At 35.2% G+C, this 71,942-nt stretch overlaps 3 protein-coding genes across 6 annotated transcripts; 1 reads left to right on the forward strand and 2 right to left on the reverse strand.

Annotated features, from left to right (window-relative positions):
- Positions 1–654: 654 nt before the first annotated feature.
- Positions 655–1,528, forward strand: LOC116046331 (protein FAN-like). Its single transcript, XM_031294670.2, has 2 exons — positions 655–1,121; positions 1,357–1,528. Exons 1-2 carry the CDS (start codon positions 916–918, stop codon positions 1,526–1,528), a joined length of 378 nt encoding a protein of 125 aa, XP_031150530.1. The 5' UTR covers positions 655–915.
- Positions 1,529–4,101: 2,573 nt separating this feature from the next.
- Positions 4,102–20,604, reverse strand: cngb3.1 (cyclic nucleotide gated channel subunit beta 3, tandem duplicate 1). Of its 3 annotated transcripts, XM_035999610.1 has the most exons (19): positions 20,344–20,603; positions 17,898–18,048; positions 17,407–17,417; positions 17,270–17,373; positions 15,383–15,540; positions 14,981–15,280; positions 14,112–14,320; positions 13,913–13,963; positions 12,862–12,948; positions 12,677–12,741; positions 11,970–12,092; positions 11,018–11,159; positions 7,754–7,913; positions 7,492–7,589; positions 7,264–7,347; positions 6,474–6,592; positions 5,175–5,327; positions 4,857–4,980; positions 4,102–4,417 (listed from the first exon to the last, which is right to left on the reverse strand). In XM_035999610.1, the coding sequence occupies exons 1-19, from the start codon at positions 20,434–20,436 to the stop codon at positions 4,400–4,402; spliced, it is 2,250 nt and encodes a 749-aa protein (XP_035855503.1). In that variant the 5' UTR covers positions 20,437–20,603; the 3' UTR covers positions 4,102–4,399. The 3 variants fall into 3 exon arrangements, with proteins under 3 accessions (XP_035855503.1, XP_031150486.2, XP_035855505.1); XM_031294626.2 differs by having other exon boundaries at positions 17,270–17,417; positions 20,344–20,604; XM_035999612.1 differs by lacking the exon at positions 17,407–17,417 and having other exon boundaries at positions 17,270–17,369.
- Positions 20,605–21,468: 864 nt separating this feature from the next.
- On the reverse strand, positions 21,469–30,207 carry LOC116046311 (cyclic nucleotide-gated cation channel beta-3-like). 2 transcript variants are annotated; one of them, XM_031294628.2, is made up of 14 exons: positions 30,027–30,207; positions 29,314–29,837; positions 29,171–29,221; positions 29,011–29,097; positions 28,846–28,910; positions 28,592–28,714; positions 25,848–25,989; positions 25,328–25,487; positions 25,037–25,134; positions 24,865–24,948; positions 24,583–24,701; positions 24,233–24,385; positions 21,769–21,913; positions 21,469–21,673 (listed from the first exon to the last, which is right to left on the reverse strand). In XM_031294628.2, the coding sequence occupies exons 1-14, from the start codon at positions 30,205–30,207 to the stop codon at positions 21,650–21,652; spliced, it is 1,956 nt and encodes a 651-aa protein (XP_031150488.1). In that variant the 3' UTR covers positions 21,469–21,649. The 2 variants fall into 2 exon arrangements, with proteins under 2 accessions (XP_031150488.1, XP_031150489.1); XM_031294629.2 differs by lacking the exon at positions 25,848–25,989 and adding an exon at positions 26,296–26,437.
- Positions 30,208–71,942: the final 41,735 nt, after the last annotated feature.

A 71,942-nucleotide genomic window follows, 5' to 3' on the forward strand; every position in this document is an offset into this window, starting at 1 on the left:
GCAGTATTAGAATATATACAGGGAAGTTGCCCTAAGAGCAGCCAATTCATGTTTCATGCAGATACTACAAGGTGCCCTGAGAGCAGTATTAGAATTTATGCAGTAAAAATGCACTGAGCAGCCAATAATTCTTTTGCATGTAGCTAGCATGTAGCTATGACAAGATGCCCTGAGAGCAGCAAGAATACCTCAGCAAAAATGTCCCTAGACCTACCATATGGTGCAATGAGAGCAGTGTAACTTGCTATCATAGCCAGTATCCTGTCATTTCTTAGAGCTAGCTAGCTAATGTTGCGAGCTAGCTTACTTACATTAGTTAGTTAGCTAGTGAAAAAACAGTTTGATAGAAAGACAAGCTTTACTTTAACCCAAATACTTTAATATCTTGACATTTTATAATATAGTTCAACATAAAACATACAATTACCTTGACTGCAACGATCTCCTTGTGTTTGCAACGATCTCCTTCAAATAATACAAGCCCTGCCTCCTAAAAAATTAAAATAATCCATGTTCCGCCTCCTGCTGGCACTGATTGGACGGCTGTCCCGCCTCCTGCTGGCACTGATTGGACGGCTGAGAGAACCAATAAGATGCAATGCTGCCCTGAGAACATATTTCAATAACTAGGGGACTTCTTGATTTGTTTATCAGAGCCTAAGTCCTAGAGACTGCCTTTCAGATGGTGTAATATACATTTTTCCTTCAAGAGTCAGTACAGAGCACAGAAATTGGCTCTTTAAGCACCTTATTGTTTTGCACCAACAAACTAACTTCAACACACTGCATTGAAATGGCCAGCACCAAATCTAAACTTGAGAAATGACATCACCATGACAAAGATCTGTGGCTCTGAGAGTGCATTTTAAAGATCTCAGCAAGCAAACAAATTAATCCTGTTTTGAAAGAGCAAAGATGGGCTCTGATACCTCCCAAATCAAGCCAACAACTGACCGCAAACACGGGAGTCACCTAGAAACCATGGCTAAAGTAATGACTGAGATTTTAACATCCACAGATAGTCGACACGTCCTCAGTGTTGGTGCTGACTCCTGTATGAAGGTTCTTGACGTCCAGACGGGAATGGTGATCTCATCTGTGAAAGCTGAGGAGGAGCAGAGGTAAGATCACACCATCTGCACAACAGGAAAGGCAACATTTCACCCAAAGCAAGAGGTCACAGCAGTCGAAGCTCCTTACGAAGCCCGAGACTCGTATGTAATTGAGAGTTCATGTTATAAATCTTTGCCCTACATTGTACATGTGAGGGATAAGTACTGTACTGACATAGGTATTTAGGTCAAATATTCTCTACATATGCTGCAAGTCAAAAGGATTTAACATGTGTGGGTCCAGGTGTTTCTGCTGGGACGGGAACTCAGTGCTGTGTGGGGGACAGTCTGGCGACCTCCTGCTGTGGGACCTGCTCAGCAACACAGTCACCCAGCGGATCCCTGCACACTCAGGTACAGTACAGCTCGTCCACCCACATTCTACAGCCCACCTGGTTAAATGCCCATCTATGTGATTGCTTTGTTTGCTTATATTGAGTAACAATAATATTGCAGCTTTTTAAGTGTACTGTTCCAATTTCTCTAGGTGCTAATGCTACATGTACATAGCAGCTTTAAATAAAGATCATTGCAATATGATAAAGTACAAAAAGTAGGGTTTTTATGTACTTGAGTCTACTGTTCTTCCAAAAATAAATAGATTTGTATGATGCATAATATGTTCATTGTAAAAATGGTCTTTGCACAGGCGCTGTCATAGCCCTGTGGATGAGTGAGCTGTGCTCCACAGTGATCACAGGTGGGGAGGACAGACAGCTCATCCTCTGGAAGCTCCAGAGTTAAAGAACTGTTTCTGCACAATCCATCTGCTGGGGAGATAAAGACTTCCAGTGCAATATACTAGTGATGTTACCCGTGAACCCTCTGCTTCGAAGCATGTATCGAAGAAATGAACCTATTTGGAATGGAGCTTTGTATCGGAGCTTGATTTGTTTTGTGATAATCACGTGACCAGTGACGTCCGAAGCTTCGTTTCACACACGCCCACGTGACTGCTTTGAAGTTGAATTCAAAGCGGTTCACTGGGTGCGCCTTTGTGGGTTGTTGCAGTAGAAGAGTCAACAGAGTCAGGAAAGTTAGTTAATAGATTATTATAGCGATTATTATAGCCAGTAGAGAGTTTATAGTAGAGAGTTTATTGCAAGTAAGTTTATAGCGAGTAGAAAGTTTATAAAAGAGTTTATAGCGAGTAGAAAGTTTATAAAAGAGAGTTTATAGCGTGTAGAAAGTTTATAAAAGAGAGTTTATAGCGAGTAGAAAGTTGCTCTAGTCTAGGCTACGTACTCAATATAATCACAGAAATGTGTGTGCAATGTGTTCTTCATTCATTTCCCTCCCAAATTGATGTATTTTGTTTTTTTTTGTGGAGAAGGCAATTACATTTTTACTTATGCAAAGTCCCAAATAGGCTTAGTTATTTATTTATTCATGAATTCATACTAAAAATGTATTCATCTTCGACTCAAAGACATTCATGGATAATATCTGTGAAACAGTTTGTGACACAATGCTATCCTTAACTTCCACTAGCAGATGTCCTCATAGAGTTCTGAAGCTTCGAGTATTGAACCTTTTTTCGATACAATAGGATTGAAAGCTTCACTGGTTCAGAAAGCTTCAGTTCGCCATCACTACAATATACTGAACATCACCGGCCAAGTATCCTGCAGACTACATGACCCAACTATCTGACTTTGAACAGAGACTTATTAAACAGTTATGAGGAGCTGAAACCGTATTGTAAATGTGCAGTATCACAGAGCAGTTGGTGACAACTAAAATCGCTCTCAAGTGTTCTCAATGCGAAACCATGTTATGTCATGTTAGTTCATATAGCTATCTGCATATTGAGATAAAATGTCCAGAAGCAGTTTTGTGCATGAGAGCAGGAAGCTACAACAGTGTACATGCCTTATTTGTGGATATTTTTTTCAAATGTATTATTTGTTTTTCATCATGTTACACAGCTTTTTTTAAATTGTCACTATAGCTTTATGTGCATTTTATTCTGTGAAGCGGACTCAAAAAGTTTTAGGCTGCTCAGGTATTGATTTATCCAAATAACATTGATCTCTAAAATTAATCTTTCCTGTCTCCTGTTTGTTACCATTTCCTTAGTCTATATTGACGGCGTTTAATTTCCAGAATTGCTCCGCTGCCGCCGGAAATTCTGCCGGATGTCCCCCATTTCGGCCGGATGTCCCTTACCGTCCGCTTTCTTTGTGTTGTAATTTTAAACTCCGGTGGATTTCTGAGGACTATGGTTAACTGATCCTCAAATCTCTGCAGGGTAAATCCAGACAGCTAGCTAGACTATCTGTCCAATCTGAGTGATCTGTTGCACGACTAAAACAACTTTTGAACGTACACGTTCCACCGAAACAAGTTCCTTCCCGAGGGTATTTTGCAGAGGCACCGTGGCTCCGTCTGGAGCTTAGCGCCGCCCATGACAATTGTGATTGGTTTAAAGAAATGCCAATAAACCAGAGCACGTTTTTCTCCCATCCAGGAATGCTGTGTGGACTAGCCAGACCTTCCTCCGCAGCGCTGTGGAGGAAGGTCTGGCAATGCGAGACTATCATTTCCTAGGCCTCAAAGATTTTGAACAACTTGTTTAGATTTCTTCAAAAGCTTGTTATGCTGAGCTGCACAGGTTGCAACCAGTTTTAAGCAGTGTAAAAGGTAACATTATAACCACAAAGACATCTTAAAATGTGAAAGTATAAATGTGTATAATGTTTCAAATACACTCAATTCAACACACTGCCCTAATGTTTGCACATCTCCACACCTCATTTTAATCAGGCAACACCTCAGGCTAGGTACTGTGAAGAGCAAGGCAGTCATTTCTTCCATGTGCTTTCCACAGATCAGCTGTCAGCCAAACAGTTTGAGCCAGGACTGTTGTCATCAAATTCTAATGTCAAACACTAGGTGGAGCCATCACTGCTAATACCAACTTTCCAGTTCTTCCAAACTCAAACCAATTACGAAGAGCTTTTAGTAATAAAACTGAGGACACATTTAGTACATCTTAACTTTGTTTTATACAAAAAATTATGCTCCAGATAATGGACCATAATTTACAATATACAAACCTTCAGATTTGGTTACTGCCACTGATCAGGTTAAATATAACTATTAAGGAATCTACAAAAGTTAACAAGGTGAATATGATTAGATTATAATTAAAATTACAATTATGGATGCCCTGTTTCTGTCTTCTTGTGAGCCATTCAGTAGCCAATGAAAAGTGGAATATACAAAATGATTTAGATTTGAAGTGGTAGAGCTCAGCAGCATCACACATCCCACTCTCGATATGTCTACTTGTTGGCCAGTTTCTGTGAACAGAAGAACAAAAAAAACATGTCGCTGCTCATTACCCATGATGCCACTGCTGTAAATTTGGTACAAGTTCTGTCATCATAAATGGTTATCAATGCTCATAAACATTTACAAAAGCTATCCGGTGCTTACATTTTCTATAGTAGGGCAATTCAATTCAATTAAATTTTATTTATAGTATCAAATCATAACAAGAGTTATCTCGAGACACTTTACAGATAGAGTAGGTCTAGACCACACTCTATAAAGCCCCAACAATTCCAATAGTTCCCCCAAGAGCAAGCATTAGCAGTGGCTATTGCGACAGTGGCGAGGAAAAACTCCCTTTTAGGAAGAAACCTCGGCAGACCCAGACCCAGGCTATTTGTCAACAACAAAATAAAAAATCCCAGTTATCATTGTATGAAGAATGCTGCATCACTATAAACACTTTACCTTCATATTTTCGAAGAGTCTCAATAACTTGGGTGTTGGTGGTTTTGGTCCAAACAGAGTAGTACCTTTCGGCTTTTCCTCATTGGTTTTTGCAGTAGTTGGGCCTTTGGCTTTGGTCAGTTTCCTTTAAAGTCACACACAAACACAATCCTTAATGGGCTGCATTTTACAATTGAATTTGCACATTTTAATTTTATGTAGCATCACAAGGATTTGACTAAGGTTTTTGGTGGTTGGTGCTGATAAATTACTTAAAATGTTTGCCTAGTCACAATGAAACCTGTGCATGCCAAAGATGTTTAACTGTAAATAACTCACTTTCCCTTCCTGGCCAACACTTTCTGAGACTCTGGGTAGTGGATGAGGATATCAAACAAGTCTTTCTTCTCCAGGACAAAAAGGTTAGCAAAGCCATGCGCTTTCACGTTAGCAGTGCGCCTGTTTCCTCCATCTTTGGCAGACTGTAGTAAACTGTGATGGAGACAGAGGCAAACATATATATCCTGTGTCCAGTGTTCCATTTCAAATAACATTGATCTCTTGAGAAATGTGGGTGCAGACAACACAATATAATACACTATACACTGCAATGCTGCAGACATACACTATACAAGTGGTTCGAAACTTTTTCACATGAAGGACCCTTAAACTGACACAAATTAGACCACGGAGCCCCATCCGATAAGATTTCATTCCATCTGATAGGATTTTTGCCTTCAGATGTTTTATTACTGTGGAGGAAATATTTATTTATAATTCAAATTTAAAGTCCAAAGAGAAATTGAAAGTCCAAAGAGAAAACGAAGCGAGATCAAATTAAAAATATAATTTTTTTAAATTTTCCATTTGGCTTTTCAATTTCAATTTAACATTGGCTTTTCTATTTGGATTTAATATGTGGCTTGTCAATTTCAATTTAACATTGTCTTTTCCATTTGGATTTAATATTTGGCTTTTCAATTTCAATTTAACATTGGCTTTTAATTTGGATTTAATATTTGGCTTTTGAATTTCCATTTAACATTGGCTTTTCATTTGGACTTGACACATGTCAATGTAAATGAGGAGGCGTGGTCCAAAGGCTGGTGGGAGGGTCTGAAATGAAAGGGGTGCAGAGGCACCTTATGAACAGCAGGGGGAGCTGACTGCTGGGGAGCACACTGTTGAGCATCTGTCTGCAGCTTCGCCACAAGGCTGGCTTTTTGGACTTTAAATTTGAATTATGAATAAATATTTCCTCCATATATTACAGGAAGAAATCTCAAATAGTCATACATTCTGTCATTGTGTTACTTATGACTGGAAGTATACTGAAATAAACTATTCCCCTTTTTGCTGGGAACCCCCTAAAGGACCCCTGGGGGTCCCCAGACCCCACTTTGGAAACCACTGCACTAAACTATCATTTAGCTTTGTCTTAAGGTAAAGTAAGAAAACCACCAAATTTAACTGAAGAAAATATATTCTTATGTATACAATGGTAATTATTAATATTGCCAAACAATGTCCTCAAGACACACTGGCACTACAGTACTGGATGATGAAAATGAAGTTGTCAGCTCTTTTATTTTATGTTCTAGTTGTAGTTTAGTCACAGATCACTAAATGCAGACTAACCTGATTTCTCCAAACACGCTGCCAGCCTTCAGTGTGACAAACACAATACTGTTGTCAGGTCCTCCCACCACCTGCACCGCTCCACTTTTAATGATGTACATCTCTTTACCAATGTCCCCCTGTGGAGGAGAGCGCAGGACGGGAACACAGAGGTCTGCATTGCAATCAGATAATAAAACCTTGGATGCATTATTGGTAATTTGCATAGTAATAGTAATAATAATACATTTTATTTGGAGGTGCCTTTCAAAACACCCAAGGTCACCTTAAATAAAAACATGTTAAACAGCAAGAGCGGCAATGACAAAGACAAAACACAACGGAACAAGAGACAAACGTGACACTAGTTAAAACAACACGGTTGTGGAAAGGGAGCTAGCCTATCTGTTCAATCTGAGTTTACTTTTGCACGACTAAAACAACCTTTGAATGTGTACACACATGTTCCACCAAAACAAGTTTCTTCCCGAGGCTATTTTGCAGAGGCACCATTGCTCCGTCCGACGCTAAGGGCCGCCCATGACGATCGTGATTGGTTTAAAGAAATGACAATAAACCAGAGCACGTTTTTCTCCCATCCAGGAATGCTGTGTGGACTAGCCAGACCTTCCTCCGCAGCGCTGTGGAGGAAGGTCTGGCAATGCGAGACTACCTTTTCCTAGGCCTCAAAGATTTCGAACAACTTGTTTAGATTTCTTCGAAAGCTTCTTATGCTGAGCTGCATGGTAGGGTTTATTTTTGTAAGGTTCATCTTTAAAAAAAAAAAAATTAAAAAAAAAGGCTTACTCACTTTCTTCACTACAAAGTCTCCAGGTAGATAGACGATTGACTTGAGCCTCAACAACATGTCCACCAACATCTGCTGGTCGCAGCCCTGGAAGACCCAATATCAGGTTAATGGGTGAGTTTTCAGTGCTGGATCCAGATGGATGTGTATGACTCTAGATATTTATCACATTTTCCAAAACACAATTTAATTGTCTCAAATTGTAGGAGGAGACAGTGATTGGTGAGTCACTTGGAACAGTGCAATCTTCTGAAAGGTGGATAGGTTGATGTCAACAGCGATGGCAGTTCTCATCACCAGAGGCAACTTATCCAGCAGCTCGGACTCATCTGGAGAGGACATGGATCATTATCAAATCTCAACATACAGTAAGTTAACATCTCTAGAAAATTTGCTTTGTCATTTCAATATTAGTCGGAGAGTTTTAGTGTCTCATCGGGTTTTTCATTCTGATAAGGATACATTTGAGGTATGAAGGTTTTCTGGGACTCACCCAGCATGCCCTGAGCTGCCCAGGTGTAGTTGAACCAGGTCCGGATTCTGTTCTGGACTTCCCTTGGGATCGAGTAGGTGTTCATGTAGTCAACACAGCCATCCATCGATGCCCGGAAATATGTTTCACCTGCTGTTGCTGCTCCTATGACGTCTCTCATCTGAGAGAGAGAGGAAGACAGATGGACAGGGAGAGTGTTGAATTACAATATATAACATTGTCAAGACAAGCTTTGAATAAAACTTCTGTCTAAAAAATCTTCCTCCTACCTACCTGCAGGGGCGGATTGGCCATCTGGCATTTCTGGCAAATGCCAGAGGGGCCGGACCATTTTTTAAAATGTGGGCCGGTCAAATGTATTGTTTTGTAATATTAAGCATTTGGCCAGTCGGCAACGGCCGGCCTGGTCCCGAGATTAGGGTGTCCAGATGTCCCCGGTTTACCGGGGACAGTCCCCAGTTTCGGTGACCTGTCCCCGGAAATGTCCCCGGTTTTCACTGTGACTGACAGACCCGAAATTGGAATGAAAGAAAGAAAACATTGACCAAACGTATAGTCGTGCACCCTACATGCGCAGGCTCAAGACAGCCAGAGCGAGCACTGCTCAGAGATGTTTTAGAATGCCCATATTTTACGATGCTAAAATTGCTGTTTATTTACATGGAGTCTGGTCGGTTTAGCGAACGCAATTTCGCGGACTTTTTATGTTTAAAAAAAGGATCTTACTCTTTAAATAAAAGGTCCACCTCCTTAGAAATCCTTTCCATAATGTTGTCTGACACTTATAATATTAATCTGAGCCTGTCAAAACAAGCACTTTTATGAACGTAAATACAAGCTGGACAATTGTCTTCGCCCTTGCCGACTGCAGCGATCTCATTTAATACTGGACCAATGTCAAAGGAAAATATTTCCTCAATAGTTTTAATTGTATCCAATACTCAATGAGCTGTTGCAGAAACAAGCCCAGGTGTGAAGCAATAAAGCAAAAGCTGTCAGATAAATGTAGTGCAGTAAACATTACAACATTTCCCTCTGACGTGTAGTGGAGTACAAGTATACATTACAGTAAACATTACAACATTTCCCTCTGACGTGTAGTGGAGTACAAGTATGAAGTAGCAGCAGTAGCTCAGCCCCTAATGAGAATGTGACACGGATGCTGTGACAAATGGTTTGCAAGAAAATTAACATTGAACTTACATGAAATGTTATCATATTTGCATTCTGCACAAATCTCTGCACACCCATTACTCTCTGTGAAATATCTCACAAACTCTTCACTCAACCCATGCATCAGTACAACTAGCGGTTCCTGAGTAATCCGGTTTTGAAATTGCAACAAAATTTCTACATGGTCTCCAACTTTATAATTTAATCTCATGTAAACTACTTATGTCAGCACAGATATTTTTTGTAAATTGCTTAGCCAGTGTATCCCACCATAATGGTTATTATATTGCCAGATTCCAGATAATCCCACTTACTTATATATATCCCACTTACAAATATGAATATATATTTCTACTGGTATGCTTCCTAGTGACATTAATGCAAACAATATAAAGAAAAAACTATTCCACCTGTGTGTGTATGGTTAAAATTCTGAAGTGCAAAATAGTTCAGGCTACAGCACAAATATTTCCATCCATAGATAAGAATAATGAGGTCTAACCTCTGAATTTCTTTTCAAAGTGCATTGATGCATTTAAATGTTAAAATAGACACAATTGTCTTACAGGGGAGCATGCCCATGGACCCCCCTGGGGGGGCTTGTTGGGACACAAGCAGCTCTAGGTCTAGTGAGGTCCCTGGGGCAGTGTCCCCGTTTTAAGTTTACAAAGATAAAAACATTACCTGTTTTTGAGGTATTTACGCTTCTGAGCTGAACATTTTATTTTAAAATTATTTTGTCTCAGAAATCTGGTCACTTTACCCGAGATGGGCCAACCGACCCAATCAGAGGTTACTTAAATTGGGACGTTCAGTCAAAATCACCTTCAAACGGGATCTCTGTTTGCAGGGTTCAGGCTGTACCGGACCCTCCTGGTGATCACGCTGCACTGGGAGACCGGCTACGCAGTGAGAAGCTGCTGCTGACGGGCGCAGAGCTCCGCCGGAACTCCGACTGCTGTCTGTCCCCGTGGCCGTCTGACGGCATCAGTATTAAATTAAGACAATTTCATTACCAGTTAAAAAAGTCTCGTTATCGCGTTAAATAGAAGTCTAATTCGGTACAGTTGGTTTTAACGCCTGATGCGAAGTGTAGGCCTATAGGAGTACACATGAAAACCTTGAACAAGCAGCGTTGTTCTGTTCCGTCTTTCTGCTGTGCCCCATTCGCGTAGTAGTTTTACACTATGTAGGTTAAATTCTGCAATTAATCCACGGTTCATATGTATGTATGAATTGTGGTGGTCTGTTACACTGTAGGCTATATTCAACATCACTGATTAAGTAGCCTAAGTCAATCCTACATTTTTCAACTTGGGAGCAAAACATGGGAAAAAAAGTTACCATAAAGCCCTGTTCATGCTAATTAAACAACTGGACTTTAGGGTCAAGTGTTGTCGTATCCGGCCCATGTCCCGGATGTGAAAGCCCCCTTACTGGACTGCTGAATATAATAATATTCCAATATATTTTGTATTTTGAATTGTTACCTGCCACCAGAATTTTGTGATTTCCTTGCAATAAATATTGACATTTTTACCATAAATTGGTGCCTAAAAATGTATCAGAATGCAGGAATTGAAGTCTTTTACCCTCAAAATTTCCTGGGGGAGGACCCCCAGAACCCCTCCCCCACCCTGCTTTATGTGTTCCCCGAAAGACCAATTCTGAGCAAGGAAAAACCCTGAAGTATAATCACAGACAGCCATAAAAAACATTTAAATTGCAGAGTTAGAAAGTTAAAACAGATGATAAGATGGAGAACCAGACAGACAATATGTACAGTGTCAACAGAGAGAAACACGGACAATCGAACAGACAGACAGTGACAACAAAGAACAACATACTCTAGAGAATGACAGTAACAGCATACAAACGGCATAAATAAAAATTTGTTATAAACGTGTGTTCTTTAAAAAGTAGTCAGCATTGTTTGCCAGTTACATTAAATGTTTAAAAACCTGTTACTTAAGGTACTGCTTATATTTCACCATCTGTACACAAATGTAATTAGTGAATGCACGTGTCCGTGGGTGGGGCTGCATGGGCGTGGTAATGTGGGCTGGTGTGGCTACAGTGCCACCTGCCTACCTGTCCAATCAAACTGGAGAACACAAAGACGCCAATGAAAAAGTTTAACAACTGAAAGGTAATCTCAAAGACGGTTGTAGGCTCTGGAAGACCTCCGATGTTGATCAGACTGCGGACTGCAAAGTAGTAACAACGCAGGTACCTATGGAAAGGACAGGGTACAAGCTCATTTCATTTTGATTAAAAATAGGGCTGCAACTAACGATTATTTTCATTGTTGACAATCTGTCGAGTATTTTCTCGATTTCTCAATTAGTGAAAAACATGTCAATAAGTGTTTTCCAAAGTGCAAGATGACGTCATCAAATGTCTTGTTTTGTTCACAACTCAAAGATATTCAGTTTGCTGCCATAGAAGAGTGAAGAAACTAGAAAATATTCACATTTAAGAAGCAGGAAATCAGAGAATTCTGACTTTTTTTCATAAAACAATTCCTCAAACCGATTAATGGATTTTAAAAATAGTTGGCCATTCATTTAATAGTTGACAACTAATCGATTAATCTTTGCAGCTCTAGGTAAAAAGACACTATTAATGCCTTTATGCTATGTTTTGCTATCTTCAACAACACAGGAAACTCCTTGTTGTCTGGGAATGCCTCCTTGAATTCAGTGTAATACTTACAAAGGTCCAAAATGTACATATTGCAATAGATGACTGTTGGCAGAAACTATATGCAACACTAACTTTTTCATTCCACTGTGGGGATTTTTGAAGACACTTACAAGAGCATAAAATTTGCACTCATACTTTGGACACTCAAATAAGATGTCAGACAGTAAACTGAGCACTAAATAGGGAGTTATATACTATAGAGAGACTGCTTGAAATATTCAGCACCGTGGACAGACACGATGAAGGATTAGCTTTCATGTTTCCGCCCCACAGAGAGCTTCCAAAACAACGCTAACATCTATAATCACAAACAAGAGACAAAGCAATAAGTACTTACGCGTTGCCCTTTCCATCATACACCCAAATGGTCGTTGCAATACCCTGGTACATAGAGGCAACATAGAACGCACAGGCGTTGATATGGAGTACGTAGAGCAGGTAACCTGTGGTGCGAATCACTCTGCATCAGAAAGAGAGCGAAATAAAAGGATTAGACGGAACTAAACTGATCTGTGTGTGTGGAATAAGGGTCATTTTAGTTGCAAATATTGTCAAGATACAGTAGTGGGGAAAAACTATAAAGTAAACGAATAACAGCATGTAGACAGGCTGTGAACACAGCAGAGGGGGCATAACGGAACAAATTAAAGTAATATTAGAATTCAGTACAATATAAGATGTTCGGAGTGTGAGCAGAAGTGTCAGGTGGATATCTGTTATACAAACAATTTAGTTACAAAGACTAAATGACAAGCAGTTAGAAAAGTAAATGGTTTAGAAACTGTCGACAGTCAACAGGCATCTTTTTTCTGCTTACAGACTCTACAACTCTGCAGTACAGTTAGGTGGTGAGTAAGGTGCAGCAAGCGATGCTGCGCAAAGATTGTTGACATTTGAACTGAACAGCCAACGCCCCACACACACACACACACACACACACACACACACACACACACACACACTCCAGAAGCTCCGCCCCCTAGACTCAGGGACAGATAACTACTGGCCAGCCGGCCGGCACATTCACATGCTACCTCCATTTACCTCCAGATGTAGGCCTTGGCCATGATACTCTCAAGTCGATCGCTGAACTCAAAGAAGTTATCAACCTAGAACACACAAGGAAACAAACTAGTGAGGGACTGGACAGGATATATGAAGCATATTAAAACACAAATCTAATTTTCTTCATTTCCATCAACAGTAAAAACGATCAGTAGGCTGCATACCCTGATGAAGCGGTTTAATCGGTATATGGAGGAGAATCCAGAGTACAGGCAGAGAAGGTCAAAGGGGATGATGCTGATCATATCAGTCTAAAGAGAGGAATTGAATAAAGACTTGGTTATGTTTCACAACAGGTTACACTACTTCTGTACCTCTGAGGTTACAGTGAGAAGATTTATTTAGCTGGGACATACACAATAGTGGAAGTACAAGATTTATTTTTAAATTACCAGTACAACAATGTACAAATACTCCAATTGCTCCTTAATTCATAATTGTACTTAAAAAGTACAGAAGTGTTATCAGAGGTATTGTCAGTAGATAGATAGATAAATAGATACTTTATTCATCCCAAAGGAAATTTTAGGCATCCTGGTAGGACCAGGCTGGTATAAACAGGCATACAATGAAAATACTTAAACCTACATTGCGTAATTTTTTTAGTTGATTCTTAGCAAAACCCCCTTTGTTCTTTCACAAATATGTGCTCATTCATGTGTAATTACTTCTACCAACTAATCAAAGTATTCTCGTAAGCGTAGAATCTGCCATTTAGAATCATTCAGAATACATACGGGCGATTCGCTCGAATGACGGCCCGCATGTTGCACCTCCATCTTTAAAATACATTAGCCAAAGACGGACATACTTGCGCCTTACGCCCTTTTACACTCAGTGGCAACCCGCACCGTGACGAATGCCAGGGGGAGATTACTTGGCAGGGTAGCGAAAAAGAGAATTAAAATGTCAACGCGACAGGCAAAGCAACAAGACCAGAGTTAATATTGGAGTGGCTAGAACAGCTGCATGTAAACAATGGAGATACTAAGAGCTAATTTCGGATTCAGCCACCGTAGGAGTTAAAATGTGATCGGAATAGGAGGGGCTAGAAAGAATATTCAGTTGGTTGTCATATACAATTTCACCGCTAGATGGGAGGAATTCTTACACAATGTAGCTTTAAGTACAAGTTCCTCAAAACTGTATTTAAATATGGTATTTTAGTAAATGTACTTAGTTACTTTCCACCACTGGACATATCATTAGTCTTACCATAAATCGATGTGATTTCCGATAATGTTCCTTACATACCGCTCTGTCTTTCTGCAGGAGAATTACACACAGTATTACAGCTCAGCAGGGTTTAAGAATATGCATAGAACACTTAAAGCCACTAATAGCCAACAATCACAGATACAGATTAGACACAGTTCACACTAACAGTGATGCTTCATAATGCCTTGTGACTTACAATAATGTCTCCGCCTTTGACAAACTGTATTCGGGGCTGCCAAATGATGATGTCAATAACATTCACTAGGTCACTGAGAATGTCACAAGTTATCCAGTAGGGGTTGACGACTTCATTATGGTAAGGAAAGACCATCCGGGCAGTGCAAAACCAAATGTTGTAGTTAAATGCCACCGCTACCACGGCCAACCAGGTAATATACCGACGATCTGGAGAGAGACAGACATACACAGACACAAGTAGTTTAGGTATTATTGTGTTCTGCCCTCTCTGAAGTAAATTTTTAAAAAAAGTTACATTTTTCAACCTAATTTTGTGTACGACAGCAGTAGTAGTTTTAGTTTCAGTTTTAGATTCAGATCAGATTAAATCGGGTAGAGCCATTACTGTTTTCTCCTGCTGCAATTTTTCTTTCTACATTGTTGACTTGTAAACTATTAGTTAGTATTTAGTAAATAAAGTACATTAAGGATGTCAAAAGGAATTATACTTGTATCTTTGTTTTATTGGCGTTTTCTAATGTAGAATTACTTAATTGATAGCTAGCATGGCTTTAAGTTGGTGGTTAGCACTACTGTATAACTCAGCATTTTCTGTTGCTATTAGTTGTGGTCTGTCTTAATACTTTTGGTGTCTGTATTGGATTATTCTCATTTATGTTTGTCTTTTGTCCTTTGTTACAGTTTTACAGTAGAAAACATTAAGGCAAGTCAAGCGTATTCGTCATACCCCAGAAAAATTATGTCTTGTGTTTTTTTTAGGACTTTGCACTTTTAGTTAACTGTCAAGCTTTGAAGATAAGCAGCTATTTGCAAGGACAGTATATGTTCATTTTATCTCAGCTGTTCTGTTCCCTGTGTGCACCTCACCTAAACCATCTATGGTGTTTCCCACGATGGTATCCATCTTGTTTTCGATTGGACTAGTGGCAAAGTCCATGCAGATGTAAATCAAGTCTGGGAAGATCTTCTTCATCTTCCTCCTGGCATCCGCCGCAAGCCTCTCCTCCATTTCTTTTATCTCGGCCTTCTCCCGTTTCTCCTCGTCCTTTCTCTTTTTCTCCTCTGCCTTTTTGGCTGCCTCTTCTGCCTTCTTTTTATCCACTTCTTCTTTTGCTATTCGTTCCTCTTCCTTCATTCTGATGTAGTCCTCCTTCCTCAGAATAGGTGCTGAGCAGGCAAAGAGAGTGACGGAGAGTTAAATGAACGCTTTGACCATGTTTGTGTGCTTGTTTTCTGTCTGCATGTTGGTTTGTACATGTCCATACTTACTGACAGGTGGGGAGATTTCTGGCGAAGTGGCGTAAGGGTCTATGGCTTTCTCTCTTAGCATCTCTGTCTGCTCCCTTAAATTCTTAATCATACTTCTGAGTGTGTCATCTGTGTAACGGAAGTAGACAACAGGTGGAGGAGAAGGAGGGGCCTCTTCACTGAAAACAGTAAGCAAAAAGAAAGGGGAATGAAGGAATAGAACAGGTAACATTAAATCAGAGAGGAGGAAAGTGAGGGGCTGAACTGGAGAATAATATTTAGTGGTGAGCAGGGAGATTCACAATAAATGGGAGAATGTTGCAAGTGTAGCAATGTAGTTAATGTTATCATTGTCACTATTAATCTGCTGAGATAGAAGAAAAGGCAGACGGATGCATAACCCTATTTGAGCTATATTAGCTCTGCAAACAGGTTGGATTTCTTTCCCACTTTAATCTGAACCTCAGAGAGATAAGACTATCCATGCTATTATCTCTCTAATTCAGCTATTGTTCATTTCCACCAAAAACGTCATTGTATATTGTATAAATAATTTGCAAAGAACTAAATCTTTGAAACTAATTCCCACTTGGACGTGAACGCCCTCCCTGATCATTCTCAGTCACAAATACCACTAAGCTCCTAATCTCCTTTCCTACTTTAGGAGTCACAGGCTGCAAGTCACAGTGTGATCATGGCTGCTGTTACTGCAGCTAACATACAGTATGCCCACTGTTCTTATTGTGAGGAAAGCAGAAACCATGGAGGTGAAGCCACTCAGAGTAAATTGTCTATCTGCACTATCAGTTAAACATCGTTAATGTATGTTTGGAAAGTAAAAATAACAAATCTAGATTTAAATGGCAGATATTAGCAACAGCTATGCCTAAAGCTTGGCAATTATGTTAATGCTGGTGCTGCAAAGTCCGAAAAGATCACTGTAAACTGACACAACTTGTATTGTTTACTGTGCTGTACTGAAGGTGATACTCTGATACCTGGAAACGTGAGGCAAGAGGAGTTCCTGAAATGGACAGAGCTCAAGATCCAGGGTCAAGGTATTCTTAGTCCAGTCACGTTTATGTGTATAGCTACTAATTACTGTTAGTCTCATGTAGCCTCACATGTTGTACTACAATGAAAAAATAATACGAATATAAAAACACATAATTTCTTGATGGATCTTTTAAATGTTACAACAAAAATATCCTCTTCTCTGTGATCTCATGCCAGAGATGACACAACAGACCTGAACGATTTTCCATAGTGGGTATCACAACTTAGCAAGTAACAAGTGCACTAACATTTCTGCAGGTATGAGTGATTTGTTCACCAGGTCGTCCCAAAGCAGAAATGTTCAGCACGGGCATTTTTATCAACAATCAGCAACACCTCTCTCTGTCTTCCTCTTGCCCATTCTCTGAAACATCCGCTTAAACAGACACAAAGTACCACACTGTAAGGACTTGTGCCCACTTTCGGAAGCTCTGAAATACTTTCATTACACATCTGCACAGGTAGACTTAATATAAATGAGTAGGGTGGCTAATTAAAGGCAACATTCAAATTAATTGTGGGATTGTGACTTCAAAAAATTACATCTCAAAAAAATCTGAATCTGGATTTAAGTCTTGTAATGTATAGCCTAGTCACTTTTGAAATATCAGTACTGATATGTCATCTGCAGGGCTGCAGGAGACTGGATCCTGGCCCAGCTCGCACTGGGTGAGATGTTGGGTACAGGTTCAGGTTACTTTATTTGTACCCGTAGGTAAATTTGTTGTGCAGTTAAAAAGTGCAGGGCATCCATGACACAGTTTCAGACCCCACAGACAACAAACAATGGGACAATACATAACATTACAATGGGACAAAAAAAACCCCGCACAGTATATGGTGCATTCTTACCCATTAGCCCCCTCTGGATTGGCCGGAGCAGCAGCTGGGGCCACAGCAGCTGGGGCCGCAGCAGCTGGGGCCGCAGCAGCTGGGGCCGCAGCAGCTGGGGCCGCAGCAGCAGCAGGGGCCGCAGCAGCAGCTGGGGCAGGAGCTGGAGCTGGGAAAAAATACAGCAGCACTCAGTCAGTTTCTAAAAAGTAAAAACAAACACACTAAAGGACATGACTAAATCACACATATAATCATTGGCATTACTGTAATAGACCCTCCTTTGCACTTACTGCAGCTTTTAATCTGTAAAAATGAGATATGTAAGGGAAATCTTGGCTCCAGAATCTGCATAAAGTGTGTCCTGTACGAAGTGAAGTACAGATTCCCATTTAAAGTGTAAAATGCCATTGAAAAGTCATAATTTGTAATAGAAGTTCATGCAATAATTGGAAAAGAACACCTGCTGAAAAGCACTCATTCACAAATGTGGAAAAACTAAAAGCCATGACTTCTTAGCAGGGAGATAAAAATCTAAGCAACCCCGAGCAGAGTGTATCACAGTACCTTCCTAAACATATGAACAAGTTGTACTTCATGCACCTATGTCACTGCAAGATATCTAAGTTCCTGTGCATTTATTTCTCACCTGGTTTTGGCTCTTCCTTCTTGGGCTCTTCTTCTTTCTTCTCTTCATTTTTGTCCTCTTTCTTTTCCTCTTCTTTCTTTTCTTCCTCTTTCTTTTCCTCCTCTTTCTTTTGCTGCTCTTTTTCATCCTTCTTTTCAGGGGGCTTTTCTTCCTGTATATAACAATACATTTGTTCAACCTTTATTTATACTCGAGAGATCATTGAGGCGCAACCCTAATATACAGTGACATTGAATCATACAAATACTAGAAAGCTATTAAAACGTTCTGATTTTGGAAATTATTTCATAGATAAAATAGGATAAGATGTAAAAGAAAATACAGTTTAAAATCAGATTTCTGAAATGTCCAAAAGGTACAAGTGAATTGATTTTAAGGAGGTGCTGTATTTTGTTCCAGGAGTCAGGTGCACTAAAATTAAAAGTAGATTTCTCAAGTTCAGACCGAGCTTGTGGAACATGAAGTAAAAGCCAGTCTGATAAGGTCCCTGAGTGACAAAGCAATTCCAAGGTAATATGGTAGTTTTCCAGCAAGGGCCTTATAGATAAAGAGACACCAGTGCCGTGGTGGAATGTAACTAAGTACATTTACTCAAGTACTGTACTTAAGTACAAATTTGAGGTACTTGTACTTTACTTGAGTCATTTCTTTTCATGCCATTTTCTACCTCTACTCCGCTACATTTCAAAGAGAAATATTGTATTTTTTACTCCACTACATTAATTCGATAGCTTTAGTTACTAGTTACTAGTTACTGTGTTTTATTATAAATTAAACTACCCAACAGTATAATGGCCTACACGTCCAGCTGAAATGATTAGACCATTAAACACAGAACTGTTTGGATTGTTATCAGTTTCTAAAATGTGAGGACTTTTCTGCATTGAGTACTTTTACTTTTAATACTTTAAGTACATTTTCCTGATGATACTTACATACATTTACTTAAGTAACATTTTCAATGCAGGGCTTTTACTTGTAACAGAGTATTTTTACAGTGTGATATAAGTACTTTTACTTAAGGAAAAGATCTGAATACTTCTTCCACCACTGCACCAGTGAGTGACACGTCTCTCTTGGAAAGAAGACTACCCAACTCTGTCATATAAAATACAATGATGTGTACCATAGATATGGGTGGCTATAAATCTTAATGCAGAGTCATAGACTGGGTCAAGAGAGTTGTAGGGGATGCATGTCTATAAATCACATTACCGTAGTCAAAGACTTAAAGAAAACTAACAACAACCTTTTTCCAACAAAATGTTTCCAATTATTACTGTAGAAATGCCAACCTCTTGCCTGATACTGCACACAAGATTATTGATGTGACATTTGAATGAGAGCTTTTCATCAATCCAGATGTCGATTTATTTATATTTTGTGACTCTATCAATCGTAAGTCTGTTCGTAGTAGAAATATTAAAGTCAGTATAGTGTACAGCTCAGGCAAAAAGCATGAACTTTATCAGTGTTTAGTAAAAATCGGTCTTTAGGAACGTCTTGCAGAATGTGGAACGCCGTAAGTTTTTTAACTGCTAGATGACCAGAATCAGCAACATAATACAGCACTGTGTCAACTGTATACAGATGGCAATAACAGTTTGTCAAAGATGAAATAATATTGTTGATATGCATAGTGAAAAGAACTGGACCTAAAATTGAACCCTGTGGAACACATTTTGTTACTGATAAAAACTCAGAATTGTAGCTTCCCAATTTAACTGATTTTTGTTTCTCTGATACCAACGGCATGCATTAATATCAAATCCAATACTTTGTAATCTCTGCAGGAGCAGGCAATGATCTACAGTATCAAGTGCTTTAAAAAGATCAACAAAAATAGTTTTTTATCTAATGCTTTAACAATGTCATTAACAACAACTTGAGACAAATAGGACCCAGCCCGACCTTCAGCTGTAAGACATGTAAGTTCATGCATCGAGCATACTGTGGATCTGAAAATGTCAAAGTGCTAAATGCTACTGCAACAAAACCAGGCTTCAAATTTAATATTTGCTAATGATTAAGTTTTGCACACAACTACACTTGTAATTCATCCACAGTATTAAGGAAAGGGACAGCTCAATTTCAGGAAAATTATTGCTGACCCAGTTTCCCCCGAAAAAAACAGTAAATCCACCCATGCAGGCTCACCCTCCCTGCTGAAGCTGCAGTGACTGCTCTTCATCAGTGCCAAGCTGCTTCAGAGGCTTTCACTGATCTGAGTGTGACGAGCAGGTAGTGAGCACAGAACTTAATCAATTTAACGTTTGGTTTAAATGGTAGCTGTTTAAGGAGCGGCTAATACAAATGACCCTTACACTGAAAATAATAAAGTAAAATGTGCTAATATTACAAACATAAAGGTAAAGAAATTACAAAATACCTTTCTGGTCCAGCAGGTGTTTTATATTGAAGATATCAGAAAGAGGACGGGCCTTACCTTAGCTGGTGGAGTTGGGGTGGAAGGTGGGGTAGCAGGTTGGGCAGGGGGAGGCTCAGGAGCCCCCATCATTTGTTTCAACCTGTTGAACATGGCGGTAGTCTGTGTGGGCTACACCATCCACTTCTCTTCCTGAAGACGCTTTCCAATGTGGTTCTCAGATCCAGGACACTCTGTAGTCCTCTTTCTCGCAATTACATTTCTTAGACCCATTAATTCCCTTTGGACACTCCCTTTTCTGCTGCAGTCAACACCAGATCAGCTATCACAGCCACCAATCACTGCCAGGCAAGGCAACTGTCCTCTTGCAGTGTTGACTCCAGTCCAAAGACCATTTACAGGGCCTAATAATTTTATCATGTATTAGCAATAAGTGTGTCTACTTAATGATCAGTTATCAAATGAAAAGATTAACTACTGTCAGTCAAAGTAGGTAGAAGGGGAAATACATTTAAAAAATAATTAATTTCATACATTTTCAATTTTACTAATTCTGCCATTTAGTTTATTGAAATAAATAAAAACAACTCTTAGTTTAGCCTCTGCATTTCACATGGAACTAAGTGCATTTTTAAATATATATAATCACGGGATAACACATAAACTACATGGTAGTAACTAAAAAGTAGCTGGTGTAAAAAGTAGACTGCCGGGTTTTTTGACTCCACTCTGGCTACAGAGTTCACAAACACTGAGACCACTTAGTTAATTAACCCTCATAATGTCCGTCTGCTAAACGGAATTGGGATTAGTCTCTCTCTCTCTCTCTCTCTGAACTGTACCTCCTTCTGTTCAAACACGCAGACAGACAGACATACAGCAAGCAACACAGTATGCCACTATAAGTAAACTGTAGATAAATCAGGCAATCATTTATTTAGACAAATATTGACGAAGATCAAATCAAATATTATATTTTAAGCATTGTTGTTACCAAACTGAAAAACGTATAGCCAATAAAAGAAGACAAACAATACAAGATGGATAGGCAGATACATATACAAGAAGCAGTATCCACTCATGGCAGTAGCCGAGGTTTACAGACATATTCTAATATTGCATATCTCATTCAAATAGTTTGAAATACATTTTTGATGCTTAAATCTGCTTGTTGTCTTAGTTAGATTTTGTTGAGTGGTCCAAGCATGTCAAACCAAATTTTTGACTCTGGGAAGCATCCGTTTTTTAACAATATCTTAAAATGACAGGATATACACACTCATTACAAAAAGAGGTTGAAAACAAAACTGTACATTCACTTCCAAAAAGAAGTTATAAAAAAAAAAAAAAAAGCTCACTACAATCCTCACTGGCCACCGGCAGTAGCACCCTAGGGAAGAAAAATAATGATATGTCAGTCAGTCAGCATAACTGTAATGGCTTTCATATGACAACATATCTAGATAGAAATGTAAGAGTTGTTACCCTCAATTTTTCCAAGAAGTTAGTGTTTCCACCAAAAGCACGCAGCAGTTTGGGTGTGGGCGGTTTGGGTCCGAACAGCACCAGTCCTTTCTTCTTTTCCACTTCTGCATTAGCTGCTGCTGGAGCCTTCGCCTTCATGAGTTTCCTACACTCACAGAAAAAGAGAAACAGCTGACTAAACAAATATCCTCTGATACTGTGTATACTGCAAAGCATGCTCAAATAAATTGGTTCTTAGAGTGGAAATGGCTTTGTTTAAAGTGCCCATATTATGAAAAAATCACTTTTTCTGGGATTTGGGGTGTTATGTTGTGTCTCTGGTGTTTCCACACTCATACAAACTTTGAAAAAAATCCATCCATGCTGTTTAGAGTGAGATACAGTTTCTGAATGTGTCCTGCCTTCAGTCTCTGGGTGAGCTGTTCAAAATCGGCACGGCTTGTGACATCACAAGCCGAAACGAGCAGGCTAACCGCAACCATTAGCTCGTAGCGTTAGCATGCTAACGCTAGCATGCTACCTCGTTCTCAATAGCAAAGCACTGCTACAACACACACAAGTTCACCATAATCTACAAAAGAACTACTTACATGTGCGCCCTCATTTAGAAGTCTCCCAGCTAATCCTGCCTTGTAACTGACCGAAGTTGTAGAAACAGCCTTTCTTTTACTGTCTATGGAGCTAGCTAGCTGACATGATCTACATCTGAGCTACTGCACATGTGCAGTGCAATCAAAGATAGTACAGAAGAAGAAGAAGAAAAGAGGTCTCACTCTGTAGCTAAAACAGAGACCAGCTGAAAAGAGGAGCTGCAGCAGTGAGAGAGAGCGGTGCAGTACAACAAAAATATGGTGTTTTTTGAAAATTAAACCATGTAAACCTATTCTGGTACAACCTTAAAATACAATTATGAACCTGAAAATGAGCATAATATGGCTGCTTTAAAGAATGACAATGGTGCCGTTAAGTGAAATGCAGTTAGCATCTTGTTGCTTGTGCGCATGCTTGCACTCTTTAGGCGTAATTGCGCATCGACCAAAAAAGTGACATGACATTCATGAGACTGAACTTTGTTCCGTTAACGTTACATAATTTATTGTTAGCTAAAAGCTAGCCAACTAACATATCCACTGAGATAGTATTTTGCTAGCAATAACGTTAGCGAGCAAGCAAGCAAATGTTAGCCAGCTAGCTGTAACTTAGCTACGCTGCATGGATCCGGCGTTGGTTACTTTGTAACGTTAGATGATGAAGTAATTTGCAAATGGCAAGCAAGCCAATTTAGCAGCCAGATCAGACCCAGTAGTCTGGATGAATTAGCTGACGTTATCCACTCAAAACCGTATTTTGCTACGTTAGCTAGCTAGCTAGCCATTTATCCTTGTTAGCAAGCAAGCTAACACTGTTGTTAACCTTTGGCACTATAGGGGAGCTGAAAAGAGGCAAGAGAGGAATATAACAGAGCGTGCATTAAAGGTATAGTAAGTGATGTTAATCCAATACACTGTTTGTCAAATTCAGTGAATATCTCCTCACGGTCAACTAGCTCTCTATTTTCTGTGTGCGGTGTTAATACACAGCCCTGGCTCTGTAAATGGAAAAAAATAGAAAGGAGTGCACAAGCCACAAAACACTATTCTAGCCAATCAGCAACAGGCGGAGTCAGTTGATGGTAGGGGCGGGAGGGGGGGAGGCAGCATTTGAACGTGCCAGCCAGAAGTTATCGCTCCATGAATCTGGGGGGGCGGAGCATCTAAAGGGGGGTTTGTATTTGTTTGGCAGTTGAGTTCAAATATCAACAATCTTTGTGCAGAATCAATTACTGCACCTTTAACTTCATATCCTTCAGATTTTCCTGGCAAAAGGTCCCGTGTCCTTTACATAGAAATCAGTCCACAGGCTGTTATAGGCAACTGAGAAAGTCGAGGAAGGTCTCATTTTTAAGTTACATTACAATCTGTTCACAGATTGGCAATACAAAGCAATTAATACATGTAAATTGCTTCATATAGTACCCTTAAGCAGCCAAAGTGGGTGTCGGCCAAATAGTAGAGTCCTAGCTGAAAGAAAATGTAGTTGCATGCACACACTGTATGTAAGATCTTTCAATAAGTGCTGCATATGAGGTGAGAGGTGTTTTAATTATTTTTAAGCCATTATTTTGTAGAGTAAATAATAAATTGCAAAGAATAATCACTACTTGCAGTCCTCATGTCTGCAGCATTTCAGTTTAGATTTGTTTAGATTGCCCCCACCACCCATATAGATGATCAATAAATAAGTGTTTGCATTGAGAAAGGTATGTGCATGTTTTGTTTAATTTTAATACTTTATTTATACTATTAATGTTATTATTATTGCATCAGCACCTTCTTGACTTTTGGCAGTGTGAAGTAGGTCTGGGAATCTTTTCACCTCAGTGAGTGCATGATTTAGCTGTTTGTAGGAGATGCCTCTTCCTCACCTTCCCTTCCTAGCCAACACTTTCTGAGACTCTGGATAGTGGACCAGGATGTCAAACAGGTCTTTCTTCTCCAGGACGAAAAGATTAGCGAAGCCGTAGGCTTTGACATTAGCTGTCCGCCTGTTCCCTCCATCTTTGGATGACTGCAACAGACTGGGAAAGAAAAACATTTTATAATGTGTTCTTGTCTGTGGATTTGAATCTATCAACTTCTCATTACATTGTTGCACATTAAACCTCTCTGCTGATGTTTATCACCGTGTGAAAATTGGAATTTACAATGCTCTAAGATTTCTTTCTTAAGACTGTATATTCGGTCTGACAATGACAAAGGGTGAACTTTCTCTTACCTGATTTCTCCAAACACACAGCCAGCCTTCAGTGTGACAAACACGATACTGTTGTCAGGTCCTCCCACCACCTGCACCGCTCCACTTTTAATGATGTACATCTCTTTACCGATGTCCCCCTGCAGGGAGGGCAATGTCATAAACGTGCAGAAACATAAATACAGAATAGACAATAGATATTTGCACAAAGGTTGTACTTATAGGGTTTTGAAGGATGATACAGATTCAAATATAAAAGTTCAAATCCAGGATGGCGATGGCATGATAAGAATGTGAACTCACTTTCTTGACGACAAAGTCTCCAGGTAAATAGATGATGGACTTGAGCCTCAGTAACATGTCCACCAACATTTGCTGGTCACAGCCCTGTGGAGAAAAAAAAAGGCATTTAATTGACTTAATGTCCAAGCTGCAGTATGCCTGTTTTACTGTGTTTGGTGTCCTGGAGAGGCACCTTGAAAAGATCAATCTTCTGAAAGGTGGATAGGTTGATATCAACAGCAATGGCAGTTCTCATCACCAGAGGCATCTTATCCAGCAGCTCGGACTCATCTGAAAGCATCAAGATGAATCAGGAAATGTTTATTCTGGGGTCAAATAAGTCTGGAGCTACAGAGGTAAGTAGTACCACTTTTTTAAAGGTAATATATAGAAGAAGACCTGTACCTGTGAAGACCTGTAGATTCCTATAATTCAAGACTTTCTAACATCCTGTAAAAACAGAACTTTGTCCAGTGTTACTGACCCAGCATGCCCTGAGCGTCCCAGGTGTAGGTGTACCAGGTGCGGACCCGGCTCTGCACCAAAGAGGGGATGTGGTTGGTCACCATGTAGTCCACGGTGCCGTCCATGGAGGCTCGGAAGTAGGTCTGTCCTGCTGTGGCTGCACCGATGACGTCTCTCATCTGAGGCACGATGACGGTAAGAATAAATACATTAACTGAGGAAATCTTTGGTTAAATCGGATACTTTTGTTGTTCAAATGCTACATTTAGCACATTTAACAATCTTTTTTAAAAATCAAGACTTCAAAGGGAACCAGTGAAATACAACAACAGTTGGAGTGACGGATGATGGGATGTTAGTGAAACTAGTATGGTAAGATGATTGTTAGTGTCATCATTCATCTGTCACTACATCACTACATTAACGAGACAAGAGGAAAAGGACATGCTAATTTAGAGGTGCTAGTTTCAGGTTTCCAGAGGAACTGAGCATGCTGGGACTTTGACTCATGCTACGAGCAGAATGTGTCTCTCTGTTACCTGTCCAATCAAACTGGAGAACACAAAGACGCCCGTGAAAAAGTTAGTCATCTGAAAGGTAATCTCAAAGACGGTATGGGGTTCGTTAAGACCCCCGATGTTGATCAGACTGCGGACAGCGTGGTAGTAACAACGCAGATACCTGTGGAGAGGGTGGGGGCGTTAGAGGGGCTGTCACAAACACTATATGTCATTGGCCTGTTTTTTGGACCGACAGATAGATGCGTGTGTGTGCATGTGTAGGAGTCATTGCTATTTTCCCCCTTTTTTCAAGTTTGATTCCCTTGATGTCTTGCTGCAAAACTTAGATGTCATTTTCTAAAATTGCAAATTGAAAGAAAAGAGAAAAATAAGAATCCAAAAACAGGTTAATTAAAAAGGAAAAAAAATAATAAAGAAAAAATAATAAAGCAATAAAAGATTAAAATAAGTACTGCAAATAAACTACCTGGCCAAGAATGATGGACATAAAGAATGCCCCAAAAAGGTAGTTTGTCATCTGAAAGATCTGTCCGAACATGGTGTCTGGAAATGGCAACTCAGCGATCATCAGCAGGGACTTCTCCGCATAGAAGAAGCAGCTAAGGTAACTGCAGCAGCAGCAGAAATGGAACAGACATTTTTGATTTGTGATTGTTTGTGAATGTCTCAGGGATGGAGATAACTGGAACTCTGTTTCAGTACAGCAAGCATTGCAATGACTCTTGTAAGCATTGTGCTGTGTTTGATAGTAATGTTGTCCCATTTTGTCATGTATGGTAGCCCTATTATTTTTGTATCTTAAACAGCCAAAAAGGAATTACTTTAAAGGTATAATATGTAGCTTTTATCGGTTGGTGTTTGCGAGGTGTTTGTTTAGAGAGAGAGAGAGAGAGAGAGAGAGAGAGAGCAGCGGTGGTTGAGCGAGCTAGAGAGTGAAGAGAGGGAGCGCCGAACAAAGCAGTATATCAGAGGAATAAAACATTTTCTGATTGTTTCATGACGGTTACATTCTAACGCACAAATAAACACACCCACACTTCAGCGGCAAATTGGATTTTGTGTGAATGCAGAGCTTCATCACGTCTGTGTGTTTCTGTTAAACTTGTGTGTCGGTATTAGGCGCCGAGGGGCGGGACTAGGGTTGGGTACCGTTTGGATTTTTACGATTCCGATGCCAAACTGGTACTTTTAAAACGATTACGATTCCTAACCGATTCCTAAACCGATTCTTGAAAAACTGAAAAATGACATCAAAGAAAGGCTCTTTTATGGAGTTTTTTTGAAATTGAAAATTATTAAAATTTAACAATATATTAACATTTTAAAGTACTTAAATATATAATAAGTAAACCTAAGTCACCTAATAATAATAATAATAATAATAATAATAATAATGTATACTTTATTAATCCCGCAAGGGGAAATTACAATACCTAACACATAACTACAATAATTTAACAAATAACAGTTACACTATTAACAAGTAAGAACTAAATAAATGTTGTTGAGTTGGTATGCCAACCAGCTTCAAACTTTAGCAGTTCTTTTGCAGAAAAATGACCATATTTGCCTTCTCTGGCAAGATACTACACCTCTCCTGACTTATGACATGTCCTGCACAGGAGAAAACTCTCTCAGATGGTGTCCAAAAGGCCTGTACACACAGGTATGAGTTTGAAAGGGCAGACAATTTGAGGAGGCTGTCCCGCCTCCCCAACCACCAGGCTACAGGGCCTTGTCCTGAACGATAGACTAGCAGAGCAAGTGTAATATGTTTACTAGCGATCACGTTCAGTGAATGGTTAATATGCCTTTACGTCCGTTTTGGTGAGCCCAGAGATATTTTTACGTCCATTTCGGAGCGTGTACAAAAAGCCGTCTATCAGCTGTGATTGTAGAGTGCACGTCGGGGGAATAGCGCGGACACGCGCTTCACACCGCGAGCGGACACGTGTGCCACTCGGCATAAAAGGGAGAAAGAAAAAAGAGTTTGCCGCTGTCCGGAGCGACAGAGGGAAAATATTTCAGTCGGAACTGAAATGAGGAACCAAAATTTGCGTTCTAATCCGGTCCGAATACTACCGTTTGCGTAGGAACCGGTTCCATAGTGGAACCGGGTTTCGGTACCCAACCCTAGGCAGGACAAAACAGCGGTACCTGGCAATGAGAATGGGCTGCACAACCTGCATGCTGTTATTGGCTGGGGGTTACACATCCATGTGGGGCCCAAAGGCTCTTTGCTCACACCCATAAATGTCCCGCACACATTGAAATAAATAGAAAAGAGAAAATACAGGCAGAGGGCAGGGTCTTTGCAGATACAGCCACCACCACTCACTTCTAGTGGTCATCAGTGATGATTGAGGGGGATTATTTTTGTATTAATCTATACATTGTTTTTTTTAGGAACGTCCTGCATATTATACCTTTAAACTCAAAAAATATTTACTTTACATGGAGCTTTATTTAAAAAAAGTTGTGTTTTACGCTGATTACACCATTACCAAAGTCCCTACAACTTGCTAATGGTGTAATTATACTGTGCTTCACTAATATGTTGACATATGTTGAGACAGAAGTATCAGTTTTCATTTTGAGTTGAGTTTGACAGAATGTGGTAACCTATTAGTAGTGGTATTCTTAGAGTAAATAAGAGTCAGAAACGTACAGATACTTAGATCAACTTTGTGCAATCAGGAGAAAACCCAAACAACAATGCCATACATCAAACACAAGCGGGAATATGAAGGTTCTGTACTTACGCGCTGCCCAGCCCAGAGTAGACCCATTTAGTTGACCCGAGGCCCTGGTACTCTGAAGCTACATAGTAGAAGCAGGCGTTGAGGTGGAGCATGAAGAGAAGATATCCGATGGTCCGAATCACTCTAACAGAAAAGATTTCTCTGTCTGTCTTCATTATTTTTTCACATGCATTTTTATGTCTTAATGTAGTAAAAAGTGAGTTGTTTTGCTTTGGCATTATCATAGCTGCTTACAAATTTTTTTTGTTACTAACCTCCAGATGTAAGCCTTGGCCATGATGCTCTCTAGACGATCGCTGAACTCAAAAAATGTATCTGCCTTGATAATAAGCATGACAAATGTCAGTCAAGGCAACCCCAGGAAGGAAACAAAGTCACTTATCAATTGGCTGGCCTTTGTAACACATAAGTAAATTCACCTTCAGCAGACGATTGGCTCTGAAAATGGATTTGAATCCAAACTGTAAGTACAGCAAGTCGAATGGGATGAGGCACATCATGTCCATCTGTTAATGAGAGACAGACGTGTGAGGTCACTGAGATGAGTTCATTCTAATGTTCAAATTTAAGTCACAGTACCATGAATCTCTCAGAATGTCTGTAGTACTCCCTTGTCACCGCTCTGTCTTTCTGAAAGGAAGAGAATAAATTGTCATTTTGTTATATCCTTATATATCCTTCTCAGTATCGGGCTCCATTGGCCAGGATTATATTAGACTTACTATGATGTCTCCTGCTTTGACAAACTGTTTGCGGGACTGGAAGAGGATGGAGTCTGTGAGGTAGATGAGGTCGGCCACCACATCCAGGGCAAACCAGTATGGGATGGCGCTTTCAGTGTGGTACGGGAAACACAGACGGGCTGTAATGAACCAGGTATTGTAGTTGAAGGCCAGAGTCACCAAGCTCAGCCAGGCGATGTAGCGACGGTCTGTAAAAGGGTCGATGGTCTTCCCCAGCACTGAGTCCATCAGGTCCTCAATTGGCATCAGCACAACATCCACCCAAAACCAGATAGCTTCAATTAACTTGGACTTCATGCTCTTCTCCTCCTTTTTCTCATCTTTACTCTCTGCTTTCTTTTTATCCTCCTCTTCCTTCTTCTTCTGCTCGGCCTCCTGCTTTTTCTTCTCCTGCTCCTCTTTCTTCTTCTTCTCAGCTTCTTCCTTCTTTATACGCTCCTCCTCTGCTTGCCTTTTCCTCTCCTCTATGACTTTTGTGTAGGTGTCTTTGAGCAGCACAGGTGCTGAAAGGACAATATTAAGACTGAGTGTGCTGAAACATGGAATGCAATTTAAATATCCATCATTTGTGGCCAATTAAGCACCAATGATAATCATAAGTCACAAGTATGAAGCTTTTGTGCTTACTAACACAGCTGAGGTGAAGCTCTAAGTCATGTGTATACAGATGAATAATTGTGTGTTGCACTCACTGACAGGAGGGCTGATCTCAGGGGACGTAGCATACTGATCCTCCACTTTCTCCTTGTAGAGCTGCAGTCTCTCTCTCATTAATTTGACTATGGTTCTGAGCTGCTCGTCTGAATACTTGTTGATGACGATGGGTGGAGGTGGAGGAGGGGTCGCTTCTTGGCTGATGATTGAAAATACCATCAGAAGAATTAGCCACACACCCTTGTTTTCTATTTGTGGAAGAGGGTCATGGACAGTTTCCCATGTAATGAGGATGGAGAAACCACAGCATTTGTAGCAAAACTAGTCTTAAGTGATGTGCCAAAGTAAGTAAAGCTTGTTATTTAGTGCCTTTAATCAATATTTTATAGTTATGTGTATACTCTGCAGTTGCCAACATAACTATTGAGCATAGTCTGTCATAGCAAGTGTCTGTTAGCTCATTGTTTTGGTTTTTCAAACATAACTGTTTTGGTTCACTCTCGCTGCTCTCTTTGCATTTTTAGCCAGAGTAGGCACCTGTTTCAGTAAATAAATAAATCAGGTAAAAATCCTTTTACAGTTTTACGTTAAGAATCGGTGTCTCTGACGCTGTTCAGCTAGTCAGCAGAGGGGCTGTGAGCAGAGCTGCCGCTAATGTTAACACAGCTGTTTTTCTGATAATAACCTAGGATCCAGACGTCTAATAAATAAAATTCTTCATCCGGTTAAAATATATAGTATATAAATATTTAAAATATAAAAACGACCAAGATCTAAAAAGTGTATCGTAAAAATGTGGCTTCAAGGATATGATGTCACTGACAGGCGACGACAACCAAATGGCTCGGACTGTTACTGTTAAATATTTAACATAGGTCTTTTCGATTTTATACATTTTAATGCAGAAAAGTTACATATTTTATCTGTCAGTAGAGACTCAGAACAGACGTAATATTAGACTTACGTTCACCAAGTTTCCAGAAACAAAACTGTAACAAATGCTAATGTTGCTGTATCAGCTGGATGTATAAATGGCCAACTGTAGTTAACAAGTTTGTCATATCAACTTAAGATGTTGTCAGCTGCCCGCAAGTTGCTAAAAAAACAGTTGATTTGATTTTTATTTAAAATACTTAAACTACAAGTATAAATACAAAGCTAGAGTAGTGAGATTGTCTTGAATCTGTGCATTTTTATTCCAGCAAAAAGGAACACACCACTGTGGCTGGTTTAATTAATGAGCAATTTAAACAAAAGAGAAAGAGCAAGTCAGTAAAACCAGCAGCTGCGGTGTCAATCTGTTATTTCATGTCTACTGCTTTTCACACATGGCTTAGCATAGCAATGTGATTCTTTATGTCAAATAAAGACATTTATACTGTGAAATGACATTTTAAGTGGAAAGACTCAGCTGACAAAGACAACTTCAGCCTCAGCAGTACAGTAAAGGAATGGGATATCTGTGCTCATATGTCACCCCCTAGTGGACACAATTAAGCATTACATTACATTTAGCTAATAGGAGGAGCCAAATGTATTTGTGTCAAATCATTACAAACCACTGCACCGCTGCACTGTAACTGCCTGAAGCTTTATCTAAATCTATAGTGAAGTACTTTCATCAAATCAAAGACAATTAAATATTGTTATAATAGTTTACAACAAGCCAAACAGGAATGTACAAAATTGACACCACTTCCTCTTCATTAACACAGTGTAGGATGTAGTCTTTCCATTGGGTGCACTATGCTGATGTAGTCCTTCACAGTTGAGTGATTAACATTAGTTTGGGAAAGTGAAAGAAAGGGACTTTGGAGGCCGTTACAACCCTGCTCAGGTGAGTGGGATGCTTCTCTTCTGCCAAAACTGCAGCAGAGGCTACCCTCTGGTGGCAACGAGTCGCAGTACTGATGGGAAGCCTCCAAAGATTTAATCTAGCCTGAAGGCTGCAGCTTTTTTTACTGCTAACCAGTAGAGGGTCACACGATACAAGAAACACTCTGCAGTTTGTGGTACTGTTCAATTGTTATGCGTTATACTGACAGATGTTTTTATTATTTTGTCCACCCCATTTATATCAATGAGGACAGGCTAAATAACAGAAACAGCTATATGTATAACTCAATACAACTTCCCAACCAATAAATAAAGTTCATTCAATTGAACTGAATTAAATTAAAACTGCAGTCGACCAAAATGACCGTGCAGTTAAATCAGCAACTCTCTTAAACAGTTATTAACATTATAACCATCATGAAGGTAGGATTTATTGCAGAACTGTTGTATTAGACTGCACTAGTTTTAGCAAGGTGTACCTAATAAACTGGCATACTGTACAAAGATAGTGTAAGAAAACAGTATATTCATGAAATTATAGATTAAAAAAGAACACACCTACACACCTTGTCATTTGTGGCATTGTGCCTTAACCTATGGCAAACTTTAGAGATCTGCATGCAAATGCTCAAATTTATTCATTAATGTCCATCATAAATTTAAATATATAGATGTAAGAGGTGTTTTTCAAATATCCTTCTTTTTTTTTATAATCCAAGATCACGCAGACTTTGCTGTTTAATAGTACTGTAGTTTTCAAAATAAAGGTCTTGATCAGATATCCCAAAATAAGATTCCAAAATCCTCTCTCACTATGACTCTAGAGTTGGCACTCGCTCCGAAGCTAGTCGCCGTCACTCTCTCACTCGCTCTACCACACACTCCCCACACACACACACACACACGCCGCCCTGCTAAGAAATCGCCGCACACACCAACGTACAAGTATAAACTTCAGGCCACACAAGCTACAGCGAAAGCTCTGCATGGAGCCTCCGCACAACCATAAATCAAGCTTTACAGTATACAGTATGTTATTACATCTTAACCAGCCAGCAAAATGTCATCTGGCATGAGTGCCTTAAACTGGGTCCTGCTCAGGGGCGGAGCCAGATGATGTAAACATTCGGGGCTCAGCCCAAATCTATGGGGGGTCCGGGGGCATGCTCCATTTATGGCAGTGCTATGCAATTTTTTTCCGCCATTTGATAATAGAAAGCCTAAAAATCAATCATTGGGAAAACATGATAGTTGCTGAGGAAAAGAATCATCCTGTAGAGCCTACATCCTATTGTTTTTTTTATCTCTCAAACTGTCTTCATCATTCTGAAACCAGATTTTTACTCCTGCCACCTAAAAAAAAGAGCCAAAAATAGCCTGATGATACAATTTTTACACATAACATACGTAGGGCAGAAAACTTGGCATAAATAGCATTACTAATCTTGAAAACTATTTTTAGTTCACAAAATGAATGGTGATATTTCTCAGATTTTTTTTAAAAACTTTTGCTCCATTGATTTGCTGGTCCAGTCACAGAGACTGAGGGGAAAAGGACACAAAGTTAAAGTTGTTTTAAAACCCTAAAATATTCAGGTCTTTTGAGAAAAACATTTGGGACTGGAGCCTCAGAAGCCCCCCCCCCTCCCCCCCCTGCTCTGCCACTGGTCCTGCTTTAACACCATCAGTCAAAATGGCTGAACCTGGAGAACTTATATATCATATATAATCAAACACAGCAATATGTTCATCGGCGTTGCACGAGATCCTTTTATAACATGCCAATAATCCGTCCATGCATTACAGTATATCAGCATCACCTTTGAACTTGTGACACCCACAGGCTATTTATTCCACACATCACTCAAGCTGATGGCTGACACCTCTAACTGTCCTCCACATAGAGCCTCTCGCTCTTTTGTTATTCACTGATGAAACATTTACAACTTGTCTCAGAGAAGTAACATGTTTGTTTTCAACTGCGAGGATCAGCCGAATCTGTTGCCTTCATGCTTTTTTTCTTGCTTGGCGTGAGCTCCTTAAACCTAAAAAGCTGAAAAGCTTTTAATCCACTTTCAGGTCAACCCCTTCGTAACATGCATGTTGCGCCAGGGGATAAAGATCTCACATGCTATGCTCATCACTGAGGGCTTTCTCTGTCACTGTCTCTCTCTGCCATCTTGCCAGGTAATCTGATTAATTATTGTCATTTGGTGATTAATTACATACTAGTTTGTTTGTAGTTTCTGAGTCTTGGCTAGGTGAGTGTTTTAGTAAGCTACATCTACTCTCTTTAATTGCTTAAGTTATACTGTTAATGCATTTCCCTTGCAATTACAGGTACGCTAACAACAAACCCTTCGTGATGATGAAGGCGTGTTGATGTCTCTAAAGTTATTGGAAACTACCGAAACTACCATGGACGCAGGTCTTACCCCTCTGGTCCAGCTTGATCAGGGTTAGCTGGGGCCGCTGCGGCCCCCCCTGGAGCAGGAGCAGGAGCAGGGGCCGCTGCTGCTGGGGCCACCGTTGCTGGGGCCGCCGTTGCTGGGGCCGCCGTTGCTGGGGCAGCTGGGGCTGCTCCTGGGATTGCCGCTGCTGGGGCAGGGGCTGGGGTGGGTGCTGCTGCTGGGGCTGGGGTTGATTTTGAGAAAGGGGAACAATCATAATTACATTTCATCTCCTCCAGACTTGATTTTTGTAGTGCTTGTTTTTTAAAGCCTTGCATGTTATCAATTATATACACTCTTATGAATTTAATTTACTTTGTTTAATTAATTTTGTTTTACTTTACTTGTTTCCCTGTAACTTTGTTTTTGCAAAGTGCTAAACAAATAACATGAATATTGTTGAAATGGGTTAGTTGAAGCATCTGGAATTTTCTTAAGAGTTAAGTTTGGATGACACTGTAACTATATAGTATCTAAGGTCAGTATCAATTACATTGGAAGGAATTATAATGAAAATCACATTTTAAGAATGACACAGAGTTTCTATGAAGCAATCAGGGAAAAACACAATTGTTTGCTCATTTTTTTGGCTGCAGCTGTGCTGCAATGGTATACAGACATGCTGTCTCGGAGAAAGACACAAAGTGTGGCTAGACTAAACAGAAGTTATGAATGAGATTCACAACATCCATAAGGCCAGATTATTTTTGCTATAGTTAGAAGATTGTTAAGGGTTAGGTTTCACCTCTCAGCTTTTCAGGGACATAAATTAAGAGTATAATCAGCTGTATTTTGGTGACAGGACCTAGATGGATGGCATACCCATTGTGCTTGATGCTACAATTGCTACAAGACAGGTGTCTGAACTGAGAGCGACACAATCAACAAGTCACTGAATTTCAATTTATGTTATAGACCTCGGAAAGCAGGGACAATAAGATTAAGAACTTCTTATTGATAAACTGTCAACAGTCAATGTGTGTCATGCATGTGCCTCTCAGTTGTCTTAATAATCAGATTTTCTTCTTGATCAACAGCTGGGCCTTACAAGTGCACACACAGCTGATTACAGCCATTTGAACCTCCCGATATCTAACTTTTGAAAACAACTACTATTGGTGAGCTTGCAAGTAAGCGCAGAGGTCATTTTAGCAAAAAGTGCCTGCAGAAACTCCCAGTCTACACAGTATGCCTTGTATACAGTTTAACCACAACCTTTGGTACAAGAGAGGTAAAGGACAGTGAATTTGAATCATCATAAAGAAAGCTCATCTGACACAAAGCAAAACAACAAGGGACATACATTAACTCTGTTTCTAAATGTGCCGTTTAGCCTCTCAAATGAATGATAACTTACCTTGCGGTTTGTCCACTTTCTTGGCCTCATTCTCCTTATTGGCTGGCTTCTCATCCTACAAGACAAAATCAACATGTTCCACAAAGTCAGATGCTCATTAGTCAAATCACAGTCATTAGCGAGACATTTTAATTAGAGAGCTTTTTTTTTTTTTTTTTTTTTTTAAAGAAAAGTGAATTTAGCATTTGACAAATGACTCCCTTGCCCGATAGATTTTGTTTTTTAAAAACAAGCTGTGTTTGAGATGAAATGAATTTAGTGCCCGTTGGATAATGAGCAATTTCAATGAGGTCTGTGTAATGAAACAATTGTATGTGATTCTTTGTTGGCAAGAGTACTTAGCAATTGAATGGATGGGGGGCAGATAAGAAGCCACTGCTGTGATCTTGGGGGAAAACAAATGTAACCAAACTTGCTGTTTTACAGGCTGACGCAATACTTTTTTTAAAGTATAATTTTAGTATTACTAGTATTAGTATCAGATCAGTACTTATTGTACACTTGTAAGAGCATCACAGAAAAATCCAATACTACTCTTTGACACTAGAAATTAATAAAAATAGCTTACAGTTTATAAAGAACATTTGTACTTACTCATTGAATATACAGCACACTGTTTTTAAAACAAGTCTTACCTTGGCTGGAGCTGGAGTCTTCGAAGCCGCTGACACCTGCGGCCCACTAAGGAGGCCCTTTAACTTGCCAAACATGTCTAGAAACCTAAAGGTCCATCTGCAAGTGACTATGATGGGAGTGTACCACTTCCTACGGAGCTTCTGGATTAACCCTCTTTTATCTCTTTACTGTTTCTTTTAAAGTAACATGTCCCAATAACCAAGTTGGCTCTGATGCTATTACTGCTTTTAGCTCCACTAATACTCTTGCAGTGACAACTGCCCCAACAGTCACCAGCGACATATAAGCCCATCCCCATCTCATATACATAAGATCCCAATTGGCTTACAAGGGACCACTAAAGCAGGGCTGAGGCCACCTATACAGAACACACGTGTCTGGAGTACATACAGACTGCATTTACCATTGCACTTATGGTAAATGAAATGCTACTTCTAGGGAGTATTATTTTGTGACAACTGATTCAACCCATGTCTTGTTGAATGCACTGCAGCACATACTGTACTGTATGCTACCTTACTATAAGCTTCAATTGGTTATAGGAAGTAAGTTTTTATTACATTTTTATGACATATTATACCATAGTCTGGGTGAATAATTGATTCTGATTGGCTGCAGGATGTAATATAGGACACCTATAAAGTATTGTCGGGGAAACCGGTGTCTGTTCACCACTCTACACTAATGCGTGAAATTAAATGAAAAAAAATCTTAATATTTTATTGAGAAGTGCTGCAAAAAGTTACACTACTCCTCTAATACTTTGTATCTTAGCGGTCATCTGCTGTTCAAAATAGCAAACTGAGTTATTGTTCGAATAAACCTTTGATTTTGGTTGCAAAACGCATGAAAATATAAATTAATGATCTGTAAAAAAATATTTGGCAATGGACCATGGTTTAAGTGGGTAATGCCCTTCGAGGTGTCTATTATGATAAACTATACTATGACTTTTTAGGCATACTATACTGTGACATTTTTATGCAATACTTAACTATGACATTTTATGGCATAATATACTATGACTTTTTTTTATGAAATTTTTATGGCATACTATACTATCACTTTTTTATTACATTTTTTATGACATACTATGACTTTAATGACATTTATATGGTCTATACTATACTATAGGCTGGATCAACGACTCACGACATTTCACTTTTTAATCATGGCGCCGCCAGATGTTCTGCCGGATGTCCCTTGCCTTGCAAAACTCAACGTTCGTTTCGGGAAACAACAACAAACTTCGAGCTAGTAATCTACACGCTGAAAATTGCAAGTTTTGAAAAAATTTTGATTGTGCGTTCAGGGAATAATAAAAAAGCCTTACGAAGAATATGTTTAACATTACGGCATTTACTATCTAACTGGGACGTTTTGGGACCGATTGTGGTAGGATTGCTGTGGACAAAGTAACGTTACACAGGGCGATACACTGGTAAGAGCAAATTACGTTTAAACATTTATCCAGCTAATTTAAATAGCTGATGTTACTGTATTGTGTGAACAGTTAACTTCATTTTATATTATATGTGGCATTTTCTTTTATTGGGGTGCAAATGTTCCACCAAAACAAGTTCCTTCCTGAGACCAGATCCAAGAGCCACCGTTACTGAGTCCAGAGTTTATCGCCGCTCAAGACGATATTGTGAGATGATTGGTTTAAAGAAATGCAAACAACCCAGAGTGTTTTTTCTCCTATCCAGTATTGTATGTGTGGAGGAGCCAGACCTTACTCCACAGAGCTGTGGAGATCTGGCAATGTGAGACTAACTATACAATAACCTTTTATGACATTGTGTCACTTTTTATGGCATACTACACAATGGCCTTTTATAGCACACTAATAACCAAGTACATTCTTAAGACATTTTTATGCCATACTTCACTATGCCATTTGTATGCCATACTATACTATGACATTTTTATGACATAGTATATTATGAATTTTTATGGCATACTATCCTATTACATTTTTATGACATAGTATACTATGAATTTGTATGGCATACTATCCCATTACATTTTTATGTCATTTTTAATGGCTATTGGCTATAGGCCACAAGACATCTACCTATCTATGCACATGATCGTTTTTATAACATTGTTTTGGCATACTATATGTATGACTTTTTAGTAAAATGTGTATGACACTTTATTATGGCATTTTTATGACAGTTTTATTACATACTATACTAGGACTTTTTATCATTATAAAAAAATATAAAAGTATTATGCCATAAAAATGTCATAAAAAATTATAGTATAGTATGTCATACAGAGGGTCATTAACAGATGACAGAAATTCACTGGCTGTCCTCCCTGGTAGACATCTCCAGCTGCGCTGCCTCTGTAGAGCCAAAAACATTCTTCTTCATAGTTCTTTTTATTGAATTTTACAATGTACATAGATTAAAACACACAAAGAAAAACCGACAAAAAACAACATTCCCACACCAAACATACCCAACCAGCCTGCTGTCACTTGATAAATTAAGACTCTGGTTAATAGAGGAATATGCAACGTGGTATGCAGAAATATTACAGTGTAAACAATGCAAAGACAGAATTCAAAGCACTTAGTATTGCACAGTGAAGTTGAGGTATGAAAAGTCATTAAGGCACAATAAGCAGTGAAACAGAAGCAGCACGTCCGGTCCCGGAATGTCAAGAGGGTCAGACATGATAATTTGAAAATGTATTCCTGTACTAGTGTGGAGGGTTTATCAAAAGTCAAAAAAGATCTCCGCACAATGAATTTCTTTTTAGAGACCAGTAGCGTACATCTGATTTTTTCAAGCTTCAGGTTTGACAACACATCCCTAATCCAGTGGGAGACTGAGGGTGGGGCAGCATCCTTCCACCTCAAAAGTAGCAGGTGGCGTCAAGAAGAGTAGTAAAGTCAACTACCATATGGGCCCCAGGTACCCGTAACCCCTCGGGAATAATTCCAAACAGAGGGTCTGGATCAATTTGGAGTGCTAGAACTGTAGAGAGAGCCTCGAAATGTCCCTCCAATACCCCTCTATGTTGGGGCAGAGCCAGAAACCAGTGTTGTTACGTCTATCACATATAGGGTTGATCTGTGTATATATTTTAGCTAGTTTGGCTTTGGAAAGATGCACTCGGTAGTCTTGGAGTGTCGAGCACAAATAGATGAGGAGTGAACTCTTCCCAATATCTGAGCCCAGGTCTCCTCATCAATCGGCATCAATAATTCCGTTAGCTGGTTTATTGGGAAACTGTGGGAAAACTCCCCTAATATAATGCCTAATCTGTAAATAACTGAAAAAAATGGGAGTTAGGTATATTACATTTCTCTGATAGCTTTTTAAAAGAAGCAAATATATTTTCTATAAAGATGTCATTGTAGCATTTCAAGCCCCTCCCATGCCACATGTTGAATGCGGTATCATGTATTGAGGGTGGGAAAAGGTGACTTGCAGGTTACAATGTTTTCTGAATTGTGAATAGATTCTGAGAGTGACTGACTACAGGGTTAATGTTAGACATGTTCAATGATAAGGGCAATGACGTGCCAATTAGAGCAGGTAAAGGAACCGAGCTACAGATATCCATCTCCATCTTAACCCAGGTAGGACAATTTTTGTCTAAGTGATGTCCAGCATGACATACAGTGAAAGTTGGCTGCCCAGAAGTAAAATCGGAAATTCGGAAGGGCCAGGAAAATCGGAAAGATTATCTCTAAAGCAGATAATCTTTGCGCAAGTGAGGCGGTTTGCCATTTCAAATATATGATGAAATTAGCTTTTTAGCTTCTTGAAATAACTACCAGGGACACATACAGGTAAACACTGAAACAGGTACAGGTATTCGGGGAGCACGGAGCACAGTCATGTTAATTGCATTAACTCTGCCTATAAACGAGATTAGCAAGGGAGACCAATTAGCCAAGTCCTGCCTTGTTTGTGTTATCAGTTTGCCGAAATTCTTTGTTACTGTGACTCCAAGGTAAGTGAAGCTGTCCAAAGGTATTTTAAAAGGTAACCTGATATCCTCAAGTGTTGAACTGTATAAATGTAATGGCAACAACTCACTTTTGTGCAGGTTTAATTTATATCCCCAAAGCGTGGCAAGTCAAACGGGATCGAAGTTTCAGCGTGAGACACGTAGAGGAGAAGATCATCGGCATTAAGGGAAACTGTATGTTCCGTGTTTCCTCTATTTATGCCCAGTATGGAGTGAATACTTCTAACAGCTAGAGCCAGGGGTTTGATGGTAAAGCCAAAGAGGAGAAGGCTCAGAGGGCACCCCTAGCGAGTTCCGCAGGGCAGACCGAAAGGCTTGGAGTATAGATTATTGGTCAAGACCATGGCTAAGGGGCTGGTATACAGTAGTTTGATCCAGGATATGAATGTAGCCCCGAAACCAAATCTCCCCAAGATCTCAAAGAGGTAATCCCACTCTACTCTGTTGAATGCCTACTCAGTATCCATGGAGAGAAGGCATTCTGATGCATTTTGGCAGGGAGAGTACATGATGTTAAACAAGAGGAGGATACTAACGTCTGTGTTTTACAAAACCTGTCTGGTCTGGTACTATAATACTTGGCAGAGCATCTTCTAAAATGCATGCCAGTATTTTAGCTAAAATTTTATAATCTGTGTTCAACAGAGAGATGGGTCTGTACGATCCACAGTCCAGGGGATCTTTGTACTTTTTCTTACTAGTAAGGTTATACATGCCTGGTTTAGGGATGTTGGAAGGAATCCTGATTTCAGTGAGTCTGGAGTACATAGCTGCCAAAATGGGGGTTAGATGTGTACAGTATGTCACATGGAATTCATTTGGCAGACCATCCGGACGTGGCTACTTTCCGGTTCGTAGTGATTTAATGGCTTCTGTTATTTCTTGTTGTGTGATTGGTTTATCTAAATCAGAGACCTGGAGTCTCATTTATAAAACTGTGCGTAGGATCCTTACTATAAGTGTACGTACGCCCAAAAGCCCAAAATGGCGTGTATGCACACCTGTAAGCAATGTTCCCTTTATAAATCAGAGATTACCTACAAGTGTGCGTACGTGACTCAGCCTCTTATCCCGCCTGGTACACGCCCATTTTTAACCATAAATAGTCAATGCGAAGCACCTCGTGAATACTGATCAGTATATGAATGACTCTGACAGTTGTTACACAGAATCATGATGACTGGCGGAGAAAAAGCAAAAAACTTCTCAGACGTTCAGGAATTGCTGCAAATTGAATTATAATTTTGGCCTGTTCTTGCACAGTGTAGGGAAACCTGATCTATAGACTACCTATATTAATAATACCGTCCAAAACGGCAGGCAGTACGGCACTCGGGGACAGCTTCGATATACCAGACGTAATAAGATTTAACAGAACTATATATTATATCCAAACCAGCCTTAGTGATAAAAATGAAGATTATATATAATATTTATATATAATAAACACTCAGCTGTCTGACATTTCCCTCTGGAAACAGCCAGTTGCCCCCAGAGTGGCAAGGACCTGTATTTGGACCGGGATGGCACGGTTCCGGCACATTGCCCTCTCAACTGGACCCAATTCAGTACATAGATCCAAGAGCACAGCTTTAGGGAATTTAAATCGGCATATTAGCCAGTCATCTTCATGGTCCCTGAAGTCTCTTTTTCTCCTGATTCTGTCATTGGCGTAGTCCTCCTGCAGGGCCAGCAGTGCCATCATGCAGCATTACGCACGGGTTCAGCGCAGTATTTATATGTTTACAACAATTTCTGATTGTTAACACGTTGCCAACACAGCATCAACTAGTGGTATCCCCTAGTGATGTTACCCGTGAACCCTCTGCTTCGAAGCATGTATCAAAGAAATGAACCTATTTGGAATGGAGCTTTGTATCGGAGATTGATTCGTTTTGTGATAATCACGTGACCAGTGACGTCCGAAGCTTCGTTTCACACACGCCCACGTGACTGCTTTGAAGTTGAATTCAAAGCGGTTCACTGGGTGCGCCTTTGTGGGTTGTTGCAGTAGAAGAGTCAACAGAGTCAGGAAAGTTAGTTAATAGAGAGATTATTATAGTGATTATTATAGCCAGTAGAGAGTTTATAGTAGAGAGTTTATTGCAAGTAAGTTTATAGCGAGTAGAGAGTTTATAGCGAGTAGAAAGTTGCTCTAGGCTACATACTCAATATAATCACAGAAATGTGTGTGCAATCATTCATTTCCCTCCCAAATTGATGTATTTGTTTACAAACACAACCAAAATCCTAACTTTGTTTATTTTTTTTGTGAAGAAGGCAATTACATTTTTACTTATGCAAAGTCCCAAATAGGCTTAGTTATTTATGTCATTATTTATTTATCCATGAATTCATACTAAAAATGTATTCATCTTTGACTCAAAGACATTCATGGCTAATATCTGTGAAACAGTTTGTGACACAATGCTATCCTTAACTTCCACCAGCAGATGTCCTCATAGAGTTCTGAAGCTTCAAGTATTGAACCTTTTTTCGATACAATTGGATTGAAAGCTTCACTGGTTCAGAAAGCTTCAGTTCGCCATCACTAGTATCCCCCACCCCGAGATACAATTTGAAGACGAAAGAAAGTGTAATCACAAACAGCAAACACACTTTTCTTCATGCAGGTTTTGTCACGAACAGTATTAAAGTTCTGACCGATAACGAGGACATTAAGGGTAACAATTGCGCGAGAGCTTAACGGCTGTATTTCCAGTGATGACTTTGTATGATGACATTTGATGATATATGCACAGTATTAAAGACAGATTTACACTGTGTTCTGCAGTTATCTAATGGTAGGGTATTTGATGCTATCCTGCATTCCATGGAGTCATGGGCCATCTCCTCCTCCTGTGCTCGATAGCGGACAATGTGACGGCGAGACAGCGGCGTTTAATATTAAGAACAAATTTTTATTTAAGATTTGAGTTGGAGGTGTTTATGGAACAATTATCACTCAGAACAAGCGAAAATAACACTGCTGGATTTAATATTCATGGTAACGTGGATGATATGGAGTGAAAAAATGTGCTTGAGCCATCAATACTTGAAAATATTACGAGTAATCATTATTCCCACATTTACTTTCTGCAGTCTGACTTCAGTTCACCACTTTACCATCTGCGCCGCCAATTCCTATTTTGTCTCCAAAATTAGTTTTTTATAAATCACAACCTTTGCATGGGAAGTGGCGTACGCACATTTTCAGGCCCGTTTTGTGCGTACGCCACGTTTATAAATGAGACCCCTGGTCTGGGGACAAAGATGGAATGTGTAGATATTTCAAAAAATCTTGCATGACGTTAATATTGGAGGGGTTATTAGAGGTGTACAGTTCACCATAATAATCTTTAATGATATTTTTCATTTCTTGTTGGTCTGTAGTGACCTGGCCATCCTGGGAGACCACTCCCAAAAACATTCTAAAGGACTCTTCCCATCCTGGACACCACCTGTTTAACCTGTTACCCTCTGGAGGGCGCTGACATGACAATCAAAACATGGACCACCAGACTTAAGGAGCATTTCTTTCCGGGGACCATAAGCACACTTAACTCCAACAAGCTTTGAATCACCCCTCACATGCAATATTTTGACTGTATTTTAAAGGGGAAAAAAATACTGGATCTTGTGCAATAGTTACTTTCATATACATTCATACAAGAGCAATAAATACTCTGAATACTGAATAGTGCAAAATGTCATTGCATTTATTTTCCTTATTATTTTAGAACGTGTTATCAGTTTTTGATAAAGTTGTTTTGTTCTTGTGGTGTTTTCTTGTCTCTTTATATTGCACTGAGAAGCTTTCCTAATTTCATTGTATTGTGTACAATGATGGCTTTCTATTTCTATGCCATATAAATGTCATTATAAGTCAAAATATGGTATGCCATTAAAATGTGATTAAAAGTCATAGTACAGTATGGAATAAATATTATAAAAAGTCAAAGTAGGCCTATAGTATTCCACAAAGATGTCATGAGTATAGTACGTGTGTATATAGTATAGTATGTCAAAGAAAGTCATAAAAAAGTCCTAGTATAGTTTGTCAAAAAAAAGTGAAAAAGTCATAGTATAGTATGTCGAAAAAAGCCATAGTATAGTATGTCGAAAAAAGTGAAAAAAGCCATAGTATAGTATGTCGAAATAAGCCATAGTATGTCGAAAAAAGTGATGAAAAAGCCATAGTATAGTATGTCAAAAAAGTGATAAAAAAGTCATAGTATAGTGTGTCGAAAATAATTATAAAAAAGCCATAGTATAGTATTTCGAAAAAAGTGATAAAAAAGCCATAGATATGTTGAAAAAAGCCATAGTATAGTATGTCGAAAAAAGTGATAAAAAAGCAAGAGTGTATTATGTCGAAAAAAGTGAAAAAAAGCCATGTATGTCAAAATACGCCTTTGTATAGTATGTCGAAAAAAGTCACAGTATAGTGTTTAGAAAAAAAGTGATTAAAAAAAGCCATAGTATAGTATGTCTAAATATGCCTTTGTATAGTATGTCGAATAAGGTGATAAAAAGCCATAGTATAGTATGTCGAAATAAGCCATAGTATAGTATGTCGAAAAAAGTGACAAAAAAGTCATAGTATAGTATGTCGAAAAAATTTATAAAAAGCCATAGTATAGTATGGCGAAAAAAGTGAAAAAAGTCATAGTATAGTATTTTGAAAAAAGTGAAAAAAGCCATAGTATAGTATGTCAAAATACGCCTTTGTATAGTATGTCGAAAAAAGTGACAAAAAAGTCATAGTATAGTATGTCGAAAAAAGTGACAAAAAAGTCATAGTATAGTATGTTGAAAAAAAGCTATAGTATAGTATGTCGAAAAAAGTGATAAAAAGCCGTAGTATAGTATGTCAAAATACGCCTTATAAAGGACTCTTCCCATCCTGGACACCACCTGTTTAAACTGTTATCATGCGACATGACAATCAAAACATGGACCACCAGACTTAAGAAGCATTTCTTTCCGGGGGGCAATAAGCACACTTAGCTCCAACAAGGTTTGAATTACCCCTCACATGCAACATTTTGACTGTATTTTAAAGGGGAAAAATACTGGATCTTATGCAATAGTTACTTTATTCTAGTGCAATGTTACATTCATAATATAACAATAAATACTCAGATTACTGAATAGTGCAAAATGTCATTGCATTTATTTTACTTATTATTTTAGAACATGTTATCGGTTTGTTGATAAAGTTGTTTTGTTCTTATGGTGTTTTCTTGTCTCTTTTTATTGCACTGAGAAGCTCAAAGTACAGTATGCCATAAATATTATAAAAAGTCAAAGTAGGCCTATAGTATTCCACAAAGATGTCATGAGTATAGTATGTGTATATAGTATAGTATGTCAAAGAAAGTAATAAACATGTCATAATATAGAATGTGAAAAAAAGTGAAAAAACTCATAGTATAGTATGTCGAAAAAAATGAAAAAAGCCATAGTATAGTATGTCGAAAAAACTGAAAAAAAGCCATTAGTATGTAGAAGTAAGACATAGTAAAAGTCATAGTATAGTCAATCGAAATGTCGAAAAAAGTGATAAAAGAGTAATAGTATGGTATGTCGAAAAGAATTATAAAAAAGCCATAGTATAATATTTCGAAAAAAGTGATAAAAAAGCCAGAGTATAGTATGTTGAAAAAAGTGAAAAAAGTCATAGGATATGTGCCATAATATAGTATGGCGAAAAAACTGAAAAATACCAAGCCATAGTATAGTATGTTAAAAAAAGGGGAGAAAAAAGCCATAGTATAGTATGTCGAAAAAAGCCATAGTATAGTATGTCGAAAAAAGTGATAAAAAGCCATAGTATAGTATGTCGAAATACACCTTTGTATAGTATGTCAAAAAAAGTGACAAAAAAGTCATAGTATGTCGAAATATGCTATTGTATAGTATGTAGTAAAAACTGATGAAAAAGTCATAGTATAGTATGTCGAAAAAATTGATAAAAAGGCCATAGTATAGTATGTTGAAAAAAAGCCATAGTATAGTATGTCGAAAAAAGTGAAAAAAAAAAGCAATAGTATAGTATGTCAAAAAAAGTGATGAAAAGCCATAGTATAGTATGGCGGAAAAAGTAAAAAAAAAAAGTCATAGTATGTTGAAACAAGTGATAAAAAGCCATAGTATAGTATGTCAAAAAAGTGATAGTAAGGTATGTTAAAAAGAATTATAAAAAAAAATAGTGTAGTATTTAAAATAAGTGATAAAAACGCCAGAGTACAGTATGTCGAAAAAAGTGAAAAAAAAAGCCAAAGTATAGTGTGTAGAAAAAAATTGATAAAAAAGCCATAGTATAGTATGTCGAAAAAAGTGATTAAAAAGCCATAGTATAGTATGTTGAAAAAAAGCCATAGTATAGTATGTTGAAAAAAGTGATAAAAAGCTATAGTATAGTATGTCGAAAAAAGTGATAAAAAGCCATAGTATAGTATGTTGAAAAAAAGCCATAATATAGTATGGTGAAAAAACTGAAAAATACCAAGCCATAGTATAGTATGTTAAAAAAAAATGGAGAAAAAAGCCATAGTACAGTATGTCGAAATACGCTATTGTATAGTATGTAGTAAAAACTGATGAAAAAGTCATAGTATAGTAAGTCGAAAAAAATTATAAAAAAGCCATAGTATAGTATGTCGAAAAAAGCCATAGTATAGTATGTCGAAAAAAGTGATAAAAAGCCATAGTATAGTATGTCGAAATACACCTTTGTATAGTCTGTCGAAAAAAGTGACAAAAAAGTCATAGTATAGTATGGCGAAAAAAGTGAGAAAAAAGCCAAAGTAGAGTATGTCGAAATACGCTATTGTATAGTATATAGTAAAAACTGATGAAAAAGTCATAGTATAATATGTCGAAAAAATTTATAAAAAAAGCCATAGTATAGTATGTTGAAAAAAGTGATAAAAAGCCATAGTACAGTATGTTGAAAAAAGGGATAAAAAAGGCATAGTAGAGTATGTCGAAAAAGTGATAAAAAAGCCAGAGTATAGTATGTTGAAAAAAGTGATAAAAAAGCCATAGTATAGTATGTCGAAAAAAAGTGATAAAAAGCCATAGTATAGTATGTCGAAAAAAAGTATAAAAAAGCCATAGTATAGTATGTCGAAAAAAGTGATGAAAAGCCATAGTAGAGTATGTCGAAAAAAGGGATAAAAAAGGCATAGTATAGTATGTCGAAAAAAGGATAAAAAGCCATAGTATAGTATGTCAAAAAAAGTGATAAAAAAGCCATAGTATAGTATGTCGAAAAAAAGTGATAAAAGTCATAGGATATGTGTCAAATAAAGTGATAAAAAGCCATAGTATAGTATGTTGAAAAAAGTCATAGTATAGTATGTCGAAAAAAGTGAAAGAAAAGCCAAAGTATAGTGTGTAGAAAAAAAGTGATTAAAAAAGCCATAGTATAGTATGTCAAAATATGTCTTTGTATAGTATGTCAAAAAAAGTGATAAAAAGTCATAGTATAGTATGTCATAAAAAAGTCATAATATAGTATGTCGAAAAAAGTGATTAAAAAGCCATAGTATAGTATGTTGAAAAAAAGCCATAGTATAGTATGTTGAAAAAAGTGATAAAAAGCTATAGTATAGTATGTCGAAAAAAGTGATAAAAAGCCATAGTATAGTATGTTGAAAAAAGCCATATATAGTATGGTGAAAAAACTGAAAAATACCAAGCCATAGTATAGTATGTTAAAAAAAATGGAGAAAAAAGCCATAGTACAGTATGTCGAAATACGCTATTGTATATAGTATGTAGTAAAAACTGATGAAAAAGTCATAGTATAGTAAGTCGAAAAAATTATAAAAAGCCATAGTATAGTATGTCATAAAAAAGTCATAATATAGTATGTCGAAAAAAGTGAAAAAGCCATAGTATAGTATGTCGAAAAAATTTATAAAAAAGGCCATAGTATAGTATGTTGAAAAAAAGCCATAGTATAGTATGTCGAAAAAAGTGAAAAAAAAGCATAGTATAGTATGTTGAAAAAAAGTCATAGTATAGAATGTCAAAAAAAGTGATGAAAAGCCATAGTATAGTATGTCAAAAAAGTGATAGTAAGGTATGTTAAAAAGAATTATAAAAAAAAAACATAGTATAGTATTTAAAAAAAGTGATAAAAACGCCAGAGTATAGTATGTCGAAAAAAGTGAAAAAAAAGCCATAGTGTGTAGAATTTTTTTTATAAAAAAGCCATAGTATAGTTTGTTGAAAAAAGCCATAGTATAGTATGTTGAAAAAAGCCATAATATAGTATGGCGAAAAAACTGAAAAATACCAAGCCATAGTATAGTATGTTAAAAAAAAAGGGAGAAAAAAGCCATAGTATAGTATGTCGAAATACGCTATTGTATAGTATGTAGTAAAAACTGATGAAAAAGTCATAGTATAGTGAGTCGAAAAAAATTATAAAAAAGCCATAGTATAGTATGTCGAAAAAAGTCAAAGTATAGTATGTCGTAAAAAGTGATAAAAAGACATAGTATAGTATGTGGAAAAAAGTCATAGTATAGTATGTCGAAAAAAGTGATAAAAAGCCATAGTATAGTATGTCGAAAAAAGTCATAGTATAGTATGTGGAAAAAAGTGATAAAAAGCAATAGTATAGTATGTCGAAATACACCTTTGTATAGTATGTCAAAAAAAGTGTCAAAAAAGTCATAGTATGTCGAAATACGCTATTGTATAGTATGTAGTAAAAACTGATGAAAAAGTCATAGTATAGTATGTCTAAAAAAATTATAAAAAAGCCATAGTATAGTATGTCGAAAAAAGCCATAGTATAGTATGTCGAAAAAAGTGATAAAAAGCCATAGTATAGTATGTCGAAATACACCTTTGTATAGTCTGTCGAAAAAAGTGACAAAAAAGTCATAGTATAGTATGTCGAAAAAAGTGAGAAAAAAGCCATAGTATATTATGGCGAAAAAAGTGAGAAAAAAGCCAAAGTATAGTATGTCGAAATACGCTATTGTATATTATATAGTAAAAACTGATGAAAAAGTAATAGTATAATACGTCGAAAAAATTTATAAAAAAAGCCATAGTATAGTTTGTCGAAAATAGTGATGAAAAGCCATAGTACAGTATGTTGAAAAAAGGGATAAAAAGGCATAGTATAGTAGGTTGAAAAAAGTGATAAAAAGCCATTGTATAGTATGTCGAAAAAATGTAAAAAAAAAAAAAGCCATAGTATAGTATGTCGAAAAGAGTAATGAAAAAGCCATAGTATAGTATGGCAAAAAAAGTTAAAAAAAAAACCATAGTATAGTATGTCGAAAAAAGTGATTAAAAAAAAGCCATAGAATAGTATGGCGAATAAAGTGATAAAAAAGCCATAGTATAGTATGTCGAAAAAAAGTGATAAAAAGCCATAGTATAGTATGTTGAAAAAAAGCCATAGTGTAGTATAGCGAATAAAGTGATTAAAAAGCCATAGTATAGTATGTCGAAAAAAGTGATAAAAAAGCAATAGTTTAGTATGTCGAAAAAAAGTGATAAAAAGCCATAGTATAGTATGTCGAAAAAAAGTGATAAAAAGCCATAGTATAGTATGTCGAAAAAAAGCCATAGTGTAGTATGGCGAATAAAGTGATTAAAAAGCCATAGTATAGTATGTCGAAATACGCTATTGTATAGTATATAGTAAAAACTGATGAAAAAGTCATAGTATAATATGTCGAAAAAAGTGATAAAAAGCCATAGTACAGTATGTCGAAAAGAGTAATGAAAAAGCCATAGTATAGTATGGCAAAAAAAGTGAAAAGAACCCATAGTATAGTATGTTGAAAAAATTTATAAAAAAGCCATAGTATAGTATGTTGAAAAAAAGCCATAGTATAGTATGTCGAAAACAGTGATAAAAAAGCCATAGTATAGTATGTCGAAATACGCTATTGTATAGTATATTGTAAAAACTGATGAAAAAGTCAAAGTATAATATGTCAAAAAAATTTATAAAAAAAACATAGTATAGTAAGTCGAAAAAATTTATAAAAAAGCCATAGTATAGTATGTTGAAAAAAACCATAGTATAGTATGTCGAAAAGAGTAATGAAAAAGCCATAGTATAGTATGGCAAAAAAAGTGAAAAATACCAAGCCATAGTATAGTATGTTAAAAAAAATGGAGAAAAAAGCCATAGTACAGTATGTTGAAATACGCTATTGTATAGAAATAAAATAAAATAAAAAATAAAAACTGATGAAAAAGTCATAGTATAGTAAGTCGAAAAAAATTATAAAAAAGCCATAGTATAGTATGTCGAAAAAAGCCATAGTATAGTATGTCGAAAAAAGTGATAAAAAGCCATAGTATAGTATGTCGAAATACACCTTTGTATAGTCTGTCGAAAAAAGTGACAAAAAAGTCATAGTATAGTATGGCGAAAAAAGTGAGAAAAAAGCCAAAGTAGAGTATGTCGAAATACGCTATTGTATAGTATATAGTAAAAACTGATGAAAAAGTCATAGTATAATATGTCGAAAAAATTTATAAAAAAAGCCATAGTATAGTATGTTGAAAAAAGTGATAAAAAGCCATAGTACAGTATGTTGAAAAAAGGGATAAAAAAGGCATAGTAGAGTATGTCGAAAAAAGTGATAAAAAAGCCAGAGTATAGTATGTTGAAAAAAGTGATAAAAAAGCCATAGTATAGTATGTCGAAAAAAAGTGATAAAAAGCCATAGTATAGTATGTCGAAAAAAAGTATAAAAAAGCCATAGTATAGTATGTCGAAAAAAGTGATGAAAAGCCATAGTAGAGTATGTCGAAAAAAGGGATAAAAAAGGCATAGTATAGTATGTCGAAAAAAAGGATAAAAAAGCCATAGTATAGTATGTCAAAAAAAGTGATAAAAAGTCATAGGATATGTGTCAAATAAAGTGATAAAAAGCCATAGTATAGTATGTTGAAAAAAGTCATAGTATAGTATGTCGAAAAAAGTGAAAGAAAAGCCAAAGTATAGTGTGTAGAAAAAAAGTGATTAAAAAAGCCATAGTATAGTATGTCAAAATATGTCTTTGTATAGTATGTCAAAAAAAGTGATAAAAAAGTCATAGTATAGTATGTCATAAAAAAGTCATAATATAGTATGTCGAAAAAAGTGATTAAAAAGCCATAGTATAGTATGTTGAAAAAAGTGAGAAAAAAGCCAAAGTATAGTATGTCGAAATACGCTATTGTATATTATATAGTAAAAACTGATGAAAAAGTAATAGTATAATACGTCGAAAAAATTTATAAAAAAAGCCATAGTATAGTTTGTTGAAAATAGTGATAAAAAGCCATAGTATAGTATGTCGAAAAAAAGTGATAAAAAGCCATAGTATAGTATGTCGAAAAAAATCCATAGTGTAGTATGGCGAATAAAGTGATTAAAAAGCCATAGTATAGTATGTCGAAATACGCTATTGTATAGTATATAGTAAAAACTGATGAAAAAGTCATAGTATAATATGTCGAAAAAAGTGATAAAAAGCCATAGTACAGTATGTCGAAAAGAGTAATGAAAAAGCCATAGTATAGTATGGCAAAAAACGTGAAAAGAACCCATAGTATAGTATGTCGAAAAAATTTATAAAAAAGCCATAGTATAGTATGTTGAAAAAAAGCCATAGTATAGTATGTCGAAAACAGTGATAAAAAAGCCATAGTATAGTATGTCGAAATACGCTATTGTATAGTATATTGTAAAAACTGATGAAAAAGTCAAAGTATAATATGTCAAAAAAATTTATAAAAAAACCATAGTATAGTAAGTCGAAAAAATTTATAAAAAAGCCATAGTATAGTATGTTGAAAAAAACCATAGTATAGTATGTCGAAAAGAGTAATGAAAAAGCCATAGTATAGTATGGCAAAAAAAGTGAAAAATACCAAGCCATAGTATAGTATGTTAAAAAAAATGGAGAAAAAAGCCATAGTACAGTATGTCGAAATACGCTATTGTATAGTATGTAGTAAAAACTGATGAAAAAGTCATAGTATAGTAAGTCGAAAAAAATTATAAAAAAGCCATAGTATAGTATGTCGAAAAAAGCCATAGTATAGTATGTCGAAAAAAGTGATAAAAAGCCATAGTATAGTATGTCGAAATACACCTTTATATAGTCTGTCGAAAAAAGTGACAAAAAAGTCATAGTATAGTATGGCGAAAAAAGTGAGAAAAAAGCCAAAGTAGAGTATGTCGAAATACGCTATTTATAGTAAAAACTGATGAAAAAGTCATAGTATAATATGTCGAAAAAATTTATAAAAAAAGCCATAGTATAGTATGTTGAAAAAAGTGATAAAAAGCCATAGTACAGTATGTTGAAAAAAGGGATAAAAAAGGCATAGTAGAGTATGTCGAAAAAAGTGATAAAAAAGCCAGAGTATAGTATGTTGAAAAAAGTGATAAAAAAGCCATAGTATAGTATGTCGAAAAAAAGTGATAAAAAGCCATAGTATAGTATGTCGAAAAAAAGTATAAAAAAGCCATAGTATAGTATGTCGAAAAAAGTGATGAAAAGCCATAGTAGATTATGTCGAAAAAAGGGATAAAAAAGGCATAGTATAGTATGTCGAAAAAAAGGATAAAAAAGCCATAGTATAGTATGTCAAAAAAAGTGATAAAAAGTCATAGGATATGTGTCAAATAAAGTGATAAAAAGCCATAGTATAGTATGTTGAAAAAAGTCATAGTATAGTATGTCGAAAAAAGTGAAAGAAAAGCCAAAGTATAGTGTGTAGAAAAAAAGTGATTAAAAAAGCCATAGTATAGTATGTCAAAATATGTCTTTGTATAGTATGTCAAAAAAAGTGATAAAAAAGTCATAGTATAGTATGTCATAAAAAAGTCATAATATAGTATGTCGAAAAAAGTGATTAAAAAGCCATAGTATAGTATGTTGAAAAAAGTGAGAAAAAAGCCAAAGTATAGTATGTCGAAATACGCTATTGTATATTATATAGTAAAAACTGATGAAAAAGTAATAGTATAATACGTCGAAAAAATTTATAAAAAAAGCCATAGTATAGTTTGTCGAAAATAGTGATAAAAAGCCATAGTATAGTATGTCGAAAAAAAGTGATAAAAAGCCATAGTATAGTATGTCGAAAAAAATCCATAGTGTAGTATGGCGAATAAAGTGATTAAAAAGCCATAGTATAGTATGTCGAAATACGCTATTGTATAGTATATAGTAAAAACTGATGAAAAAGTCATAGTATAATATGTCGAAAAAAGTGATAAAAAGCCATAGTACAGTATGTCGAAAAGAGTAATGAAAAAGCCATAGTATAGTATGGCAAAAAACGTGAAAAGAACCCATAGTATAGTATGTCGAAAAAATTTATAAAAAAGCCATAGTATAGTATGTTGAAAAAAAGCCATAGTATAGTATGTCGAAAACAGTGATAAAAAAGCCATAGTATAGTATGTCGAAATACGCTATTGTATAGTATATTGTAAAAACTGATGAAAAAGTCAAAGTATAATATGTCAAAAAAATTTATAAAAAAACCATAGTATAGTAAGTCCAAAAAATTTATAAAAAAGCCATAGTATAGTATGTTGAAAAAAACCATAGTATAGTATGTCGAAAAGAGTAATGAAAAAGCCATAGTATAGTATGGCAAAAAAAGTGAAAAATACCAAGCCATAGTATAGTATGTTAAAAAAAATGGAGAAAAAAGCCATAGTACAGTATGTCGAAATACGCTATTGTATAGTATGTAGTAAAAACTGATGAAAAAGTCATAGTATAGTAAGTCGAAAAAAATTATAAAAAAGCCATAGTATAGTATGTCGAAAAAAGCCATAGTATAGTATGTCGAAAAAAACCATAGTATAGTATGTCGAAAAGAGTAATGAAAAAGCCATAGTATAGTATGGCAAAAAAAGTGAAAAATACCAAGCCATAGTATAGTATGTTAAAAAAAATGGAGAAAAAAGCCATAGTACAGTATGTCGAAATACACCTTTGTATAGTCTGTCGAAAAAAGTGACAAAAAAGTCATAGTATAGTATGGCGAAAAAAGTGAGAAAAAAGCCAAAGTAGAGTATGTCGAAATACGCTATTGTATAGTATATAGTAAAAACTGATGAAAAAGTCATAGTATAATATGTCGAAAAAATTTATAAAAAAAGCCATAGCATAGTATGTTGAAAAAAGTGATAAAAAGCCATAGTACAGTATGTTGAAAAAAGGGATAAAAAAGGCATAGTAGAGTATGTCGAAAAAAGTGATAAAAAAGCCAGAGTATAGTATGTTGAAAAAAGTGATAAAAAAGCCATAGTATAGTATGTCGAAAAAAAGTGATAAAAAGCCATAGTATAGTATGTCGAAAAAAAGTATAAAAAAGCCATAGTATAGTATGTCGAAAAAAGTGATGAAAAGCCATAGTAGAGTATGTCGAAAAAAGGGATAAAAAAGGCATAGTATAGTATGTCGAAAAAAAGGATAAAAAAGCCATAGTATAGTATGTCAAAAAAAGTGATAAAAAAGCCATAGTATAGTATGTCGAAAAAAAGTGATAAAAAGTCATAGGATATGTGTCAAATAAAGTGATAAAAAGCCATAGTATAGTATGTTGAAAAAAGTCATAGTATAGTATGTCGAAAAAAGTGAAAGAAAAGCCAAAGTATAGTGTGTAGAAAAAAAGTGATTAAAAAAGCCATAGTATAGTATGTCAAAATATGTCTTTGTATAGTATGTCAAAAAAAGTGATAAAAAAGTCATAGTATAGTATGTCATAAAAAAGTCATAATATAGTATGTCGAAAAAAGTGATTAAAAAGCCATAGTATAGTATGTTGAAAAAAGGCCATAGTATAGTATGTTGAAAAAAGTGATAAAAAGCTATAGTATAGTATATCGAAAAAAGTGATAAAAAGCCATAGTATAGTATGTTGAAAAAAAGCCATAATATAGTATGGTGAAAAAACTGAAAAATACCAAGCCATAGTATAGTATGTTAAAAAAAAATGGAGAAAAAAGCCATAGTACAGTATGTCGAAATACGCTATTGTATATAGTATGTAGTAAAAACTGATGAAAAAGTCATAGTATAGTAAGTCGAAAAAAATTATAAAAAAGCCATAGTATAGTATGTCATAAAAAAGTCATAATATAGTATGTCGAAAAAAGTGAAAAAAGCCATAGTATAGTATGTCGAAAAAATTTATAAAAAAGGCCATAGTATAGTATGTTGAAAAAAAGCCATAGTATAGTATGTCGAAAAAAGTGAAAAAAAAAGCAGTAGTATAGTATGTTGAAAAAAAGTCATAGTATAGAATGTCAAAAAAAGTGATGAAAAGCCATAGTATAGTATGTCAAAAAAGTGATAGTAAGGTATGTTAAAAAGAATTATAATAAAAAAAACATAGTATAGTATTTAAAAAAAGTGATAAAAACGCCAGAGTATAGTATGTCGAAAAAAGTGAAAAAAAGCCATAGTGTGTAGAAATTTTTTTATAAAAAAGCCATAGTATAGTTTGTTGAAAAAAAGCCATAGTATAGTATGTTGAAAAAAAGCCATAATATAGTATGGCGAAAAAACTGAAAAATACCAAGCCATAGTATAGTATGTTAAAAAAAAGGGAGAAAAAAGCCATAGTATAGTATGTCGAAATACGCTATTGTATAGTATGTAGTAAAAACTGATGAAAAAGTCATAGTATAGTGAGTCGAAAAAAATTATAAAAAAGCCATAGTATAGTATGTCGAAAAAAGTCATAGTATAGTATGTCGTAAAAAGTGATAAAAAGCCATAGTATAGTATGTGGAAAAAAGTCATAGTATAGTATGTCGAAAAAAGTGATAAAAAGCCATAGTATAGTATGTCGAAAAAAGTCATAGTATAGTATGTCGAAAAAAGTGATAAAAAGCAATAGTATAGTATGTCGAAATACACCTTTGTATAGTATGTCAAAAAAAGTGTCAAAAAATTCATAGTATGTCGAAATACGCTATTGTATAGTATGTAGTAAAAACTGATGAAAAAGTCATAGTATAGTATGTCTAAAAAAATTATAAAAAAGCCATAGTATAGTATGTCGAAAAAAGCCATAGTATAGTATGTCGAAAAAAGTGATAAAAAGCCATAGTATAGTATGTCGAAATACACCTTTGTATAGTCTGTCGAAAAAAGTGACAAAAAAGTCATAGTATAGTATGTCGAAAAAAGTGAGAAAAAAGCCATAGTATATTATGGCGAAAAAAGTGAGAAAAAAGCCAAAGTATAGTATGTCGAAATACGCTATTGTATATTATATAGTAAAAACTGATGAAAAAGTAATAGTATAATACGTCGAAAAAATTTATAAAAAAAGCCATAGCATAGTTTGTCGAAAATAGTGATGAAAAGCCATAGTACAGTATGTTGAAAAAAGGGATAAAAAAGGCATAGTATAGTAGGTCGAAAAAAAGTGATAAAAAGCCATTGTATAGTATGTCGAAAAAATGTAAAAAAAAAAAAGCCATAGTATAGTATGTCGAAAAGAGTAATGAAAAAGCCATAGTATAGTATGGCAAAAAAATTTAAAAAAAAAACCCATAGTATAGTATGTCGAAAAAAGTGATTAAAAAAAAGCCATAGAATAGTATGGCGAATAAAGTGATAAAAAAGCCATAGTATAGTATGTCGAAAAAAAGTGATAAAAAGCCATAGTATAGTATGTTGAAAAAAAGCCATAGTGTAGTATAGCGAATAAAGTGATTAAAAAGCCATAGTATAGTATGTCGAAAAAAGTGATAAAAAAGCAATAGTTTAGTATGTCGAAAAAAAGTGATAAAAAGCCATAGTATAGTATGTCGAAAAAAAGTGATAAAAAGCCATAGTATAGTATGTCGAAAAAAAGCCATAGTGTAGTATGGCGAATAAAGTGATTAAAAAGCCATAGTATAGTATGTCGAAATACGCTATTGTATAGTATATAGTAAAAACTGATGAAAAAGTCATAGTATAATATGTCGAAAAAAGTGATAAAAAGCCATAGTATAGTATGGCAAAAAAAGTGAAAAGAACCCATAGTATAGTATGTCGAAAAAATTTATAAAAAAGCCATAGTATAGTATGTTGAAAAAAAGCCATAGTATAGTATGTCGAAAACAGTGATAAAAAAGCCATAGTATAGTATGTCGAAATACGCTATTGTATAGTATATTGTAAAAACTGATGAAAAAGTCAAAGTATAATATGTCGAAAAAATTCATAAAAAAGCCATAGTATAGTATGTTGAAAAAAACCATAGTATAATATGTCGAAAAGAGTAATGAAAAAGCCATAGTATAGTATGGCAAAAAAAGTGAAAAAACCCATAGTATAGTATGTCGAAAAAAGTGATAAAAAAGCCATAGTATAGTATGTTGAAAAAAAGCCATAGTGTAGTATGTCGAATAAAGTGATTAAAAAGCCTTAGTATAGTATGTCGAAATACGCTATTGTATAGTATATAGTAAAAACTGATGAAAAAGTCATAGTATAATATGTCAAAAAAATTTATAAAAAAGACATAGTATAGTATGTCGGAAAAAAAGTGATAAAAAACCATAGTATAGTATGTTTGTCGAAAAAAGTGATAAAAAGCCATAGTACAGTATGTTAAAAAAAGGGATAAAAAAGGCATAGTATAGTAGGTAGAAAAAAAAGTGATAAAAAGCCATAGTATAGTATGTCGAAAAAATGTAAAAAAAAAAAAGCCATAGTATAGTATGTCGAAAAAAGTGATGAAAAGCCATAGTAGAGTATGTCGAAAAAAGGGATAAAAAAGGTATAGTATATTATGTCGAAAAAAGTGATAAAAAAGCCATAGTATAGTATGTCAAAAAAAGTGATAAAAAAGCCATAGTATAGTATGTAGAAAAAAAGTGATAAAAAGCCATAGTATAGTATGTCGAAAAAAGTGACAAAAAAGTCATAGTATAGTATGTAAAAAAAGTGACAAAAAAGTCATAGTATAATGTTGAAAAACTTTATAAAAAAAACCATAGTATAGTATGTCGAAAAAAGTGATAAAAAGCCATAGTACAGTATGTCGAAAAAAGGGATAAAAAAGGCATAGTATAGTATGTCAAAAAAAGTGATAAAAAACCATAGTATAGTATGTTGAAAAGAGTAATGAAAAAGCCATAGTATAGTATGTTGAAAAAAAGCCATAGTATAGTATGTCGAAAAGAGTAATGAAAAAGCCATAGTGTAGTATGGCAAAAAAAGTTAAAAAAACCCATAGTATAGTATGTCGAAAAAAGTGATAAAAAAAAGCCATAGTATAGTATGGCGAATAAAGTGATAAAAAAGCCATAGTATAGAATGTCGAAAAAAAGTGATAAAAAGCCATAGTATAGTATGTCGAAAAAAAGCCATAGTGTAGTATGGCGAATAAAGTGATTAAAAAGCCATAGTATAGTATGTCGAAATACGCTATTGTATAGTATATAGTAAATACTGATGAAAAAGTCATAGTATAATATGTTGAAAAAATTTATAAAAAAGCCATAGTATAGTATGTCGAAAAAAAGTGATAAAAAACCATAGTATAGTATGTTGAAAAGAGTAATGAAAAAGCCATAGTATAGTATGTTGAAAAAAAGCCATAGTATAGTATGTCGAAAAGAGTAATGAAAAAGCCATAGTATAGAATGGCAAAAAAAGTTAAAAAAACCCATAGTATAGTATGTCGAAAAAAGTGATAAAAAAAGCCATAGAATAGCATACTATTCTATGGCTTTTTTTTATCACTAAAAAGTAAAGTGATAAAAAAGCCATAGTATAGTATGTCGAAAAAAAGTGATAAAAAGCCATAGTATAGTATGTTGAAAAAAAACCATAGTGTAGTATGGCGAATAAAGTGATTAAAAAGCCATAGTATAGTATGTCGAAAAAAGTGATAAAAAAGCCATAGTATAGTATGTCGAAAAAAAGTGATAAAAAGCCATAGTATAGTATGTCGAAAAAAAGCCATAGTGTAGTATGGCGAATGAAGTGATTAAAAAGCCATAGTATAGTATGTCGAAATACGCTATTGTATAGTATATAGTAAAAACTGATGATAAAGTCATAGTATAATATGTCGAAAAAAGTGATAAAAAGCCATAGTACAGTATGTCGAAAAGAGTAATGAAAAAGCCATAGTATAGTATGGCAAAAAAAGTGAAAAGAACCCATTGTATAGTATGTCGAAAAAATGTTTAAAAAAGCCATAGTATAGTATGTTGAAAAAAACCCATAGTATAGTATGTCGAAAAGAGTGATAAAAAAGCCATAGTATAGTATGTCGAAATACGCTATTGTATAGTATATTGTAAAAACTGATGAAAAAGTCAAAGTATAATATGTCAAAAAAATTTATAAAAAAGCCATAGTATAGTACGTCGAAAAAATTTATAAAAAAGCCATAGTATAGTATGTTGAAAAAAAGCCATAGTATAGTATGTCGAAAAGAGTAATGAAAAAGCCATAGTATAGTATGGCAAAAAAAGTGAAAAAACCCATAGTATAGTATGTCGAAAAAAGTGATAAAAAAGCCATAGTGTAGTATGTCGAAAAAAGTCATAGTATAGTATGTCGAAAAAAGTGATAAAAAGCAATAGTATAGAATGTCGAAATACACCTTTGTATAGTATGTCAAAAAAAGTGTCAAAAAAGTCATAGTATGTCGAAATACGCTATTGTATAGTATGTAGTAAAAACTGATGAAAAAGTCATAGTATAGTATGTCTAAAAAAATTATAAAAAAGCCATAGTATAGTATGTCGAAAAAAGCCATAGTATAGTATGTCGAAAAAAGTGACAAAAAAGTCATAGTATAGTATGTCGAAAAAAGTGAGAAAAAAGCCATAGTATAGTATGGCGAAAAAAGTGAGAAAAAAGCCAAAGTATAGTATGTCGAAATACGCTATTGTATATTATATAGTAAAAACTGAAGAAAAAGTAATAGTATAATATGTCGAAAAAATTTATAAAAAAAGCCATAGTATAGTATGTCAAAAAAAGTGATAAAAAGCCATAGTACAGTATGTCGAAAAATGGGATAAAAAAGGCATAGTATAGTATGTCGAAAAAAGTGATAAAAAAGCCATAGTATAGTATGGCAAAAAAAGTGAAAAAAACCCATAGTATAATATGTCGAAAAAAGTGATAAAAAAAAGCCATAGTATAGTATGGCGAATAAAGTGATAAAAAAGCCATAGTATAGAATGTCGAAAAAAAGTGATAAAAAGCCATAGTATAGTATGTCGAAAAAAAGCCATAGTGTAGTATGGCGAATAAAGTGATTAAAAAGCCATAGTATAGAATGTCGAAAAACAGTGATAAAAAGCCATAGTATAGTATGTCGAAAAAAAGCCATAGTGTAGTATGGCGAATAAAGTGATAAAAAAGCCATAGTATAGAATGTCGAAAAACAGTGATAAAAAGCCATAGTATAGTATGTCGAAAAAAAGCCATAGTGTAGTATGGCAAATAAAGTGATTAAAAAGCCATAGTATAGTATGTCGAAATATGCTATTGTATAGTATATAGTAAAAACTGATGAAAAAGTCATAGTATAATATGTTGAAAAAATTTATAAAAAAGCCATAGTATAGTATGTTGAAAAAAAGTGATAAAAAACCATAGTATAGTATGTTGAAAAGAGTAATGAAAAAGCCATAGTATAGTATGTTGAAAAAAAGCCATAGTATAGTATGTCGAAAAGAGTAATGAAAAAGCCATAGTATAGTATGGCAAAAAAAGTTAAAAAAAAACCCATAGTATAGTATGTCGAAAAAAGTGATTAAAAAAAAGCCATAGAATAGTATGGCGAATAAAGTGATAAAAAAGCCATAGTATAGTATGTCGAAAAAAAGTGATAAAAAGCCATAGTATAGTATGTTGAAAAAAAGCCATAGTGTAGTATAGCGAATAAAGTGATTAAAAAGCCATAGTATAGTATGTCGAAAAAAGTGATAAAAAAGCAATAGTTTAGTATGTCGAAAAAAAGTGATAAAAAGCCATAGTATAGTATGTCGAAAAAAAGTGATAAGAAGCCATAGTATAGTATGTCGAAAAAAAGCCATAGTGTAGTATGGCGAATAAAGTGATTAAAAAGCCATAGTATAGTATGTCGAAATACGCTGTTGTATAGTATATAGTAAAAACTGATGAAAAAGTCATAGTATAATATGTCGAAAAAAGTGATAAAAAGCCATAGTACAGTATGTCGAAAAGAGTAATGAAAAAGCCATAGTATAGTATGGCAAAAAAAGTGAAAAGAACCCATAGTATAGTATGTCGAAAAAATTTATAAAAAAGCTATAGTATAGTATGTTGAAAAAAAGCCATAGTATAGTATGTCGAAAACAGTGATAAAAAGCCATAGTATAGTATGTCGAAATACGCTATTGTATAGTATATGTAAAAACTGATGAAAAAGTCAAAGTATATATGTCAAAAAAATTTTAAAAAAACCATAGTATAGTAAGTCGAAAAAATTTATAAAAAAGCCATAGTATAGTATGTTGAAAAAAACCATAGTATAGTATGTCAAAAAGAGTAATGAAAAAGCCATAGTATAGTATGGCAAAAAAAGTGAAAAAACCCATAGTATAGTATGTCGAAAAAAGTGATAAAAAAGCCATAGTATAGTATGTTGAAAAAAAGCCATAGTGTAGTATGTCGAATAAAGTGATTAAAAAGCCTTAGTATAGTATGTCGAAATACGCTATTGTATAGTATATAGTAAATACTGATGAAAAAGTCATAGTATAATATGTTGAAAAAACTTATAAAAAAGCCATAGTATAGTATGTCGAAAAAAAGTGATAAAAAACCATAGTATAGTATGTTGAAAAGAGTAATGAAAAAGCCATAGTATAGTATGTTGAAAAAAAGCCATAGTATAGTATGTCGAAAAGAGTAATGAAAAAGCCATAGTATAGTATGGCAAAAAAAGTTTAAAAAAAACCCATAGTATAGTATGTCGAAAAAAGTGATAAAAAAAAGCCATAGAATAGTATGGCGAATAAAAGTGATAAAAAGCCATACTATAGTATGTCGAAAAAAACAGTGATAGCATAGTTGAGTATAGTCGAAAAAAAGCCATAGTGTAGTAAGGCGAATAAAGTGATTAAAAAGCCATAGTATAGTATGTCGAAAAAAAGTGATAAAAAGCCATAGTATAGTATGTTGAAAAAAAGCCATAGTGTAGTATGGCGAATAAAGTGATTAAAAAGCCATAGTATAGTATGTCGAAATACGCTATTGTATAGTATGTAGTAAAAACTGACGAAAAAGTCATAGTATAATACGTCGAAAAAAGTTATAACAAGCCATAGTACAGTATGTCGAAAAAAGTGATAATAAAGCAATAGTATATAGTATGTCGAAAAAAGTGATAATAAGCCATAGTATAGTATGTCAAAAAAGTGATAGTAAGGTATGTTAAAAAGAATTATAAAAAAAAACATAGTATGGTATTTAAAAAAAAGTGAAAAAAAAGCCAAAGTATAGTGTGCAGAAAAAAATTGATAAAAACGCCATAGTATAGTATGTTGAAAAAAAGCCATAGTATAGTATGTCGAAAAAAGTGATTAAAAAGCCATAGTATAGTATGTTGAAAAAAAGCCATAGGTTAGTATGTTGAAAAGAGTAATGAAAAACCCAAGGTACAGTATGGCAAAAAAAGTGAAAAAAACCTATAGAATAGTAGGACGAAAAAAGTGATAAAAAAGCCATAGTATAGTATGTCGAAAAAAAGTGATAAAAAGCCATAGTTTAGTATATCGAAAAAAAGCCATAGTGTAGTAAGGCGAATAAAGTGATTAAAAAGCCATAGTATAGTATGTCGAAAAAAAGTGATAAAAAGCCATAGTATAGTATGTTGAAAAAAAGCCATAGTGTAGTATGGCGAATAAAGTGATTAAAAAGCCATTGTATAGTATGTCGAAATACGCTATTGTATAGTATATAGTAAAAACTGATGAAAAAGTCATAGAATAATATGTCGAAAAAAGTGATAAAAAGCCATAGTATAGTATGTTGAAAAAAAGTGATTAAAAAGCCATAGTATACTATGTGGAAAAAAGTGATAATAAAGCAATAGTATATAGTATGTCGAAAAAAGTGATAATAAGCCATAGTATAGTATGTCAAAAAAGTGATAGTAAGGTATGTTAAAAAGAATTATAAAAAAAAACATAGTATGGTATTTAAAAAAAAGTGAAAAAAAAGCCAAAGTATAGTGTGCAGAAAAAAATTGATAAAAACGCCATAGTATAGTATGTTGAAAAAAAGCCATAGTATAGTATGTCGAAAAAAGTGATTAAAAAGCCATAGTATAGTATGTTGAAAAAAAGCCATAGGTTAGTATGTTGAAAAGAGTAATGAAAAACCCAAGGTACAGTATGGCAAAAAAAGTGAAAAAAACCTATAGAATAGTAGGACGAAAAAAGTGATAAAAAAGCCATAGTATAGTATGTTGAAAAAAGTGATAAAAAGCCATATATGTCAAAAAAAGCCATAGTATATGTTGAAAAAAGCCATAGTATAGTATGTCGAAAAGAGTAATGAAAAAGCCAAGGTACAGTATGGCAAAAAAAGTGAAAAAAACCTATAGTATAGTAGGTCGAAAAAAGTGATAAAAAAAAGCCATAGTATAGTATGTTGAAAAAAATGATAAAAAGCCATAGTATATATGTCGAAAAAAGCCACAGTATAGTATGTTGAAAAAAGTGAGAAAAAAGCCATAATATGGTATGGCGAATAAAGTGATAAAAAGCCATAGTATATATGTTGAAAAAAGCCACAGTACAGTATGTTGAAAAAAGTCAGAAAAAAGCTGTAGTATGGTATGGCGAATAAAGTGATAAAAAGCCATAGTATAGTATGTCGAAATACGCTATTGTATAGTATGTAGTAAAAACTGACGAAAAAGTCATAGTATAATACGTCGAAAAAAGTTATAACAAGCCATAGTACAGTATGTCGAAAAAAGTGATAATAAAGCAATAGTATATAGTATGTCGAAAAAAGTGATAAAAAAGCCATAGTATAGTATGTTGAAAAAATTGATAAAAAGCCAAAGTATAGTATGGAGAATGAAGTGATAAAAAGCCATAGTATAGTATGTTGAAATACGCTATTGTATAGTATGTTGTAAAAACTGACGAAAAAGTCATAGTATAACATGTCGAAAAAATTTATAAAAAAGCCATAATATAGTATGTCGAAAAAAGCCATAGTATAGTATGTCGAAAAAATTCATAAAAAAGCCATAGTATAGTATGTCGAAAGTGATAATAAAGCCATAGTATATAGTATGTCGAAAAAAGTGATAAAAAGCCATAGTATAGTATGTCAAAAAAGTGATAGTAAGGTATGTTAAAAAGAATTATAAAAAAAAAACATAGTATGGTATTTAAAAAAAAGTGATAAAAACGCCAGAGTATAGTATTTCGAAAAAAGTGAAAAAAAGACAAAGAATATTTTGTAGAAAAAAATTGATAAAAAAGCCATAGTGTAGTATGTTGAAAAAAAGCCATAGTGTAGTATGTCGACAAAAGTGATACGAAGCCATAGTATAGTATGGCGAAAAAAGTGATAAAAAGCCATAGTATAGTATGTGAAAAAAAAGTGATAAAAAAGCCATAATATAGTATGGCGAAAAAACTGAAAAAAAAAAAGCCATAGTATAGTATGTCAAAAAAGCCATAGTATAGTATGTCGAAAAAAGTGAAAAAAAGTCATAGTATAGTATGTCGAAATACGCCTTTGTATAGCATGTCAAAAAAGTGATAAAAAGCCATAGTATATATGTCGAAAAAAACCACAGTGTAGTATGTCGACAAAAGTGATAAGAAGCCATAGTATAGTATATGAAAAAAAGTGATAAAAAAGTCATAATATAGTATGGCGAAAAAACTGAAAAAAAACAAGCCATAGTATAGTATGTTAAAAAAAAGGGAGAAAAAAGCCATAGTGTAGTATGTCAAAATACGCTATTGTATAGTACAGTGCCTGACAAAAGTCTTGTCGCTCATCTAAGTTGTAGGAACAACAAATAATAACTTGACTTGTAGTTGATCAATTGGAATCAGAAATGGTCTATATGAAAGGCAAAGGCTTCTGGATTATGCTTATTATACCAAAATAAAGTTTTGTATCATTCATTGAGTTTTATCATTGAATTAGGACAGAAAGGTCAGATTTGGCTTGGACAAAAGTCTTGTCGTGTCTTTATATGATTCAACCAATCACAGATTAGAGGTTCACCTGTGACAAATACTGTAATTAACACATTCCTGGGTGTGTATAAAAAGAACTCCAGCACACCAGACCTTCATGTGAAGTGCAACCTGACCTCTCACAACATGCCAAAGATTCAACCACAGACCAAAGTGCTGATCATCAAGAGCCTGAAGACCAAGTCTGCTGCTGAGGTGGCAGACATCTTCAATGTATCCAAACGTCAAGTGGAAAGGATAAGAAAAAGATTTGAAGAAACTGGTGAAGTTCATGACAAGTCCAGGTCAGGCAGACCCCATTAGACAACTGTTCGAGAGGACCGTTTGTTGCTTCGACAGTCCAGGGCCAGCCCTTTTTCTGGGCTGGCCACCAGAAACCCCTGTATCTATAACAACAGTTTGTCGAATTCTCTCACGCAGTGGCCTCCATGGCCGAATTAGTGCTCACAAACCAGCATTAAACAGAAGACAACTAAAAAAGTGTGTTGCATTTGCAAAGGCCCACAGCTTGGTGAAAGGATGGACAGTGGAAAAGTGGCAGAAGGTTGATTTTTCTGATGAATCATCCATTGAACTGCATCCCAATTGCTGCAAATACTGCAGAAGACCTGTTGGAACCCGCATGGACCCAAGATTCACCCAGAAAACAGTCAAGTTTGGTGGAGGAAAAATCATGGTTTGGGGTTACATGCAGTATGGGGGTGTGCGAGAGATCTGCAGAGTGGATGGCAACATCAACAGCCTGAAGTATCAACAAATTATTGCTGCCCATTACATTCCAAACCACAAGAGAGGACAAATTCTTCAGCAGGATGGCGCTCCTTGTCATACTTCAGCCTCCACATCAAAGTTCCTGAAAGCGAAGAAGGTCAAGGTGCTCCAGGATGGGCCAGCCCAGTCACCAGACATGAACATTATTGAGCATGTCTGGGGTAAGATAAAGGAGGAGGCTTGGAAGATGAAACCAACGAATCTTGATGAACTCTGGCAGTCCTGCAAGACTGCTTTCTTTGCTATTCCAGATGACTTTATCAATACTTTATTTGAGTCATTGCCGAGACGTATGGATGTAGTCCTCCAAGCTCATTTTCTTTTTCCCAAGGCACCATGACTTTACGTATGCTCTGATGTTATTGTAGCATGTTTGTGTATTCACAATAAAGTATAATTTCTACCGTACATTACTGTATTTTTGTATGCGACAAGACTTTTGTCCAAGCCAAATCTGACCTTTCTGTTCTAATTCAATGATAAAACTCAATGAATGATACAAACCTTTATTTTGGTATAATAAGCATAATCCAGAAGCCTTTGCCTTTCATATAAACCATTTCTGATTCCAATTGATCAACTACAAGTCAAGTTATTATTTGTTGTTCCTACAACTTAGATAAGCGACAAGACTTTTGTCAGGCACTGTATGTAGTAAAAACTGATGAAAAAGTCATAGTATAGTAAGTCGAAAAAAATCATAAAAAAGCCATAGTATAGTATGTCGAAAAAAGTGATAAAAAGCCATAGTATAATATGTCGAAATACACCTTTGTATAGTATGTCGAAAAAAAGTGACAAAGAAGTCATAGTATAGTATGTCGAAAAAAGTGAGAAAAAAGCCATAGTATAGTATGGCGAATAAAGTGATAAAAAAGCCATAGTATAGTATGTCGAAATACGTTATTGTATAGAATATAGTAAAAACTGATGAAAAAGTCATAGTATAATATGTGGAAAAAAGTGATAATAAAGCCATAGTATACTATGTCGAAAAAAGTGATAAAAAGCCATAGTACAGTATGTCGAAAAAAGGGATAAAAAAGGCATAGTATAGTATGTCGAAAAAAGTGACAAAAAAGTCATAGTATAGTATGTCGAAAAAATGATAAAAAAGCCATAGTATAGTTTGTCGAAAAAAAGCCATAGTATAGTATGTTGAAAAGAGTAATGAAAAAGCCATAGTATAGTATGGCAAAAAAGTGACAAAAAAGTCATAGTATAGTAAGTTGAAAAAAGTGATAATAAGCCAAAGTATAGTATGTCGAAAAAAGTGAAAAAAGTCATAGTATAGTATGTCGAAATACGCCGTTGTATAGCATGTCAAAAAAGTGATGAAAAAAGTCATAGTATAGTATGTCGAAAAAAATGAAAAAAGTCTTAGTATAGTATGTCGAAAAAAGTGATAAAAAGCCATAGTATAGTATGTCGAAATACGCGATTCTATAGTGTGTAGTAAAAACTGACGAAAAAGTCATAGTATAATACGTCGAAAAAATTCATAAAAAAGCCATAGTATAGTATGTCGAAAGTGATAAAAAAGCCATAGTATAGTATGGCGAAAAAAGTGATAAAAAGCCATAGTATAGTATGTCGAAAAAAGTGATAAAAAGCCATAGTATAGTATGTCGAAAAAAGTGATAAAAAAGCCATAGTATAGTATGTTGAAAAAAGTGATAAAAAGCCATAGTATAGTATGTTGAAAAAAGTAATTAAAAAAGCCATAGTATAGCATGTTGAAAAAATTGATAAAAAGCCAAAGTATAGTATGTCTAAACACGCCTTTGCATAGTATGTCAAAAAAAGTGACAAAGTCATAGTGTAGTAAGTTGAAAAAAGTGATAATAAGCCATAGTATAGTATGTCGAAAAAAGTGAGAAAAAGTCATAGTATAGTATGTGGAAATACGCCTTTGTATAGTATGTCAAAAAAGTGATGAAAAAAGTCATGGTATAGTAAGTCGAAAAAGTGAAAAAAGTCACAGTATAGTATGTCGAAAAAAGTGAAAACGCCATAGTATAGTATGTCGAAAAAAGTGAAAAAAGTCTTAGTATAGTATGTCAAAAAAAGTCATAAAAAGCCATAGTATAGTATAGTATGTAGTAAAAACTGACGAAAAAGTCATAGTATAATATGTCGAAAAAATTTATAAAAAAGCCATAATATAGTATGTCGAAATACGCTATGGTATAATATATAGTAAAAAGTGATGAAAAAGTCATAGTATAATATAGCAAAAAAAATTATAAAAAAGCCACAGTATAGTATGTTGAAAAAAAGCCATAGTATAGTCTGTCGAAAAAAAAGTGATAAAAAGCCATAGTACAGTATATCGAAAAAAGGGATAAAAAAGGCATAGTATAGTATGTGGAAAAAAGTGATAATAAGCCATAGTATAGTATGTCAAAAAAGTGATAGTAAGGTATGTTAAAAAGAATTATAAAAAAAACCATAGTATGGTATTTAAAAAAAAGTGATAAAAAAGCCAGAGTATAGTATGTCGAAAAAAGTGAAAAAAAAGCCAAAGTATAGTGTGCAGAAAAAAATTGATAAAAAAAGCCATAGTATAGTATGTCGAAAAAAGTGATAAAAAAGCCATAGTAGAGTATGTTGAAAAAAGTGATTAAAAAAGCCATAGTATAGCATGTTGAAAAAATTGATAAAAAGCCAAAGTATAGTATGTCTAAACACACCTTTGCATAGTATGTCAAAAAAAGTGACAAAGTCATAGTGTAGTAAGTTGAAAAAAGTGATAATAAGCCATAGTATAGTATGTCGAAAAAAGTGAGAAAAAGTCATAGTATAGTATGTCGAAATACGCCTTTGTATAGTATGTCAAAAAAGTGATGAAAAAAGTCATGGTATAGTAAGTCGAAAAAGTGAAAAAAGTCACAGTATAGTATGTCGAAAAAAGTGAAAAAAGTCTTAGTATAGTATGTCAAAAAAAGTCATAAAAAGCCATAGTATAGTATAGTATGTAGTAAAGACTGACGAAAAAGTCATAGTATAATATGTCGAAAAAATTTATAAAAAAGCCATAATATAGTATGTCGAAAAAAGCCATAGTATAGTATGTCGAAAAAAGTGATAAAAAGCCATAGTACAGTATGTCGAAAAAAGTGATAAAAGGCCATAGTACAGTATGTCGAAAAAAGGGATAAAAAAGCCATAGTATAGTATGTTGAAAAAAGTGATAAAAAAGTCATAGTATAGTATGTTGAAAAAGTTGATAAAAAGCCAAAGTATAGTATGTCTAAATACGCCTTTGTATAGTATGTCAAAAAAGTGACAAAAAAGTCATAGTATAGTAAGTTGAAAAAAGTGATAATAAGCCATAGTATAGTATGTCAAAAAAGTGATAGTAAGGTATGTTAAAAAGAATTATAAAAAAAACCATAGTATGGTATTTAAAAAAAAAGTGATAAAAAAGCCAGAGTATAGTATGTCGGAAAAAAGTGAAAAAAAAGCCAAAGTATAGTGTGCAAAAAAAATTGATAAAAACGCCATAGTATAGTATGTTGAAAAAAAGCCATAGTATAGTATGTCAAAAAAAGTGATTAAAAAGCCATAGTATAGTATGTTGAAAAAAAGCCATAGTTTAGTATGTTGAAAAGAGTAATGAAAAACCCAAGGTACAGTATGGCAAAAAAAGTGAAAAAAACCTATAGAATAGTAGGTCGAAAAAAGTGATAAAAAAAGCCATAGTATAGTATGTTGAAAAAAGTGATAAAAAGCCATAGTATATATGTCGAAAAAAGCCACAGTATAGTATGTTGAAAAAAGTGAGAAAAAAGCCATAATATGGTATGGCGAATAAAGTGATAAAAAGCCATAGTATATATGCTGAAAAAAGCCACAGTACAGTATGTTGAAAAAAGTGAGAAAAAAGCTGTAGTATGGTATGGCGAATAAAGTGATAAAAAGCCATAGTATAGTATGTCGAAATACGCAACTGTATAGTATGCAGTAAAAACTGACGAAAAAGTCATAGTATAATACGTCGAAAAAAGTGATAACAAGCCATAGTAGAGTATGTCGAAAAAAGGGATAAAAATGGCATAGTATACTATGTCGAAAAAAGTGATAAAAAGCCAAAGTATAGTATGGAGAATGAAGTGATAAAAAGCCATAGTATAGTATGTTGAAATACGCTATTGTATAGTATGTTGTAAAAACTGACGAAAAAGTCATAGTATAACATGTCGAAAAAATTTATAAAAAAGCCATAATATAGTATGTCGAAAAAAGCCATAGTATAGTATGTCGAAAAAAGTGATAAAAAAAGCCATAGTATACTATGTGGAAAAAAGTGAAAAAAAGCCAAAGAATATTTTGTAGAAAAAAATTGATAAAAAAGCCATAGTGTAGTATGTTGAAAAAAAGCCATAGTGTAGTATGTCGACAAAAGTGATACGAAGCCATAGTATAGTATGGCGAAAAAAGTGATAAAAAGACATAGTATAGTATGTGAAAAAAAAGTGATAAAAAAGCCATAATATAGTATGGCGAAAAAACTGAAAGAAAAACAAGCCATAGTATAGAATGTCAAAAAAGCCATAGTATAGTATGTCGAAAAAAGTGAAAAAAAGTCATAGTATAGTATGTTGAAATACGCCTTTGTATAGCATGTCAAAAAAGTGATAAAAAGCCATAGTATAGTATGTCGAAAAAAGTGATAAAAAGCCATAGAATAGTATGTTGAAAAAAAGCCATAGTGTAGTATGTCGACAAAAGTGATAAGAAGCCATAGTATAGTATGTGAAAAAAAGTGATAAAAAAGCCATAATATAGTATGGCGAAAAAACTGAAAAAAACAAGCCATAGTATAGTATGTTAAAAAAAAGGGAGAAAAAAGCCATAGTGTAGTATGTCAAAATACGCTATTGTATACGCTATTGTATACGCTATTGTAATAAATAATAATAATAATAATAATAATAATAATAATAATAATAATAAAGTATAGTATGTAGTAAAAACTGATGAAAAAGTCATAGTATAGTAAGTCGAAAAAAATCATGAAAAAGCCATAGTATAGTATGTCGAAAAAAGTGATAAAAAGCCATAGTATAGTATGTCGAAATACACCTTTGTATAGTATGTCGAAAAAAAAGTGACAAAAAAGTCATAGTATAGTATGTCGAAAAAAGTGAGAAAAAAGCCATAGTATAGTATGGCGAAATACGCTATTGTATAGTATATAGTAAAAACTGATGAAAAAGTCATAGTATAATATGTCGAAAAAATTTATAAAAAAGCCATAGTATAGTATGTCGAAAAAAGTGATAAAAAGCCATAGTACAGTATGTCGAAAAAAGGGATAAAAAAGGCATAGTATAGTATGTTGAAAAAAGTGATTAAAAAAGCCATAGTATAGTATGTCGAAAAAAGTGATAAAAAGCCATAGTATAGTATGTCAAAATACGCTATTCTATAGTATGTAGTAAAAACTGACGAAAAAGTCATAGTATAATACGTCAAAAAAATTCTTAAAAAAGCCATAGTATAGTATGTCGAAAGTGATAAAAAAGCCATAGTATAGTATGTCGAAAAAGGTGATAAAAAGCCATAGTATAGTATGTTGAAAAAAGTGATAAAAAGCCATAGTATAGTATGTTGAAAAAATTGATTAAAAAAGCCATAGTATAGCATGTTGAAAAAATTGATAAAAAGC

The sequence above is a fragment of the Sander lucioperca genome, chromosome 1 (assembly GCF_008315115.2).
Source record: "Sander lucioperca isolate FBNREF2018 chromosome 1, SLUC_FBN_1.2, whole genome shotgun sequence".
Lineage (NCBI taxonomy): Eukaryota > Metazoa > Chordata > Actinopteri > Perciformes > Percidae > Sander > Sander lucioperca.

What these genes read in the sequence shown, in the direction of transcription:
- LOC116046311 (XM_031294628.2), bottom strand. Translation starts at nt 30,207, where the DNA reads ATGGTATTTTCAATCATCAGCCAAGAAGCGACCCCTCCTCCACCTCCA. An exon ending in TGAGATCAGCCCTCCTGTCA is followed by an intron (nt 29,838 to 30,026) that starts GTGAGTGCAACA and finishes TTGTCCTTTCAG; the next exon opens with CACCTGTGCTGCTCAAAGAC. An exon ending in AGAAGATTGATCTTTTCAAG is followed by an intron (nt 24,949 to 25,036) that starts GTGCCTCTCCAG and finishes TTTTCTCCACAG; the next exon opens with GGCTGTGACCAGCAAATGTT.
- LOC116046331 (XM_031294670.2), top strand. Translation starts at nt 916, where the DNA reads ATGGGCTCTGATACCTCCCAAATCAAGCCAACAACTGACCGCAAACAC. An exon ending in AAAGCTGAGGAGGAGCAGAG is followed by an intron (nt 1,122 to 1,356) that starts GTAAGATCACAC and finishes GTGTGGGTCCAG; the next exon opens with GTGTTTCTGCTGGGACGGGA.
- cngb3.1 (XM_031294626.2), bottom strand. Translation starts at nt 20,436, where the DNA reads ATGTTCAACAGGTTGAAACAAATGATGGGGGCTCCTGAGCCTCCCCCT. An exon ending in GAAGGAAGAGCCAAAACCAG is followed by an intron (nt 17,418 to 17,897) that starts GTGAGAAATAAA and finishes ATTTTTTCCCAG; the next exon opens with CTCCAGCTCCTGCCCCAGCT. An exon ending in AGAAATCTCCCCACCTGTCA is followed by an intron (nt 15,281 to 15,382) that starts GTAAGTATGGAC and finishes TTGCCTGCTCAG; the next exon opens with CACCTATTCTGAGGAAGGAG.